The 72,089-nt window shown below is 36.3% G+C and overlaps 1 protein-coding gene across 1 annotated transcript; it reads left to right on the top strand.

Moving 5' to 3' along the window:
• Positions 1 to 28,569: 28,569 nt before the first annotated feature.
• Positions 28,570 to 55,719, top strand: LOC129223922 (neurogenic locus protein delta-like). Its single transcript, XM_054858302.1, has 9 exons — positions 28,570 to 28,639; positions 34,346 to 34,645; positions 35,243 to 35,300; positions 45,811 to 46,077; positions 48,517 to 48,577; positions 50,059 to 50,189; positions 52,185 to 52,354; positions 52,745 to 52,967; positions 53,908 to 55,719. The coding sequence occupies exons 1-9, from the start codon at positions 28,586 to 28,588 to the stop codon at positions 54,885 to 54,887; spliced, it is 2,244 nt and encodes a 747-aa protein (XP_054714277.1). The 5' UTR covers positions 28,570 to 28,585; the 3' UTR covers positions 54,888 to 55,719.
• The last annotated feature ends 16,370 nt before the right edge of the window (positions 55,720 to 72,089 follow it).

Raw genomic sequence — 72,089 nt, 5'->3', positions numbered from 1 at the left:
AGTTATGCGACATACATACGCACATACGTACAATACGGACGTCACGAGAAAAGTCGTTGAAATTAACTCGGGGAATGTCAAAATGGATATTTCGGGTGTTTATACGTTCTTAGGCACTTATCCGCGCTTAGTCGGGTTGAAAAAAAAAACTCAACATTAATTCGAGTGTGAGCAAAATGGAAATTTAGGCCGAATTTTGAGTGAAATTTTTTTCGCGAATACAATACTTCCTTTTTTACTTTCTTCTATATCTAATATATAGAAGAAAGTATTGGATTCATGCAAATTTTCGAATTTCGAATTTTGACGGATTCGAACGTTTTGAGGTGTGCTGAGTCCATTTCATCTATTTTTGGAAAATGTCTGTCTATCTGTCTGTGTGTGTCACGTCTGTGTGTGACCAGTTTTTTGTGGCCGCTCTACAGCAAAAACTACCGCATGAAATTGAACGAAACTTGGTACACATATGTGCCCCTATGTAAACTTCTGCCCATTGGTTTTTGGCGCGAATTCCTCCAAGGGGGGGTGGAGCAACGGGACGTTTTTTGAGTTACGCGTGCTTGCTATTCCTCAGGAAGTAACTGGCGGAATTAAACAAAATTTGGTCCACATGTTGCCCCTAACAGGAGCAGGTACTGATTCAATTTTGGTGTCAATAGCTCAAACGGGGGTTAAGTAATAGAACATTTTTTGTCGTCAATTGTGACTGCTGTATCTCAAGAAATAACGAACGAAATCAAACAAAAAATTTTTGACAAGTAGCCCTTAGTGGGTATAAGAGCTGATTTTATTTTGGTGACAACATCTAAAAAGGGGGTAGCAAATCGCCCGTTCTTTTTTTCCATTGTGAGTGCCCTATCTCAAGAAGTAATGCTACGTTCTGGTTGAAATTTGGAATATATGTGAATCCATACGTAAACAGGCTTTGGTTCAATTTTGGCTCCAATTGCTCTAAGAAATGTTGATTTTTTTTTTTTCGAATAAAAATATACTTTATTAATGCAACAATAAGAAAGATAAATCGTAATCGATTGTCGTCTGCGTATTTCTCGTGATTTTAATTGTATGGAAATGATCGGAAATATTATCTCAATGATTTAAAATTTTTAACTGTTGCCATCTTATGTTTGTTAACAAATAAAATATTTGTAATTAATTCAAGCAAGGCTTTTAAAATAACTTTCGATTTTCGCTCTTTGCTTTGCTTTTACAATAATTCAGACATTGGGATGGTCGCCAAGTTTTTGCATGTGTAATTTTGTTTTTGTTAGGAATATTGCTTCCTCGTCAAGCATAGGGAGGGATCAGAAAAAGGAAAAATACCTATAGAAGAAAGTTTCGTGATGGCCACAACATACTAGTTTGTAAAAGGAAGTAAAAATGATATTAATTTCTGGCTAATTCAACATTCAGTCAAACCCGTTCACGGCGAATTTATGGCTATACCGTATAATAGCTTCAATTCCCCTTCACGTCATTTTACCTTTTTACTTCCTTTTACAAAAAATTTGCACGAATCCAATACTTTCTTCTATATATTAGAGATAGGAGAAAGTAAAGAGGAAGTATTGTATTCGCAAAAAAAAAAAAAATTTCACTCAAAAATTGACCTTAATTTCTAATTTACTCACCCCCGCATGAATGATGAGTTTATTTTTCGACTCGACCACACGTAGATAAGTGCCTAAGAACGTATATACACGCGAGATATCTATTTTGACGATTCCCGAGTTAATTACAACGAGTTTTCTCGTGACGTCTGTATGTGCGTATGTGCGTCGCATAACTCAAGAACGGTATGCCCTAGAAAGTTGAAATTTGGTAAGTAGACTCCTAGTGGGGTCTAGCTGTGCACCTTAACTTTTGGTTGCATTCGGGGTGTTTCTAAAGGGGTCTTTTGCCCCTTTTTGGGGGGAAATCATTGTTAATTTCAATGTCTACTCAAGTGGTGCTATAATTTGGGGACACTTGGCGATAAATCGCTAGTCTTTTGGTCACCAAGTTTTGTTGCCAACTTGGCGACCAATTTGGCGATTTTTTTTTTTTTTTGAAATCTGATTTCAATTTGGCCACTGTTGATGATATTTAGAAAGTAACTATTGAAACACATTAAAATTGCCAGTAATGGGGAAATGACATTAAATTGGGATAAAAGGAAGTCATGTGATCCACACATCAGCTTGTTGTGTATCATTTAACTTTTTATAACGAAATTACTGGTATAACGTAATAGCTTCAGTTTCCCTTCCCATCTTATTGCGTATCATTTAAATTTTCATAAGGAAATTACGGCAAAACGTAATAGCTTCAATTATCTCTTTACACGTTATTGCGTATCTTTTAACTTTTTTTAACGAAATTATGCCTATAACATAATAGCTTCAATTCCAGTTCACTGCTTATTGCGTATCTTTTAACTTTTTATATTAAAATTACAGGTATAACGTATAGCTTCAGTTCCCCTTCACGTCTTACGTGTATCATTTAACTTTTGGCTATAACGTAATAGCTTCAATCCCTCTTCACGTCTTATTGTGTATCATCTACCTTTTTATAACAAAATTACGGTTATAACGAAATTTTTATTTAGTGCCTTTGACTTCGCTATAAAAGGACGCGAATATAGTTCAATTTTAATGTCAAATTCAAAGTCTTTGGTCTTCATGAGTGCTCAATTTTAAACCCCTACAAAGGAAGAGGGTTGTAAGTTTGACGTGTCTGTGTATCTATCTGTCTGTGGCACTCTAGCGCCTAAACGGGTGGACCGATTTTGAAAAAAAAAAAAAAATCGAATGATATAGAGTATTCTTAGCTAGGTTGCGTCTTCGGATGACATTAATTAACGAAGATATTAATTAAAAACTCTAAAAGGTTTCTCGCAATTTTTGCAGTGAAAGTATATTTAATTTTTTTTAAATTTAGAATCAAAATAAAGAGTTTTTTCTGCGTCTGATAGAATATGTTTGGAACTTCTATGTTATATAGAATTCGAATTATAACGCTTTTTAAAGCAGATTTTAATTACGCTAAGCCTTTATTCAGCGATTATTAACCGAATTTATTGTGCCGACAAGGAAATTAAAAGCAATTGCTTAAAACTTTCGATCTGTTGCCAGTTTCTATTAACAAATAAAATACTTGGAATTGATTTTTAATAGTATAAGGCTTTTGAAAAGATTTTCAATTTTCCCTCTTGATTCTATATTTGCGAATCAGTCAGGGTTTTTAATTTTTGATTTTAGTTATTAAAGGACTTTCAAAAAGGAATCACCTCTCTGAAACACCAATATCCGACAACAATCCCTTCAAGAGCGTTTGCCGCTGTTAACACAAACACAATGTATCGAATCCGCAGCAAGCCGAGCATCATTCACCGAATCTGGTGCTCCGTAATCCATTAGAGAGGACTTCCTCCAGTGTTTCCGGAAACGAGGGGGCGGAAGAGCTCGCACGGATCATTTCGATCGTCCATCGAGACCACTCATCAGCGAGTTCCCTGGGAAGATTCGAGAGTGGAACCACAAATGAAGAGCCACACCTCCTCTCGGCTTCTGTCTCGCGTTTTTTCCCCCCCTCTCTACATCGAAACTTTTTTTTTCACCCCTCCACTTGCTCTCAGCCAAATGACATTTTTATTCGAAAAAGAGATTATTATTGTGATTATAGAACACTCAAATGGTAATTTGCAATTCTTACGTACTGTTTAGCCACTGTGGCGGGTTTGACATTAATTTGTATGTACTTGCAGCAGGGATTCTAAACTTTGGCTTTTCATTTTTGGATATTTGAATAAATATACGATTTATTCAATGCGATTATACAGGATGTTCAAAAAGTCCTAGACACATTTTAAACAATTTTAGAAAAGCAACAAATTGTCGCATGATTATATGGTTTGCTCCATAATACTTCACATGTTCAGGATTTTTTTATACCATTGTAAAAAAAAAGAAAAAGGAAAAAAAGAAAAGTTTTAAAAAATGAATAAAGAATAGTTGTAGGTAATGGAGTCGTTTCCTTAAATTTTGAAAGCATGATTTTATGAAAGAGCATGCTTAAAAACATAGAATTTGACCATTTTTTAAATAATTTGACAAAGTTTACTATTTTTAAAAAAATATTTAAATCAGTGCACAGATTCAGTTTCACTTTCTACGCTTCTGCGCATGAATCACAAATGATGAACTGCCATTCGCTGTTGCCATCAGCGCAGAGGGTAATTATATATAGAAGCTTCTTTACTCACATGTACGGCAACGAGCGTAGAGCGCAATATTAAATTTGCTTCTTGATTATCATAACGTGAAATCGCAGTTAGAGAGCAAGCGTAAGCGTTCAGTGCGCCGATGGAATACGCCCCTAAGTTCATTTGTGACGCAATAAAGACCACGCCTTGTTTGAAAAATCGGAGAATTAAAAAAAATAAAAAATAACTGTTGTGAAAATGAAAGTATTTTCTGGGTCCATGTTTTTTTTTTTTGCTCATTCTATCAACTTCAGTGACTAAAAGTATTCCTTTTGACTGAAGGAAACCACCCCATTGCTGTGTCGACACAGTAAGAAAAAACAAACACCAAGTGAGGTTGTTTAGTCATTTTATTAAACAGAAAACAATACCTTTCATTACCAGAGTTTAATATGTATGAGTATACCTTACCGCAGGAATTAAAATGGAGAGAGCAAATCCAATCATTAGCTTAGCAAAAGCTGACCCAAATACGTTCCACCAACGTCACATATGTACCACCAACGTCACATGACCCAACAAAAACAAATGGCTGGTAAGTTTTGCATGAAAAAAGCGAGTGAAACCCTATTTCTTCCAATGTTTTGCTTTAAAATCTATCACGTGACTTGGGGGTCTTCGTTTCATGAATGAAAGTCTTCACTCCCTCCATTTTACTCCTTGGTGTGTACCGTTTGCGGACTTGGGAGGAACTTAAGTACCGTTTTTAGATGTGGTTCGAGCAACATACTGTGCTCATATTGAACTCTGGTAATGAAAGGTATTGCTTTATATTTAATAAAATGATTGAACACCTCACTTGACGTTTGTTTTTCCCACTATGACGACACAGCACAATTACCTATAACTACTTTTTTTTCCTTTTTCATTTTTTTTTACAATGTCATAAAAAAATCCTGAACCTGTGAAGTTTGTTTTTCTCACTGTGACGATGCAGCATGCAGCATGCATTACCTATAATTACACTTTTTTCTTTTCTTTTTTTACTATGTCATAAACAATTATTAAACCTGTGATGATAATATGGCACAAACAGCATATTATGCAATTTATTGCTTTCCTATGAATTTTTGAAATGAGTCAAGCACTTTTCGGACACCCGTATTGTGAATCTTACTAAACATGAAATTTCTATATTAAATAAAATGCATTTAAAAAAATACAGACGTTGCGCATGTGACATTCTACTCACACCCGCAACACGTATGAATTTTAATTTTTTGACTATGAAGAAATATTTTTGGCAGTCGACACTTTATATTACAAATTGGTCCCTCATACTGAAGTCTATGAAAATTGAATGTCAAACTTAAAAATGTCTGGATTAAAAAGCAAAAGATAACTGCACAAATATTTCCCCCGCAACACAAGATTGAGCAATGCAAAGTTTTTAAACATAGCACTAGAATTTCATTAACCCTGTAGTTAGCACGAATATTTTTGAAATAACTAAAAAAATCAAACACTGAAGTGCGGCTTAAGGCAGATAAACAATAAGGCTTTCCTTTTAATATTAAAATTTAATTTTATTAAGCACTTTTATTATACTTGACCTGTTTGTCACGGAGTAATCTGAGACCTGGTTTTGCTTATATTTCAGCAACTTAGAAACTTCGGGATTTTACTAAATGATTTGCTTAATCTTAAGGTACAACTTAACGCTGAAAAATTAAAATTCTGAAAAAAAAAAAATCATTTCGGTTAGGATAGAAAATAGCAAATTTCATGTAATTTTCCCATTAAATGTTTAAATATAAAACTCATTGTTGCAAATTTTGTTGCCTTTCAAATGTAATGTTAAAAGCAATCATAATGAAAATTTTGAATCAAGGCTCCTCTGAAGCAAAAATGAAATTAGCAAGCATAAATCCTAGAGAGGAACGAGGAGTAAATTTTAGTGCCAACTGCTTAAAATTTTAGACACGTATATATATTTTTTCCCTTTAATTACCGAGCAATTCTATGAAAAAATAAGGTGAAGTTTCGTGATGGTAAAATTATTCTATTTCTGAAGAACATTTTCACTAAAAAGAATAAAATAACAGAATTTTTTTAAAAAATACAAAGCACTTTTCACAACGCACTCAAAAGAATAAAATAACCTTTTTCTTTCAAATTTTTAATTCTAATTAAAGCTTTTCATTGCACCTAGAAGAGAGAGCAGTTTTCTTTCAGGTTGTCTATTTTTGGCTAATTTCACGAAGCGGTTTGGTTACTTTCTTAAATTTTCAACTGGCAACCCTGGTACGAGATCCGAACTGTCCGGGAGAAATCCGGACGCCTGGTTAGTAAGGCTGGAAGAATGCATCTTCGGGGATAAATATCAGAGTGGGGGGGAGGGGGTCTGACATTTCAGAGGGATGCAGTTTTCGTGCAGATAAGTGAGTAGTTCAGCTAATAAAGAGAAAAATCAGAAAGATAAAAAATAACGAGACCGCCATGTGGCATTCATTAAAAGTAAACAGTAACTTTCTGCTGCTTATTCATCAGTTCCGTTCCACTCATTGAGCATCGAACAAAAAAAAAGGAAAAGCTTCACCAGCATCGATTTCGAAGAATGAATCCGGTATCGTTATTTTCATTTACTGTAAGTGAATGCAAGCTACTTTCGATACAGGTATTCGATTAGAGGAATTTAAATCGGTCGCATAGAAAATTTGATATATAAAGCAGGATTTAAGTAACCATCTTTGGTATATTATGTTGGAATAGTTTCTTTCTCTACTATAAAACCTTCTGTCTCAAGCTGAGACGCTGCATCTATTGCACGTGCTGTAAAATAAATGTAAACTATTGCTTGGAGCTTTTTCAGCAATATTAAAAATTCAAAAAATTTTAGTATAGGGTCTGGTGGGGCAAAGTGGTCATACATCAAATAAAAGGCCATATCGTTGAAATAGAGTAATGGGGGGGGGGGGTTATTTTGGTTTTAATAAACAGAAAATTGGTTTTTAATACAAAGCTTCAATACTGGCAATACTTTATTCATTGAAAAAAGTCGTTTTGTTTTCAAATAAAACATTTTAAAATCTGAGCACCTCTTTTAACTTCGCTGTAAAATTTTTTTGATAAAAATTTCCATCTGATTGGCTGTTCAAGGAGCTCCCCACACTTTTCAAGAATACGTCTGCATTCGCAGCTAAGCTGGATTACTTTTATATAATATTTTAGAACAACTAAAATAAGATGGGATAAAGTAGGACTTTGGCTTCTTCCGCTTACACCTCTTGCCCCATTCAGCATAGGTGTTAGCGCTCTGGACTACAAACGATGAGAAGATCGGTTTGAATCTCGTTGCTTGCATCTCGTCTTGCTCAATCAACGCTGTCAGACACAGCATTCTTGTTATTTTCCACAGTAAAATTTTACAGTCAAATTGTTTATTATGGGACACATTTCTAGAATTATAGATGCCATTACCTTTTATAGTAAATTTTTAGCATTTCTTTAAAAACAGTACAGGACCATATCGTTACCTTAAAGTACAATTTTTCAATGAAGAATATGGGAACCTTCTAAATTTAGGTGAATTATTCAAACCCTGACATCTTAATGGACTAGTTGCAAACTAAGGCTTTTATTCAGGATTTATAAAAAAAATTCTTAAGTGTTTTCCCTTATTAAATACGATGAATCATTTAGTTGGGAAAGCTGTCAAGGTTAATTCTCCCCTCCCTTTCCCTCTACTTCCCATATAATTGAAGAGCACGAGCAATTATTAGAAAGTAGATTCATTCCGGTACTTCAAAAAAGTTCATGTACGGAAGTTCGCTATAGGGCAACTTTGCTGTACTTGATTCGCTCCACGGGCTAATGAATCTCCCCCATCCTTACTTTTAACGAATTGTTTTTCTTTTTCCCCCTAAGGAGTCTCGCTAATGGATTCGGACTCTGTATCGGGCCGGCGCACGCGAACACCATCTGGGACCTCTCTCGGAAACAACAGGATGACAGACGACGAAGAGCAACCATGCCCCCCCCCCCCCCCACACACACACAAACTCGGGACACCTGCGCCGACACGCGTCGGACATGGGCCCTCTCGGAAGCATTTTTGCGTGAAGTTATGCGGCATCGGATGGAATTCCATTGGATAACGATGCTTCTCTCATTCGATCTAGATAGCATATTGAAAAATGAATATTGCAATGGCCACATAAGTACAGCAATGTGCAGACGATCCGTTATAGTCAAGACCGAGGCAGAGACGGCTTATGATAAATCCAGGAACTTTAAAAAAAGTCCATGGCAATTTTTAAAAGTAATTCCCTTTCCCCTTTTACACACATCACACTAAAAAAAAGCCATTTACTCTAAAATCTCTAGAAAAAAATACCGTAACAAGAAACCTTTCTGGAAGTCTAGCTACCAAGATATCTTCCATTAAATGGGCAGGGTTTTTTTTTTTTTTTTTTTGCAGTGCAGATTGGTAATTGCATTAATGAACATGGCTACAATGTCGGAGGGAAAACGACAAACTCCAACTTCAAGAATTTTAAAGCCTCCCCCCGAAACCGACTTCTTTACCCCAAAACCAGTTCGATCCCCAGTCCACAGCTCCAACTCCCCAACCCTACTAATACATACGTTAACATACAATAAATGGCATGCTTAGAAGTTAATTTTTGAGCATTCAATGCTGCTTATTATCATCACTTTGCCCAAAGCCAGACGTTTGTTACAAAATATTTTGACTTTGCGATTGGTAGATAGCGAGAAACGAGATCCATAGCTAGACAAACTTGAATTACTTTGCTGAGCGTTATAATTTAATTTTTTAAATGAATTTATTGGATAAGGAATCTTTGTAATTTCATTTAAACGAAAAATGGTACTTTTTTGGTTCAAAATATGATTCTAAAACTTCAAAAAGGTACACATTGTACAAGACATAGCTGCTCTGCCTGTTAACGGACTTCCATGCTAATGAAACTTCAAAAATTTATTGTGTGGTTTTAAGATATTTTTTGTTGATAAGTGAGTATTTGGTTCAAACAAAAAATAATAATAAATCAAGCTTCTCTTAAGTGTAAAAAGTCCAAGAAGACCTGCCAAATTATTCGAGTATTTAAGGACAAAAAATCTCCCTTTTTTTTTTGCGAATCACGCATCATGTATTATGTATTCACATATTTCACAGCGACATCACTTTCAATCTCCGATGTTTGATATATATATATATATATATATATATATATATTCTAAAACTTTTTTTTATTCAATGTATAAACAAAAATTCATTGGATCAGAGAAATTCTTTGAATTTTAATGGAATTATGTGTTTTAAGATGTGCTGAAGAGTTTTACTATACTTGGAAAATACCTGTATTGCGTTAGGGGTTTTCTCAGACGCTCGAACTCAAGGGCCCGAAATTGATCAAAAACATTTATAAAACCTCATAACAATTGGTGCTGATTAAGGTTTAGCGCCAACCACTATAGGTGGAGGTGAATCAACATTTTTTCATTTTCGTTTTTATCAATGTGTATGTATAACTTACATTTTTGAATGTACTACACTAATTTAAGCAATACAAAAGATTACGTCCCCGACGAATATATTGAAAATACTGAACTTCAATTCATGAATATAATTTAATAAGAATAATTTCGCAACATCTTGGTATTATAGTAGGACAAAAATTGATAATAAGACAAGCACCGATTGATACAAACTAGTAATAGTAATAATGAAATATTTTCAAACTGAATGAAACTAAAAGTAAATTTATATAAAAAAAAGAACGTAAGAAAAAATGTATCATAGTACTTACCGTCAGTTGAATGATGAGAAAAAATTGTGCTAATTGTTTTAAAAATACAAAATTAATTCTAACAATTATGAATAAGGGCAAGAAATATGTGTTGTACAGTTCGTTAATAATTAAACACAAATTGTAAGTAATAGAGGGACGACTTTTTGGGGGAAATCGATAAGTAACCACGAATATTGGTGTTGACAGTTTGGAAAAAAAGAAATTCGTTTATTTTGTCTCCCAGAAGAGCATTTCTCTTTTCGCAGGTTATCCTACCAGTCAGAGAAATATCTCTTTCCTATGGAACAAAAGTTGCCATCAGTCTCAAAAACTTTAAAGCAACTTTTACCAGCTCTGAATTTTTTAAGTTATAATTTTCACCGTAGTAACGTATATGATTCTCCTATAGTTAAATAACTGGAACCTTGAAATAGACTGCAAGTTCTGGAACCAGATTACCAGTGTCAGGTTCTTACAATAGCTTTGACCTCTTCCTCACTCTCTAGTTTATCTTCTACTATCTTGTAGTGATCATCTCAAAAGTCATCCTCTACACAGAAAAATTGATCTTATAAAATGGGTGCCAAAAAAAAAAGATTTTTTTTTGGCAACTCCATAAGTAAACTTAGTTACCTAGCGAGAAAATTAGAGCAAATTTTATGATAATTTTCGATTAAAATGCAAAAACATCAACATCGAAAAAACATCGAAACCAAAACATCGATGGTCCAAAAAAATCGAAAGTAAAACATCGATGTTAAAAAGATTGATGCTTTAACAAAAACATCGATGTTTCCAAAACATCGACATCGATGTCGCACCCCTAGAAAAAAGGGAAGAATCAACCGGGATTCGACAGGGCTACGGCATAGGTAAGCCCCCCCCCTCCCAAGTTCTTGGGGGATTTAACGGAGACCTCGGGTTTTGGGGATTTTGTCTGAAATTCTTGGATTTTTTCAGTTTAATTCTTGAAAAACACGCATTTATTTACAAAATATAATTACAAAACATAATATTTGCGGTATTTTTTTTTTTTTTTTGCTAAGCAATCTGAACTGGAGGCTTCTTTCAAGTGCATGTTCTGACTCTATGGAAGGGGCGGGGGGGGGGGGGCAGTATTCCTCGCTCTAAACCTGCAAGTGATTTTTCTCTTTAACGTTTATTTATGTCATTTTATTTTATTTATTGTTTTATTTTCAGCAGAAAATGTTTACGCCATTTTGTAGGCAATTTCTCTAGAATTATTGGGGGGTCAATTAAGTACTTATCATCACATTTTTAACTTTATCAGTTTTATGATTTGCAATCGAACTGCTTCAAAGGTGTCAGTTACAGAAAAGTGAATAAATAAATTTAAAAAAAAAATAGTTAAATGACCTTGCGCTCTCTCGCTTAGTGCTTGGTGAATTTCATAAGCCCCATCTTGGATTTTGCAAAAAAAAAAAAAAAAAACAATTTGCAGTCAGGGGCGCCACGATGGGAGGTCACTGTGACCTTCCAAAATTGTCCTAATGCTGCAAATTTTGTCTGACGATTCGGCAAAATTATCATCATTCGGCGAAATTATCATTTGGCAGAATTTGGTTGGTTCGTTAGATTGGGTTTTTTGGCGCAAGAGCCTTAGTAAGCTATACTGCGCCAAACAATTGTTTTTTACAGAATTTGGAGCTCAATGCGGCAAATTGAAAATTTCCGACCTCCCGCAAAAGTTTAGGTTCGGAGCGCCCCTGTTCGCAGCTAGCTTTCCACAGATTCGGTAGAAAAATATTGTGAGCCCAAGATATAAAATCAACTCGGATGAAGGGAAAACAGACCTCAGGGAAATGCGCTGTGTTCAGTGAGAATTCAGATCGCAACCACTCCTGTGCGCGTGCATAGTAAAAAGCAAAACAAACAAACGATTGTGACCTCTAGCAGTGTGATAAGGAAAGCGCGCGATGCTTGATTATGGGATCGAGACACCTGGCGACGCGTGCTTTGGAATTCAACAGCGATGCTGCCTGAATTTCGAAGCTGGAGAACGTTTAAACCTATAGTTAGTGAATAGTGCTTAAAAATAAAAAATATTTACTTTAATTGCGGAAGTAAATGTTGTATTCTGACTAAACAGTGAGAAACGCATCAAAAAATTAATCAATGTGTTCGCAATCAGGGTCGCCTTGAACTTAAAATTTTTGGGAGGGCATAAATTCTCAATTTGCCGAATGGAACTCAAAATTTCGCCGAATGATGATAATTTTGCCGAATAGACAGACAAATTTTGTCGAATAAGGAAATTTTTGGAAGGTCACAGTGACCTCCCGTGACCTTCCATCGAAGCTCCCAGGTTTGAAATATAATAAGAAATTTGTTAATAATTAGGAAAAAAGTAATAAATGCAAAAATGTGAAACAAATTACAGACATGTCTTTCAGGGGTTCAAAGAACTTATTTTTAATGTAGAAAATTGTTTAAGTTTTTTGGCAGGGTGTAATTTCTAACGAAAGAGTCCTATTTATAGTTCTCAGGCGCAAATAGTCTGCATTCCGTCCAATATGTGAAAATTCACGCAAAAAATTTAAAAAAAAAGCATGGTGGGCTCCCATGCAAATTAAGCCCTAGTTTCTGGATAGGATGCCCGACAAAAGCTTTGTCAGATGACTTGAATTATTCAAGCTTTTTTACTTACTTTTATAAAAAAGGAAGTATTGTATTCGCGAAAAAATTTTCACTCAAAAATTGACCTTAATTTCCATTTTGCTCACCCCCGAATGAATCTTGAGTTTTTTTTTTTTTTTTCGACTCGACCACACGTGGATAAGTGCCTAAGAACGTATAGACACGCGAAATATCCATTTTGACGATTCCCAAGTTAGTTACAACGAGTTTTCGCGTGACGTCTGTATGTACGTATGTATGTATGTGCGTATGTATGTCGCATAACTCAAGAACGGAATGTCCTAGAAAGTTGAAATGTGGTACGTAGACTCCTAGTGGAGTTTAGTTGAGCACCTCCCCTCTTGGTTGCATTCGGGTGTTTCTAAGGGGTTCTTTTGCCCTTTTTTGGGGGAAACCATTGTTAATTTCGATGTAAACTCAAGTAGTGTTACAATTTGGCGGACACTTGGCGATATATCGCCAGTCTTTTGGTCGCCAAGTTTTGTCGCCAACTTGTTGGTGATATTTAGAGAGTTAACTATTGAGTCAGATTAAAATTACCAATAATGGGAAAATGACATTAAATTGGAGTAAAAGGAAGTCATGTGAGGCACACATCCGCTCGTTTTTTTTCTTTTTTCCTTTATTGAACCAGCTTGAATGAGTTTTTATCAGATAAAAACTGAGCGGGAAAGAGAGATAAATAGGAAATATTGAAAAACCAGGAGGAGGAGGAGAGTTGTGACTGTAAACATTGTAGTAACAGGTGTGAAGGATTCTAACTCTAAGATCAGCACTTAAGTCATAATGCCTTCATAAAAAAATATTTGCTTCTTCCACAAGATGGTTGACGAAAATGTGTGGAAAATGCTTATATACCCTAATTTGAAACAACCAACAGTTTAAATTAAAACGAAGTCATTAACATGCATTAAAACGATTATAAGTAAACCAAGAAACCATAAATTGGGAAATAACTAAGTGTAAATGAGTTTAGTAAAAACGGTTAATGGGAGAAATTTTTATCTGGAGAGAAAATATTTTTCTACGTCACTCCCCACATTGGTCCTTTTTTTTTCTTCTGGAAAGTAGTGCGTTTTGGAAAGTACTAGTTTGTGTGTATGTGTGTATGTGTAATTTAGGCTTTTTTTCTTCAGTTTTATGTTATATTTGTATTTTCAAGTTACTTCATAGTGTTTACAATTTGTTAAACCTCATTATTCTTTGCTTCTTTTTTTTTTTAATCTTTTGCATGGGAAGTCCATATGCTCTATATTTTCCATGGATTTCTTTTTCTCTATATACTAAATTTTGAGCCAAAAATAAGATGTCAAATCCAGTTTTAGTTTTTTTCGATGTTTGGGTAAAATTCCTCTATGATGCATCATTGTCGAGATTTTTATGCAGAACTTTTGAAAAATTGTCTTTTTTCATCATCAGTTCCCACCACCGAGGTCGGAATTGTTGTAAATATAAATAAAGCTAATATCAAAAGTTCATTTAAAAAATAGGCATTTTGAAACTTAATTTCAAATGCAGCACATGAATTCGCCCCCCCCCCTCAAATAAATGTCAGGCAGATGATGCCACTTTCCATTTTTTCCCAGTGTGACTTTACATCCTCTTTGCTCTCACCTGACTGTGTGCCATGCTTTTTTGACTACAACTATTACATTACTTCTCAATGTTTTAAAGGTCGTGTCATTTTCAAATTTGTTTGTTTTAATTGAGCTAAATTTTATACTTCTATTTTTTGAAGTGAAAACTTCTTCAGATGCGTTGGGCATTTTTTGAGATGGGGGGAAAAAACTCATTTTTAAAAATTACTGATTTTCTGCAGAGAGAGGTTTGAGTTCGGATTTTTAATGCTTCTGATTTTTGACGTTCAGATTTTTGAACTTCTACCGTAATGAATATTTAACGAATCACCTGTCGTCAGTTTCAATCTACGTGCTACTTAATATCGCACGTTCCTGTTTATTGGGGAGGATGTCCGCCGGTCAGGGGTCCGGGCTCCTTCATCATCTGCGCTGTCCGGTCACTGATGACGCCACGCGAGCCGCCAGCTGCTACGAAGTCGGCCGCCAGGGGGGGGGGGGACAGAGAAGGAGAGCGTCTCGGAAGGAACAGCTGCCCCTTCTCTTAGATAGGAGAACACAACCGACATTTATCGAGCTTACATCAATGTCTGCATACGAGAGCGAAAACGCATCGAAATCTAGAGTATAGCTTCTTTTTTTCATCAAAGATTAATTTTTCACGAAAAAAAAGAAAAAAAAAAAACGAGGCAGTGAGAAGTAAAGAGATGTAAGTGGACTTGTTAAAGTTTTGAGTAAAACGCGTTTAAAATTCAGATCCTTAGTAGTCTTTCACTCAAAAATAATTCTAAATCGTGCTGTACCACGCAGGGTGTCACGAACTAAAATTTTTGGGATTGAGAAAATTCTTAATTTGTGGAATGAAATAACAATTTTACCGAATGATAAAATTAGAGCGTAGACACATAACATCCAATGAGAAAGACCATTATTCATCATTAAAAACAATTTTAAAAATAAAAAAAAAGAAGAAAGGATATCAATATTGCAATATTGTCTTCAACCAAAAGTTGCGAGAGAAGTTGAGTTCTCTCGCAACTTTAGGTTGTGTTGGTGAGCTTTCTGCACTAATGAAGAGGCTCCATTGTAGCCTTGAAATAGCTATATGATGTACCTTCTCCAATATTTGTGCTTTATTTACGTTGTTTTTTCCCTTTAATCATATTGTAGCACAAAGCTAACATGATAATTTTTCATATAGGATCAGCGTAGCCTTCCCAATGCTGCCAAGTTAGGTTTGCTTTATAGTATTTCGATGGTTCAGTTAGATAAAATTTAAGGTTTCATGTCTCCCAATATCTTCAACTTCCAATACAATTTGTGGGTTCTCAGGATTTTGTGTGAAATTCTTAGATTTTGAATTTTATCGACGAGAAAGACATATTTATGTAATATTTTAACGACGAAGCATAATATTTTTACTAAAATATAACTACACGGCTAAAAAATCTAGACTGGAGTTTTTTCTCCCCATGCACATGCTGTAACAATATAAAAGATTGCGTTATGTAAAAGAGGGGAAAAAAGAAGGGAAAAAAAGAAAAAGAATCTTCTCTGCTCTAGTTATGGATGTCAACTCTCTCTATGTGTCAGAAATGCCTATCTGTAAGATTTCATCAAAAAAAAAAAAAAAAAAAAAAAACCATCATTTAAAGTTTTTTAAAAAGCCCATTTTATTCCTCCCCCATCCCCCCCCCCTTTTTTTCTCCTTTCGCACTATCATGAAAATTTTATCAAGAAAAACAGCATTTAAAATTTTTTTAAAGCACATTTTATTAACCGCCCCCCCCCTTTTTTTTCTTTTTCCTTTCTTGCTTTATTTTTTCTTCTTTTTATGTTTATTTATTTATTTATTTTAAATTTATTTTTGCATCAGCAGGCGATTCTTACCCCCATTTGTTAAGAAATCATTCTAAATAAACAATTTTTAAAAAATTAAATTTTGTATTTGCTACCGCATTTTCCCCCATTCATTTTATTATTACTAACTAGCTACAATTCGTAGTTCAAAGAAAAAGAAAAAAAAAGGAAAAAAGAAGAAGAATTTTCTTGACAATGGGGTCGTTTCCAAAATTTTAAAAGTATTTTTTTCTGAAAGAACATGCTTAAAAACATACGCTCTAATTATTTTTTAAATAATTTGCTTAAGTTTAATATTTTTTAAAAATTACTTAAATCGATGAACTTTCATTGTTTACATTTCTTGCCGATGACATCACAAATGATGAAATGCCATTCTGTGTTGCCATTCACAGCAAAATATTTAATTCGCATCTTTACTCACGTGTATTGACAATGATATGGTTGATAGCAAGCATAGAGCGCAATTTTAATTCGCTTCTTGATTATCATAAGCGCCAAAGAGCATCATTTGTGACGTCATCAAGACCACGCCTTGTTTGAAAAATCGGACAGTTTAAAAAATAAATTAAAAAAGAACTTTTGGGAAAATGAAAGAATTTTCTAGGTCCATGTTATTATTATTATTACTTTTTTTTTTTTTTTGCTTATTCTATCAATTTCAGTGATAAAAAGTACTACTTTTGATTAAAGGAAACAACCCCATTGCTAGTTAAACAATCTTGGGGGTTTTCTTGCCTGCACCTTGGGAATTTTATGAGCCCAACCTTGGGTTCTGAGAAGAATCCCAAAGGCCGCTCAGTGCTTAGCCACATTATTTTTAGAAGAAAACCGAACGAATCAAGCAGTTCAATTAATTTGTCGGTTCGTTATTCCAGTCACAAGATATGCGAGATAGATGACTTTTGATCTAGAACACGATCACTTATTTTCTTCTATCTCTTTATTCGGTAACGAGTGAGCGTCGTCGACCTGTGGCGCGCGCCTGGCCTTCGTCAAGAGTTGGAACATCTGGCGCGTGTGTTGCACGCGTCTCTCGCACTCTCTCCACCTCCCTCCTCGCCCCGCAGACGATGCGGAGAGCATCCCTTCTCCCTCCGGACAACGATTTTCTCCTGGACTTCGGACTGTGTGCTGCAGTGAAGCGTTTTTTAGAATATTAAGGCAACGGCTGGTGAAAAGCTTTTAACTAACACTTCACACACGCTATGCACTCTCGAAATAAAGATCAAGACTGGGATTTTTTCCTGGTCGCCATCAGTGGCGAGTAGAAGCCAATTCAGTGGTCGCCACTCATTTTCTCTGGTCGACACTTTTCTCTTTTCTTTCTTTTTTTTCTTTTGGAAAACCAGGAAATATATCTTAACAGCAAACTAGCATTTAATTTGCTACTAAATATGAAAATTATCAGTAAAAATAAAGGTTAATTTTATTAACTAATGGCATTAGCATCAATTTATAAATTTATAACACGGGGGGGGAGAGGGGTTGGAAAAGCGGAAGTCGGGTGACGAATGGTACTAGAATTTTAAGTCACCCACTTTTTTTTTTTAGTAGCCACGTGGCTATTGGCAACCGTTAATCTTGATCACCAACTCAAAATCGCCATTTTCACAACTTATAAAGGAACTTTCCTTCTCTCTCTTTTTTTTTTTTTTTTTTTTTTTTCAGCCTACTTTTCAGTGAAAATTAAGGAAAGAAGACAAAAGCATGCAAGAAGGCTTAATGCATCTTTAAAATATTGCAAAAAACAAAAATTAAAATCAGAAATAAATAAAATTAAATAAATATCGAAAAATCAAAAATTGGAAAGTAGGGTTTGACATCGGGAAGAGTTATGTCTGTCGGTCTATCTGTCTCTCTTCCCATATTTCGCTTTTTGATTTGAACAATTTTTGGTTCAATTTTGAATAGTTCAAAAAAAAAAAAACTTATCATAAGTGCTTACGAGAAAATTAAGGCAAATACAGATAACGCCATTAAAGACAGATTTGCTTCAAAAAAACTATGTTGGAAAAGCTCTTGATGAAGAGCATGTTTAGAACAGATTTTTTATCATTATTATTTATCTATTTAAAGGTCATCTTTTTGAACAATTCTAAGTTTTGCAACACAGACAACAACTCAAAAAATTATCCTTCGTGACCAAATAATAGAAAATATTGTTCAGATTTTGAATAATATTCTAAAGTTTTGGTTTCAAGAAATAGGGGAAAAGCTTTCATTAAAAATTACAATTCAACATTCCGTAGACTTAACAGTAACGTGAGTCAGGGGTAAATATGACATGACTGAATGAAACTAAAATGAATTCAAAGCGCAAATGTTTTTACCGGGGTTGTGAAGTCGATGGGAAAATAATGACCAACTCCCGCAATGACCCGACACCTAGAATTTTAAAGACTTTGATTTCGACTCCCACTCCTGTAACCCAAAATCCATCCGACTCTGACTCTGCAGCGTTGGTAAACAATAAAGACTCGGAGGGAAAATACCGATTTCGACTCTTGGAAATTTAAAAACCTTCTACTCCCGATTCCGACTCCTTCATCCTAAAATCAGGTCGACTCCTACTCCGGCCTTGACTTCCTATTCCAAAAATTCTACGGCCTCCGACACCTCTGACCCAAAACCAGTACGTTTCCGTACTCCGACTTCGCAAGCATTGACAGATGTGCAGACTTTGAGCAAAAATAACCGACTCCGACTCCGTAGGTTATTACTATGAAATAATGATTGTTGATAAAATCTGTTTTTTTTTTTTTTTTATTCGAAAGTTACAATTCATTTTTTCTATTCTTGGCAACCGGAAATGAAGAGAAATTAGAAGTCCTTTACGTTTTAATAGAAAAAGCTGTGCAAATGATTTTTTTTTTTTTTAATGATGAAAATCATTTCTTAAAAGTGGACATTTTCTTCATTTATTTTCTAACTAGTGGCACCCGCACGGCTTCGCCCGTAATAGAAAAATTAAAGGTCTTTTGGTTTGCCTGTATATTTACAAATAATGTATGGTGAATTTTCTCGCCAATTGGCTTGTACCGACGTTACAGTTCCACGTTATGATAATTTCGTATCTCGCCAATTGGCTTGTGCCCATGTTACGATTCCACGTTATGATAATTTCGTAACTTATGATAGTTTTTTTTCTTAAAATTTGAATAAAAAAAGAACCACATCGAATTTTCGAAAAATCGCTTCGAGGTGCACACCCCCATGCTACATACTAACTTTGTGCCAAATTTCATGAAAATCGGCCGAACGGTTTAGGCGCTATGCGCGTCACAGACATCCTACAGACATCCTACAGACATCCTCCGGACAGAGAGACTTTCTGCTTTATTATTAGTAAAGAAGTCTATCTCTTATTTTTTGATTTTTTGTTGCCAACGAGAGAAAAATAAAATCGAAGGTGTTTGAATTTTATTCGGAAGAGCGGGCGTGACCGAATTTTCACTTTCGCTACGCATACGAATCAGTAGTTTTTAAATATAAACTTTTTTTGTCAGAAAGTTGGTACTTCATACTGTGATACATAATTATTTCTGATATTCGAGTATGTCACAACTAAATGCCAAATTCTGGAATTCCGGTAATAAAGTGTAATTATATGCGCAAAAATGTCGAATTTTAACAATCGGACTGAGCACGATACGAATGTTTGTTAATTAAATTAAGTAAAACCAATAACGTGAACTGAAAGTCTAGTTTTTTGTCGCTGTCGCAATTTGCGAGAAACAAACCTATTGTTTCGGTCGTGAAAAAAACGTCTCTCGAATCGCGAAAAGGATTTGATATGCTTCTGTTGAAAAATGTATCTGGGGAGTGCGGTGGAATGATATTTCCATCCCTCGCCACTGGCTGTCGGACACCTTGTGTGTCGCACGCCGCTGACATCTGGCGCGTGCACAGGTTAGTGCCATCTGGCCCCAGGGATGAGGAGGAAGTCCCCCTCCGGCAAGTGGAGCACAAAAGGGAGGAGGAAGAGGTGCGGTTCAAGGATGTTCCTCCAGCTGTAGCCCTCTTCATCTTCGAATTAAGAAAATTCAGCCATCTTGGAAGAAAAAAGGGAACAAAGGAGGAAACAAATGACCAAACCATTTAGTTAAAACTCAATCGACACACATTCGGGTAATTCCATTTTAATAAAAGCGTCAATTGGTCCGCAAGATGTCCTACAAAGACTCCAAATACGTTAGATCCTTGCTTCGTTGCATGAATTATATGTACGGACTCTTAGAACATGCACTCTGCTACTCTGCTTCTATCCAATGCAGTTAAATTTTGAAAATTTCCAAAAACAATATTTATGTGATGTTCCTTAACTCAGTAAAGGACGTTTCTACGGAAGATACGGGGGAGCAAATATATATATGTGTGTGTGTGTGTGTGTGTTGTGTATTTTTTTTTTTTCAAATTCAAAGTGTCAAACTGTCTAAAGGTTAACAACCAAAAATTGTACACACCTTTTCTTTCGCTACCACCTCCCATCACATTCTTAAAAGGCTTAAAGGCTTTTTTATGGAATTGATTACTATTATGCTCTTTACTATTTTCGCTTCCACTACTTTAAAATCCGTCAGGGAAGCATTTTTATGCCGAGAAAAAAGCTCTTACATTACCTCTGCATGTGTATAAAATATGTGTTGTGTGTTTGAACAGAGAGCACTTAAGACAATAATTCAACACATTGAATATGATGTAAAGTCATTAAAGGTAACTTTGACTCGGAATTTCTCTATTTTTAAATGACCCGCTTACATTTTAATTGGCCTATTGCATCTATTGGCATGAAACAAAAGGAAAATTTCAGCTATCCAAGAAATAATAGTAGTATTCACAAAACTATTTTGAATGAGTTATGTGTTAAAATGGTTCAATGTTGTCTTGCTACTTCGAGAACTTTGAAACATGTGAGAAATGTCGTACAATATAAATTATTTTAATAAAAGTAGTGCAACTTGAACTAAAAAAAAGGTTAATTTTATTAAAAATTGAAAGTTCTTAATTTTTATTTAATAACATTTCAAGATTTTTATATGGATACAATATCACAATGCTGAACGATAGATTTCAACAACTTCAGACCAGCATTCAAGAGCAGTTTCCAAACCGTAAGTTTCGAGTTATTGGTCATACATTGAGCTGTGTACAATTCAACTTATTTTACGAAAGATAGAAGAAAATTGATATTGCGAGCATAGCCAATCTCCAAAGCCGCTCCAGCAGAGAGCGGCTTTGGAGATGCACATTGAAAATATGAATTATTTAGTCATCATGCATGATTTTTCAATTTTATTATTATTATTTTCTATTATTATTTTTCCATGATTTGATGAATCTTGGTTGATACTATTCAGCCTCATGGTGTCTTGGAGGGAAGTTCTTCAAACTTAATCCGGTCGAAAACCGGCGCCAAAAACACGATTCACATCAAAACCAACTCAATCCATGCTTTCATTGAAGACCATTGTAAGGACTATTCTTTTGTACTAATGTTTTCGTTTAACAAAATTTCAAACGAAAAATGAGAAAGAGAAGGTCGACTTCAAAATCTGCTCAATCCAAGTTTTTTTTTGTTTTTTTTTTTTCGTGAATAATGAAATAATACTGCTAATTTAAAAATGAAAACAAGAATAAACTCACACGTCGAATATTTTTCAAGGGAAAAAATCTTTTGGAAAAATTAAGTGGGCATAACGTGAAACGGATTCTTGTCTCTCTTATAAAATGTACAAAAATAAATTGAGCTGGTTTTGATTAGGGCTGTGGAGTCGGAGAGGGAGGGGGTGACCGACACCGACTCCTGAAATTTTGGAGCCTTACACTGTTAAAACTACAGGATGCATTCGGCACCTTTCAGGGGAGAAACGCTTGTTCACCAGCGGCACCCAATACGGAGCCGAAATCGCACCTCTAAATAGGGTGAAAAACAGGCACCTTTTAAAAACTAGACAGCCGGAGTGAAAAAAAGGATCCTTCGGAGAGAGAAATGGCACCCTTACTATAGATCCTCCTCCCCCCTTCCCCGTATTGTGTGCGTTTTTAAATACAGTTGTGTACCTTTTTTTTTTTTTAGTTTTGTTTTGATTTATGATATTCTACGTTTTGGACATTTTTCACATTGAACTCGGTATTGGAAATGATTAAAACATGTAATTACAGCATTTGATCATATTTCAGAGTTTTCAACATAGTTAAGAAGTGCTCATAGCGTTAATTCATCTGATCGTGCTCTAACTCAGTGTTTCTCAACCTCTTTTGACCCACGGGCGCGGTAAAAGCAAATGAAAAACTTTGCGGACCGGTGAAATCTTTATCGTTTTCTTAAAGAATCATAAAAAAAATAATATGAATAATAACTCTGGGGTCGTTAAAAAACATGTGAAAAAATTCAGGGTTCTGATGGTTTTTTTTTTCTTTTTTACAAAAAGTAATGTTAAAAATTAATAAAACAATAAATATTTACCCCTTCACTTGTATCAAAGATCTGTCACAAATACGTTATAATTTAAAAACGAGTAATTATTTAAAACATGTGAGAAATTATACATTTACTAAAACTTGACGTATTCCGAAAATGAAGCATAGCTGTACTTATGGATTATTTAAATGATGAGCCAAAAATATTCAGGGATATTACAATTACGGAAAAACAAAATCGTTTCATAAACGTTAATCAAGAGTAACAAAAGAAACTGCACATAAAGTTTTTCAACAGTTAAATAAAAAAACCAAAAGAAAGTTCTAACGCTTTCGAGGACTGCTAACAGGAAATGATTCTAACACTTGAATGAAAAAGCAAAAAAAAAAAGAAAAAAAGAGCTAGACTGAGAGAGATTTTTTTTTTCGCTATCTTTATGTTATAATCTACGAAGCACAAGAAACATTTTTATTAAGGTTCTTTTGGTGACTAATAAAAGCTGCTTATCGAGTATTCAAGAAAATAATGACAGATATTTTTAGTAGCGTTTTGAATGATGGAAATTTCACGATAGTAACAGTAAACGAGAACTAGAAGACTAACGGTTACTGTGAAAAGCAATAAATGCACGTTTAAACACTTAACTATGTTTGAAAGCCCTAAAAGCTACAAAGTGATCAAAAGCTGTACTTACTTGTAATTTCGGATAATTAATCCTAGAAAAGTTGGGTTTTAATCCAATAGTGTACTTCATTCAATGTGAAAGACACACAAACGCAATCATCATTTGTCCGCCATATTGAAGTGGTTGAATGTATGTCTAAGGCAAAAAGCGCATGCGCAATGAGTCTTTCTGCGATTGCATGATGTTCTGGCTCCTCTGTTCTATTTTCTAGCCTGTGATGCACCTTCAGGCACTATGCTTTCACCTTAGAGGGAATATTTTCACTCGTCTGGAACCCCTGCTTTTAACAGTGTAGACTCCTTTAACCCAAAATCAGTTCAACCCTGACTCCGGAGATCTGGCAGAGTTGTGAACTCGGAGAGAAAATTAACTCTGCCGACTTAAAATTTTAAAGTCTTCAATTCCCGACGCTTCAACCCCAAAATCAGTCCTGTCAGAGTTGTGAACTTGGAAAGAAAATGAGCTCTTCCGACTCTTAAAATTTTTAAAGTCTTCAACTCCCAACCCCAGCTCTTTTACCCCAAAATAAGTAATACTCCGGCTCTGACTCCGGAGCCCGGGCAGAGTTGTGAACTAGGAAGGGAAAGGAATAATTCCGACCCTTGGAATTTTAAAACCTTCAACTCCCAACTCCTACTTCTTTACCTTAAAATCAGTCCGACTTCGACTCTGATTCTGGAGCCATGGCAGAGTTGCAGACTCGGAAAGAAAATAAATGATTCCTACTCTTGGAATTTTAAAGCCTTCAATTCCCGACTCTGACTCCTTTACCCCAAAATCTGTCCTACTCCGATTCCATCACCCCAAAACCTGATCTACTCCGACTCAAACTCCTCGCCGCAGGTTTTCAGACTGAACGCTTCAAATGTGAGTGCGACAGTAAAAAAATTGAGATATTATAGGTCAAAGTTATCCTGAATGCGTGCACCATGAGGATCATTAGTTCCTGAAATGGGGCTAAGACGGAAGATGGTTCCTGAAGGGGGTGGAAGAGTCGCCATCGTAAGATTTCATTCACCAAGCGAACTCGAATCGAAACTCATTCACAGGGATGTTGTTTCGGAGTGGGTGCTTTGTAGATCGGGGGCCGAGGGGTGGTTTAAAGGGTCTCCCAGCTGCCTCTACCTGCCCCCTCAAACCAGATGGGCCAGCTGGCACACGTAAGGTGGAACAGATGGAAACTCCCTGTTAAAGGGAACTCCTTCGAGAAAGGATGTACGGAGCACAAAGGTATTGGAACACCTCTTCGACACGAAACACACGACCGATTAGGCAAACACTTGCAGCGGAGTCGAGATTTATTCCCCGTGGCGCATATTTTCAATTATAGAATGACTTTTCATATTCCAACACACTTCGACATTTTTTTTTTCTTTTTCATATAATATTTTTTTAACTCCCTCCCTCGTGGAAAGTTCGAGAAACATCACTCGAGTAAAGGTCTGAAGTGAAAAAAGAAGAAGTTCAAGATGTCTATACATCGTTTAAATACATCATAAAAATTTCCGAACTCCATGACGTACTTTTACGAAAAATTGGAGAAAAATGGAATGGAGATATTCAAAATAGATTCAGTATTTCTCAGAACTCCATAAAATAAATGGAAAACATGTTGCTAAGTTACGGAGAGAGAGAGAGGTTTCTTTCAAAACATTCAAGAGCTGCTCTCTTACCTATAACAGAATAGAAAACTTCCTGAAATATAATCAATCCCTTTCGTCTTTACTACTGTGGGCAGGTAAAATTCAATAACTGCACTTTTTTTTTTTTTTTTTTTTTGCATTTTTATAAGGCTGCGGAGTCTTAGGAAAAGTGATCGACTCCGGCTCTGACTCTCCCCAAAATAAGTCCGACTCCAACTCTGCAAGTACTCTCAGAGTTGCAGACTTTGACCGATTCAGACACCGACTCTTTTTCCTCGAAATCAGTTTGCCTCCAGCTTTTCAATTCTGACTCAACTGCCCTGCATTTTTTTTTTTTTTTTTTTTTTTGGGTTTCCGCTGGAAAAAAAAAAAGTGCGAAAAAAAACATCTAATTCCAGCATTCCCCTATTGTTAGTATTGAATCCAAAACGCGTTTCTTCAAATATCTCGAAAACTCATTTTTACAGATATTGCGTTTTACTTGCCCACGGCAGTTTACTACTCCACTATAAACACTTCAGAAAAGTAAACTTTCCTGTTTTGAACTTGTAAATGCGCTAAAAATGAGAACAAGCTAAAACCACTTTAAAATAATGATCCATATGAAATAGTATAGTTTTTGCCATAGTATCGAAATGGCGAGGTTTGTTGACTCCTAATTTAATAACTTACAACTGACGTAAAAATCAGAGAGTGTCAATGACAAAAGTGATTCATAAGAAATAGTGTGGTTTCTGCAACATTTTCTGCTGCAGTATTGCACTGGCTCAAATTACCTGTAATAAAATTCATCTGATGCTTATTCTGTGGCATAAAAATGGCTTCAAGAAGGTAAGGAGGAACTTTCTTTCTGAAATTTCTAAGTACCAAGTAAATTAATGTTCCGAAGACACACTCTTCGGACGATTTTTTTTATTAAGGATCTACATCAAAGTTTACATGGTACACCTTTGAGACATGGCGAAATAGAGGGATATTTTGAAAACATTGGCCGTGTTTGGGGTTATTTTACGCACAGTAACAAGTGCTTGAAAATTTTCTAATTTATTCCGAGTTTCGTATGTATCCTCTTTCTGCAATTCACGCATAATCGCATTTGTTATTTGAACATAAAATGTCTTTGAATGAAATGTTAACCCACTACAGGGGTTTAGAAACCATATTATACGATGGAGGCACAAAGCGTCCTTCTTAAACATCATCCACTATTAAAAAAATATTGGCAATTTTGTGCTCCCCAAAACCACAACCTCAACAGAGAATCAATCTCCGGATCATCGGGCTGTTCTTTGTTTCATGAATCGTTCTCGAACTCAAGACTCAACCTCGCCAAGTTGTGAGTAGTTGTGAGAGGCCCCATTCCGTAAAAATGGGGATTTCATTCATAAAGCCGGCAACTCCTTGTTTGGAGGAACGCAAAGGAAAAACTAACTTTCAGGCAACTAGCGGCAGGGAAAAAACGACATTTGATGATCGTGGAAAACTTAACTTCAAGCTGCTCGACACCTTTTCTTGGGAAGCTATTTGTGGCAGCTAAATAAATATAAAAAAAAATCTGTAAATGAAAATTCAAAAATGCTGACACAAATTGGAATATAATTAAAATATTTACTATGAATAAATGTGCTATTTTTGGAAAAATTCCCAAAAATATTTGTGCCATTTTATTCCACATTAGGAACAAATTAACGCTTTTATTCTTCCGTGTCATCCATTAAAGTTTAATTGAGAACATCACAGACGATTTAATAATATTTTTGAAAATGAGATCATGCAATGGTTATTTTAATCTTGTTCGCAATTTCGGCGTAAAAATAGGATTTTTGAACAGATGTACAATGGCAGCGCTTACACTAAAAAAATGTTGATAATCCAGCTTGAGTAAGAAATAAAACCGTAATGTTTTAAACTAGATATTGTGGTATCTATATCAACGCACGATTCTCAGCTTTGATTTTTTGTACTTTAATTTATTATTACTTTAATTGCACACTGCAAACGTACTTCATGTTTCCACGATGATTATAGTACTAGGAAAACTTTGATTCAAAATTTGAGCATAAATGTCTTAAAAAATTAATTTTATTCCGTAAACTACGAAGGAAACGAACCAAAATTTGGTTGTTTTTAACTTAAAGAAATAATTTTCGGTGGGAGGGGCAGGCAGAGGTGTTTCTTTCCAATAAATTACTCATCATCTCTCTTTTCAGACACTTTATGTACAGATATGCAGCTCGTTTGTCATTTGAAATTTATAAGTTAAAACACTACATACAATAAATTTGACATTGCTTTTGAAATGATGGCTTCTGTAATATACTTTGTTAAGGATGACATGCAACTAACTCCGTTCATCTTAACATGCTGATTCAGCAGCAATGCAATTCGTAAACACAAATACAATATTTAATTTTCAAATGCATTATTTACTGGGTTGAGTGATAAGGTAATCTTAAATTAAAACCAAAAACCCTCCGCACACGTTCCAAAAGATTGCAGTTTGATTAATAAGAGCAACTTGCCAGTGATTGCAAAATAAACTTAACCAAGTGAATCAACTAGCCTGTTTTCGCTGCTTCATCACGCCACTATCAAATGAACTTGACCACTGAATCAACCAGTTTGTTTTCACTACTTCTTTACGCCACTGTCTAATAAGCTTGATCTTAACCACTGAATAAACTTGACTGTTTTCGCTTCTTCATTACGCCACTGTCAAATGAGCTTAAGCACTGATACTGAATCAACTAGTCTGTTTTCCCTATTTCTTTATGCCACTGTCAAATGAGCATAATTAACCTTAACCACTGAATCAGCTAGCCTGTTTTCCCTTCTTCATTGCGTCACTGTCAAATGAGCTTTCTCACTGAATCAACTTCTCGCTACTTCTTTATGCCATTGTGAAATGAGCTTAACCTTAACCACTGAATTAACTAGCCTGTTTTCACTTCTTCATTACGACACTGCCAAATGAGCTTAACCACTGAATCAACCAGCCTGTTTTCGCTACTTCATTACGCCACTATCATTTACATTCTTAATTCGCGGAATCGAATGCGCCGGTCACTGAATGAATGAGTCTTCACTTCTCCCGGAGAAGGGACGATTCTCTCCCTCCTCTCTCCTCATCTAAACCCTCCGCAGGATTTCCGTCCAAAAGTTTCTTAAGACGTTCTCCTCCCCACACCCCCCTCTCTCCCGAGAAAAGTCGCTCCCATGCCCGATACTGAAAAGCAAGGCCCGGAAAAATCGGTCTGCAAAAAGTCCTCGCACTCCCAAATCGAAAAATCAGAACAAGAAAAAAAAACTTATCCATTGTGCGCAAGCACTGTGAACGGAAGCACGGGAGCCCCCTCCGTCAGCCAATGAGAGTCCGTCGCAGTCTCCGCCAATGAGCGAACGTCTGATTATGAGTCCGAGTCCGCTAGCAGGTCGGAACATTCAGTGATCGTCTGTGAACCCCGACGGACGTGCGGGTGAAGAGTACCTAGTCGAAGTAAAAGTTCTTTTTTTCTCAAGCGTAACATGGCCGACCGGCAATAATCTTGTTTGTGTTTGTGTGTGTGTTTTCTGTGCTCGTGTGGAATTATCTCGTTCTGTGCTTGGATATTTCTTATGTGGATTTTTAGTGTCGGTGATATGACACTCGGCTACTAATATCTGTGTCTGGATTTCTCAAATACTGACCTTCAGTGGCGGATTGGATTTTTTTACCCGGATCCCTCTCTTTGACACCATGCGGTGGACCTTCCCGGTTCTAGCCTTTCTGTGCATCCTCGCATCGGCCCAGGTAAGGAACTTATCGCATTTTAACTCTCTCTAGCGCTGTAGGGACTAATTGTCACCGAATTTTAAATGTCCTCAGTAAGCCATTGCTCTTCAGGTTGCGTCCATCATCAGTTCAAAATAAGTGGGCATACTCTCTCCATCTTCTCTTTAAAGTAAAGTATTTATCTCCGAGTCTCCTCATATTAGATTTATTGTAATTAATGCATATTGGAGTAACAAATTTGACAGACGCAACGAAGAGATTTTATGTTCCAAGTGAAAAGGACCAATATTTTTCTGTTGAGCATTGATTTTTTCTGATGTCATGTTTCAAATCATTTTTGCTAGCTTGTCTCTTTGCCGTAACATTTAGGCACAACTACAACTTGTTTTCATTAAATAAACATAGTAAAAAATTTTATTTTGACATCCATTAGGGGCAGGGGGAAGCATGTACGGGTGTTACCTCATTGGCCTAGTACTGCCAAAAATTTCTTATTTGGCTCTGGTTGATCTCTAGAAAAGTATTGTATAGAACTCCTTCTTTAACCAATGCAAGATTTTCAGATAAATTGTTTTTATTCCGTGTTTTAGTTGTAAACGATGAGGGCATGAAAAGCCCCTCGGCGGACATGAAGTAAATGCTCAGTCAAATTACATGGTTAGGTCTCTGAACTATTAAGATAGTCATTAAAATTTAATGCGACCTGTCACTTCAATTAGCAAAGCAAGGAAAAAATCTATACACGTAATGAAACTGAAGTATTTATTCATTAAATGCATGTTGCATATTTCTTCCTATTCCCTGTAAGATCCAGGAGCAGGATAAAGGTTTGGGTTTGTAATTACGATCTGACTTAAGTTCTGGACTAGCCGAATATTAGAATTTGAACCAAGGGTTGGCAAATGATTTAAACCTTTATGTATTCATAATAGCTTGTAGTGATTCGCTTCCCTTTTATGTACGTTGTCAAAACTGACGACCATTCTGCTTTTAAATTCCATTTGAAATTCTAAACCTTGAAAGTTTTATTCATTATTTTTTGAGACCTGAATCTCAATACAATAATGTGTTGAGATTACATTTTATGAAGAAAAATCTAATTAATTCTCGAGCCCTTTATTTTTTTTAATTAAATGCATAATAATTGCCCGATAAAAATAATAGTTTTAAAAAAATCAGTTCTATCAGCGTACGAGGTGGTTACCTTTGATTGTTAACCGTTGCATTTAACAAAAAAAAACAAACTATTTTTGAATTTACTAAGACTCCCAAATGCATTGTTTATTTTCCTTACCAGTAAGAATATTCGGAAAATTAAAGAATTCAAAACTACCAAAAAAAGAAGAAAAAAAACTAGTTATCTTTTCCGCATTGAAAATTAATTTCAGTGTTTAATTTGTTAACAAATATGAGATCATTTTGATATGGAGCGGATAAATATTTTTTGTACAGATCAAGAAAGTTTTACTTCAAAAAGAGAATGAAAAATAAACGAATTCTATTTGTCGGCCTCAATACATTCTCTTTTGCAAATTTTAAAACATTCCCCACTTGCCACAGTTTTGAGTACACTCCAGAATTCAGTGAGCTAAAGCAATGATCCCATCAACTTGTTAATACGGTTTATTTAATTATTGCTCCCCTCCGGTGCGATTCCTGGAAAAAGAAGAACATGCTATCCCCCGGAATGCGTTCGTTCGAGGGCCCTCGTCTAGTGATGCGAGGGCATTTCCGTGCGTTCATCTCGCGGGCGGGGGAATTCGAATACGAAAAACGATCCACAAACTAGTTCAAGGTTCGAAGAGCGTCGGTGTGAGGGTCAGACGCGAAAGGGTCGTGCGAATCTTCTATTTCTTAGTTTTTGTTTCTGACATTCAGCTGGTTTGCGTTCTAGTTTTACATTCCGGAATAGTTACCTTCGATTTGTTGGATTTTTTAGTGTGTTATTAGAATGGAATCGCTTGTTGCGAGATTTCCAATACAGTGGGATGAAGAGCTGATAACTCATGATTAAGTCCTCTAGTTTAATTTGCAGATGGTTAAATTCGGAGTTTGTTACGAAATTGGGTTTGACTCATAACAAGGAAAAGTTAAACACATTGGGTTACACTTTTCACTGGGTGCAATGCGTGGTTGTTTGGTTTAAAATTTAATTTTGAGCTTCATAATTAAATTATTAAATCTATATTCGGTACAAAAATGTAATGTATGGCATCTGTCATTGTTTTTTCTCTTCTTACTTTTTGTTCACCTTAAATTAAACTGGAGCAATATTAGAACATGGTTCTTAGTTTTTTAATTCAGTGTAGATTCAACTTGAGATAAAAATATTCTTTTTTATCTGCTGAAGTCACCACTATTTACTTTTCATTTGCAAAATATCCATGTAGCCCAACTAAAAATTTTCTTTTGGTGATTCGGCGATTGGTTGATCCGTTTCGGGCATTGAAATGAAAAACAAGGTGGCTCACTAGCGCCATCTAGGGGTTTCTCGACACATTGTCAAACGTCGTTTCTTTGTTTACATGTCGCGTTAATGTTTTCATCGGTTTAGTTTTCAGAATTATCTACTGAGATTTAAACCGATATTTTCAATACCCCCTTCTTTAAAAATGGTTTCCTCGACCCATATTTCAGGATTATAGTAACTTTTTAAAAAAATATGTTTTATGCCAAATTCTATTATTTTAAATTTCGGAGTCATGCCAAACTTAAGAAATGCTATGCGTTATTTCAACTTTTACATTCAATATTATGTCTGAGTATTTAAAGATATAATTTTTCTTAAACTGATAACAGCATTTTCACCGCAAGTTCAGTAAACAATATTATAAGCAAAACAGCATCTTTTTTAACAAGTCGCTCATTTTAATTATTTTACACTATAAGTATTAAGGACATGTTAATGATTAAATTATTTTGATCTGTTATTTGTCAATATATATAAGATTGTAAAAAAAAATCCATGATTTCAAGGAAGATTCAAGTCAGGAACCTTTAATTTTAACTAGCCTTTAACTTTCATGATGTTGCAAAAACTACTTTCCGCCAGGGAGCAGTGTGTAAGGACCTTAAAGCACATCATTAAATTCTCAGTTTTAACTAAAATAAGAAATAACTACTTTAGAGATCTTCCTCACTTGGCTGACGAAAGAGTTTCTTCAAAATATTTCTTAAATTTTAAAAGGGAAAAATTGTACGATTACACATTTTGTCACCATGCAGAAAGTTAAAGAAGTAGCCATCTTCATTTTACCCAAAATTATGTTTTTACTATTGGCCGCAAGGGAATTTAACAATTGCCTTTAAATCCTTCCTTTCTTCCCCACATGGTGATTGAAACGATTATGACCTTTTCGATAAAGAAATTTATCAGCTGAGCCTTCATGAGATCTCATCCGGAGTGGACACACGGAGGTTTACGATTGAGGAATAGAAGTAAAGGGATGTAAGTAGGTTTCTAAAAGTCTTGAGTTCAAACCGCATATAGAATTTCATTGAAAAGTCGTTCTAATTATGTGGTACAGCAGAACTAACTGCCTGGGCTAATATTACCAACTTTTCGCTTAAAACGGATACCTTATACCTTCACAGTACCTTCTACCATTTGCTAGTTATTTACTTTTATTTTTCTCAATTTTCCGACCTAACCCCTTTGTCTCTAGATGCTTCGGTTGTTTGTCCACTCTTCAGCTTCTCAAAATAAATATCAGAACTTTTCGCTAAATTAAATATGTTCATTCTATGAAGCTCTTTAAAAGCAATAATTATAATAATAAAAACACACGAAGCAATAAAAGAACCGGCGGGCACAGCAGTAAACTCCCTTCTTTCTGTAATTCATATTGCTGAGTTAATAGCACCGAGATGTTAAATTTATCGTTAAGTTACTAATGCAATTCGACAAAAGAAGCTATTTTGTTATCTTAAAAAGGGGAGTTGTTCTAAATTGTCTTTTATTTTTTTATTCCACTGATGAATACTTAACCTTGTGAATTATCATTTTCCCTAAAAACTGCAAATCTTACCCTCTGTTTTCCTTTGGACTTTCCCACGGACGGGGTCTATTATTTGACTTTATGCTTTATCTTATACCATACTACTGTCAATAATCTTCGTAAATATCAAATATTTGATAAACATTGCCAATAATTTCTACACTATCATTAAATCAGTGATAAAATCAAAGGTGTTCTTTGCGTCAGTTCTATTCAAGTATATTATTTCGTTCTTCGGCTGTTGCGATTCGATTGATACTGATTACGAAACACGTGCCTGAATTTGAGATTTTTTTTTTTTTTCAATGTCATTCGAATACACTCTACGTGATACATTCCCGTTTAGTATTTTATGCAGACCATTCACAAACTTTCGTAATGGGATTTCGGCGATATGCTGCATCGTCTGTACGAAACACTTAATTGTTTCTTATCTGCACTATTTCAAAAAACTCAAGTATCGTCCAAATTCAAATTTTTTGCAATGTCATAGAGTTGTGTATGGCAATAAAGTGGAGACAAATTAACGAGGACATTTCTCAGTACAATAATTCTGTGCGTATTTTACCAAATTCTAAAAGTTTGGCATTAATGCACCGCACATTTGAGGTCACAATCGTCATTCGATTTTGTTTCAATAAAAGATGACAATTTACTCAAGTTGTTCGCCTCAAACTATAGTAAAAATATTGCGCAATAGTTATTGAATGGTCAACCATGTTTTTTTGTTTTTTTTAACGTGGTTAACGTTGACAGTTAATGAATTATTATTTATTAACCACGACAAAAAGAGAAATTTGGCAACCATGCATCCGTGTGCATTTAAGGTCGAAAGGATTTGTTTCAGCTGATCGGTACTTCACTCAATATGACTCGCTTCTCTTAACATAAAACATATGTAAATCATCGTTTTTTTCCACGGCGTTATGCAACTGTCATGAAAAAAGAAACGTACAGGAGAAAAATACCTCGCTCATACTCGTTTACTTTAAATAACTACTTTTCATTAATTCTCATGTGAGATTTATTAAAAAATTGCCGTTATACCTTCGTTCATTCACCCGTTTCTATTTCTTCGATTTTAACTGCATTCGTGTGTATCCTCTCATAACTTATTTACAGTGATGATAGACGAACGATATGCATCATTGCTGGTATAATTTAGTAAAATAGAAATTGCTTTTCAACATACCTAAAAAATCGTTTGTTAGTTGCCACAAAAAATGAGTAAATATATGATATTTGGCTTGCTGACGTTCCTGAAAATAACAACTAACGTTTCAAGAACAAAATATGTTTTAATTTTGTAGTACGTTTAAAACATTTGTTGATTATGTGATTCATTTTAGGTTTTTATAATGTATTTGAATTGCTAGTAATTTTTATTGCTTTTTTATTGCTAGTAATTATTATTTAAAATGTACTTTTTGTCAGGTTACTGAAAGCGCATTTTTCGGCAGACGACCTTTTTTCGCTATGTTTAGTACGATTAAGTTTTTTTACCTACGTTCTAAGAAATACTTTTAAAGATGAATAAATAAAATCTGAGTTCAAAAACTGATGAAAATTACCGATCCCACCAATTTTATTGAAGGTTCTACTGTTACGTTTATATTATAGTTAAGGCAAGCTCTGTTTTTTTTTTTTTTTTTTTTTTTTTTATTTATTTATTTATTTTTTATGCCGTTTTCTTTCGAATGCTCACTGTTTTCTATCTTCCTCACAGGTCCACTGTTCCGGCGTTTTCGAACTGCGGCTGGATTCCTTCTTCAACGACCTGGGGCGCGATGCCGATGGCACGTGCTGCCAGGGCGTCCGTCCGTCCGGCTCGTCCGCCTGTTCCGGCCAGTGCCGGACCAGGTTTAGGATCTGCCTCAAACATTACCAGGCCACTATCGACCCGGGGCCACCCTGTACGTACGGGGAGACCCTGACGCCTGTAGTTGGCAACAACTCCGTCAGTCTGGGACAGCCTGAAACGACTTTTGCCAACCCCATTAGCTTTGCATTCGACTTTTCATGGGTGGTGAGTACGCCTTTTCTGCTACTTTGTATCACTTAATCTTGAATCAGGTGCAATAGATTTAGCAATTATTTCTCGAAACGTTAAAATCATTCGCACCCTTGTACAGGGACAAAATCATTTGATGATGCTTAATCGTTACATCTCAATGTTGACGTCATTTAAGCTCAACAACAGTTCCATTATAATGAAACTGACCATAGCAATGTTTTGTTGCAACTCTGACGTGATTTCTTAAACCAGTGACTCTCAACCTGTGGTCCACGAACATTAACAAAGTGAAAATTAATCGATTTAATTTTTATAGTTGCCATTAAATAAAATTGCTGTGAAAATATTATTTTAGTCATATGTGGTTCGTTTAGAATTCGGAAAGGTACCGAGTGGTCCTGAGTAGTGAAAGGTTGAGAACCACTGTCTTAAACGGACACTGATTTCTTTAAAATGTATGCCTTTCAAAAACAGTTGCAATTTCAATTAAAAACAAGCACATATAATAGATATTTATATTTTTTATGTGTAGACGTACAAACTCAAAGGCATTCTGAAAATATGTTAACGAGACAAAGGCTAATCGCTTTTCTTTCTTTTCCCCTATAGGGCACCTTCTCCTTGATTGTGGAAGCTTGGCACGAGGGCGAACCCAGCACTTCGCCAGGTGAGCTTCTATTTTTTCCCTCTCCCTCATAGTCCCCCCAACAGCGGGGGGGATCGTTTGGCGTTTATTTATCGGAGGCGCATGCCAGCATGGAACCAGGCGCATGCGCACGGGGAGTACGAGCGTCGAAACACGGCCGGGCGTGGGAAACGACAATACGCGATGGAAGGAGGGGGGACGAAGACTTGCTCGGGGTCGAAATCGTGTTTTGTGGTCCGTGAAAGCGCCGGCCAGGGGACGAAACACCAAGTTAGCTTCCTTTGCTCCAGTGACGGATTTCTCCCATCTTCGACTCAATCATGTCACTTGATTTTGATGAAAAGGGTAGAAATTCCACTACATGTGACTGGGAAGTACTCGGTATAGTTCTCGACTTGCGTCGATATTTCTCAAGAAATGAAAATTTGTAGTTACTTTAATGTGTTTTCAAATGTTTCTCGTCACATTCAATTCTAAATGACAAAATTTACAGCAAACATTATTAAATAGCGACTTTAAGCGCATGATAAAGTCAAACGGAAAATAAATTTTACTAAATGAGATGCTCCCGAAGGTTTTTAGTTTAGTTCAGAATGTACCTGAGGTTACGGTTAAAGGTTGTTAGTATTCTTAATCATCTGCCAATTTTATCAAAAAATTAAAATCGATAAATTTTGAAATATTAATTGAATTACACTAAAAAACACATCCTTATAAATTCACAAAATTATCCGCTTATCAAGTACAGTTTAATCTTCTTCCATTAAGCTGTCATGTTAATCTAAATATAAACCATTAATTTAACGTATTCATGTACATTTGTATATTAAAAGAACTGCTCAAACAATACAAAGTAGGAAATAATTGACTTCTTTATTACAAATATCACATTAGATGCTCCCAATAACTCCCACAGATGCCCTTCTGTAATAAGTAATTTTAAGTTCTTTGAAATCTTGAAGTTATTACACAATCATAACCGGTATATATGTATATAAACTACCATATTACGTATTATGACTAGAAATGTGTTAAAAACAAGGGTTCTGGGGTAGTTACTCTAAAACATTCCAAGCTGCTCGAAATAATCCAATGTGAGCAATGTATACTATTTGTATATAGTAATTAATTTGATTAATGGAATATCTTTTCATTAATTGACTTTATGTAGGCAATATATATTTCTATGACGCAAGATCAGAAAAAACAAAAATTGCAAAAAAAAAAAAAAAAAACTGTAAAATCTTACGGACGAATGTTAACTAATTTGTATGCACCCTAGTTTGTGACTAATAAAAATGCCTTATTTTTCACATTTATTTCCAAAATAACAAATTCTAGTTTCTAATTTTCACGTTTCAAGAAAAATATTACTTCTATCATTCATTCAAGTAAAAATATGATCAATTCAAAACTGACATTTCAAGCACTTAATTTTTTCAAATTCTACCTATATATTTATTATTTAAGAAGAAAAACTGTCTTCTGTGGGAAGTCTTTTCATTCCTTAGTTCACTTTTGCATTGAAAAAGGCACTCCATGTAACTCCAAAACACGTGCATGCAGTTCACGGCAAATGTGTAGGATTAAACTTAGTAATATTTTCTCTTAAATTTATTGTTAGTTTTATTTTGCTTATTAAATGTGCGTTAAAGTTCTTAAATTTATTTCGCGAAATGAGCTGTGTCCTTGTTTTAGAACATCAAATTAATTAGAACTGCGTGAGGTAAACAATGGGTTAGAGACCGGCTTCGCGGCGAAGCGAAGACATCTGTGGGAACATCGCATACCTCAGACAAAGGGCCCCGGCTGAAATTTATCTCTCTGCTCGCAGCCGAAAGGATTAATTTTCGGGCGCATACCCTTGTTTTGTTCTTTCGGAGTGGGAAAAAAGTTCTAACTTTCTCTCTGGCAGATCTCGTTAACATTTTCTTACACTCGCTCGTTATCCGAAAGAATAAACATTCTTCTTTTCGAACACTATAATTCTAATTACATTAGTGTTTTTGTCTCTTTTTTTTTTTTCGTGTCAAACCAGTCTGCAATCGGATTTTCTTTTTCCCCCCCCCCCCCCCCCAAAGATGGAATCAAGGAAATTGTTATTTAATAAACTGAAAAGTTAATGTGAAGTCTAATAATCATCAAAATAACAATTTGTTGAGAATAGTGTCTACGTTCAGTCACTTAAAACTTCTTCTCCGCGCCCTTCAGCTAATTTTCTTGAGAAGTTTTATAAAAGAACAGCTAATTTTTACTTCGTTAAATTATAGTTACTGAAACTAATAAATGTTTCCACTTTTAAGTGCAAAAACTCGCCACGATTGTTAACAGCAGCCATTTTATTTGTTCCATGTTGCTGTAACATTTTGAAATAAAATCTATAAACTCTGTAGGCAATTTGTTTTCACACCTTGGAGTATCTACTGACGTAATGTATTGCAGCATATAAAATTTCATTTTTAAGTAGACCATAATAAATGTACATTTTACAAATCATGATCTGTGGTGTTAGTTTCAGTTCTCTGAAAAGAGAAATAAATGGTGGAAAAGATAAAACAAAATTCCTTATTGTAAATGCTTAGGTTTCATACTATTTGTCGATCGGAATTTAAAAGGGCAAATTTTTAAATAATACATTTGAAGGGGGGGGGGGAAACATGAATTTTATTGATTATTTATTAATATATCATTATTATTCAAAACGATAGAAATTCAATGATTTTCCTACACTTTTAGAAGGTATCTATGGAACACAAACAGGAACAATGGGGACTTTTTTCTCTCCTTTTAGTCGAAGAACAGGCGCTTGAATCGCAAACCCAATCTACAGTGGGATCCAGAGAAGTAGTGAAAATATGGTAAAGGGTAATTCTCTCCCCCCCCCCCCTCCGGTCCCTTTCCACAAACCTTTGTTTGAAGCCAAATTGGCTATCTTGGTATTTGAAATATTTTGTTTTAGGACTGTGTCCCCAAACGCTCCAGAAAAAAAAATCTAGCGCGTTGTTATCTCACCTACTCCTACCAGGATCAAACTTGCCATGGCTGAGCTAGTGAGCGGGACAAATCCCTGGAAAACGATTGAATTCCAACGTTCAGAGTGCCTGAAATTTACTGAATTTTTAGTTGAAAACAAACGAGAAAATCATTCTTCGCACCTTTCCCACCCCCAAGAAATCTAAAAAAAAATCGCCACCCTCTAAAAGCGAGTCCGGTTATGCATGCATTCTGCACTGAGTGGACGACCCCCGATGCTCACCAGCTGGTGGAGGAACGGAGAAGACGGTAGCCCGTCTTCTCTCTCTCAGGTAGCTGGCTGATAGAGAGGAGAGGGGGAGAGGAGATAATCCTCTGAGGAGAGAAGAGGCCCGAGTGTGGGAAAGGGCGCCGCGGGGCATCCCGCGCCTCGTTTCCGATCGCCCGCGTCACCCCTCCCCCCTTGCTCATGAAACTCTTGTGTGCTGTGTGTGCGTATGTCTCGTGGCTTCCGCAGTCGCGAATCAACGCACATTCAAGACGATTCGCGATCGGACTTGCCTTCGACGGTAATCCACAAGAGAATCACTTGTTCTATTTTTTTTCACTTGTGTTCTCTCCCCCCCCCCTTTTTTTTTAAAGTTCGAATAGAATGCGTATGAAAGTCACAACGAATTTAATCTAGCTGCTCCCGTTATTCTTTAACCAACCGCGGATTTAGGGGGCGGGTCATGGCCTCCCTCAAAGCGACCGAAGATGGTCTAAAACTGCGTTTCAGGGACTTCTGTTTCGAAACATTTCACCTCAGACCACCTACTGTGCTCCCTTCCCCACTCTTTTCCCAAAACCATTTCCATGGACCGAAAACAGAAGAAATCCGAGAAATTTTTTTAACTTAGGACTAGTAACTAAAAAAAATTTAATGTACTTCCAAGCTAACTACTAAATTGAAACACTCGGTCAAAATCATCCAAATTTTCACCTCCATGCCTTCTCTTTTCCCTTTATTGAACACTATTGCGGAGTGACTTATGTCAATGCTTTCTTTCTTTTTTCGTTTAATAGAACGTGAGGAATAGATCTAGATCCTATATTGACAAAAGCCATTTCAAGATAAGAATGTAGTTCCGAGCATAACTGAATCTTAAGTAAAGAAAGTATAAATATAAACTTATACTACTGCTCCGTTTAAAGAGTTCAGTTCAATAGTTTATACTGTTTACTTCGAAAATGTGTTCAAATCATTGAAACACAAATATTGGTTTTCAGGAAGAAATTTTATTTCATAAATAACTCATTGACTTCTTTTTTCAATACTCTACTTTACCGGTGAGCATGGCTTAATTTCTATCAAAAGAAGTGCACAGGCCCTATTGTCCCCACACTTTGTTTTCACGCGTAAAAAGCCAGAATTCCGGCTAGAGTGTTGAAATTTGCATAAAATTGAAAAGAATACAGAAAGTCAGCCCCCGAGAGTTCCTATTCAAACTGAGCCCTGCTTGTGAGTCTCGAGTCCCACAGAATCACCTTCACCGAAATACGTTATCCAAGAATAGTCAACAATATTTGCGCGAGAATCTAGATGAAATTTCTTCCATAGTTTTCGGCGTTCATAATACTGTCTTCAGCTCAACTATATCGGAGATTCAGATTGTTTTAATTTAATCAACCGCCAGGTCTCGTTGACAATATCACATAGCGTGTTGGCCATTGGGTGCCTCGGAAGCGGCAGAGGGTGGTCCACGCCGTAAAAATCATCTGGCTACCGTGTCGAGAATCGCAACCGGTTTCGCAGAAAAAAGAACCCCTGCGGCCAAAACAGGGGGTCCCGTAATGAGCGAGCTACCGATAGCCAACGCACCATTCATCAAAAGCTCGCATTCCTCAGTTCCTTTCACCCCCCAGCGCGAGGGGGGGGGGGAGAATTCTTCAGGTCGGTTCTTTCTCTCTGCGTCTATTGTCAGAGTTATTTATTTGGGCCATTAAATGCTCTTGCCTTTTTCTTAATGAAGTCGTTTGTTGCATTGCGCTTCTAGGGCCCAAGTGATCACCTTGATGAAGAGTCAAGCATTTACTTAGGGCAACAATGCTATTTCAATGCCTAAACATACAGGTTTTTCTTTAAACTGGAAGTTGAAATTAATGCTAAATTATACAAACTCGTTTTCAACAATCAATTACTTCCCTGGGCAAGTGGTCTGGAGGGAAATTACGGTCTCTCATTTTCAAATTAAATTCTTGAACCTCTGGTGAAGAACCTCTGGCTGGAAGACCGATAAAAGTTCTATTGTTATAGTGGTACCGAATAAATAAGACCAATTTAAAATTAAAAATATTTCGCTGAAAAGGTAAATTACGCTTTTGAAGAGCTTCTCTAAGTACTGAAATAACTTGATTTGTACTATACGAATTTAGAAAACGATTATGATTTTTTTTAAATGTAATTCCAGAGCAATTTATGGACAAATTCTCGAATTAATAATTTTTCATTAAATAAAAGAATCAATGTTAAAAGTACTATCTCAACTCTTGTCCATGTTTGGAATCATTTGAGACCTATTCATTCCTCTCTGGGGACAACTTTCTAAAGACTTTTAAAATAGAAGCAAGTTCTGTCGATATAAGCGTTCGATTATAGAACGCTTTAAATGAGCAAACTTGGGGTGTTAAGAGTTTTGGAAGTTTATGGATTAATGAATTTAAATATCCTCCAGATACTTTGTGCTGAGACGATTTTTCTTGGTCTTCTGAAGTTGGACATGAATGCATAAAGTCCCCAATTTCCTCTCCACTTTTTTTTTTCTCCAACTGGTCAGTTTTAAGGAATATGAGATGGCAGTACTTTTTCCCGAGAGAAAGGAATCCACCTGCTGCAGTGTGGGAAAGGACCACTGACCATCTGTCATGCGCCGAAGGGTCGTTTATCTTATTCCTCACCGTTGTGGTCTATTATGTTCGTAGGGGCCGTCTTTTGAAGCCTTTGTTCTCTTACATGTTCGTCCTCTCCCCTTACTAGGCACTGGATAGAAATTCGTGACTGCCTGTTCTGGGATATACAGAACCTTTGCGAAATTACTCATTGGATATTTAAAAAAAATGAAAACGTAAAAAGAAAGAGGCTAAAATTCAAATTTTTGATTGAAGACGCGAGTTTCCTCCAAGATTTGGGTTTGGAGAGGATCACAAACGATTAGGGAAGAAGAAACTGGTAAATTTCAACCTTTTGTGCATTTCCAGTTTCTTCCATTTTGTTTTGCGTAGCATTGTACTAATTCTGTACAATTGCTTATTTCCCTTCCACTAAAATTGCTTTGGCATTATGAAATTCATTTAACGTCTTTGCTTCCCATTGGACTAATGAATGGATTTTGATGAATATTCCCTAATTGGAAATTCTTCCAATTGGATACTTTTCAATAAATTTGCATAATTGCACCATTCAAAAACAAGAAAAACTAACGAGGAGTTTAATATTCTGATCTTCGAAAGCTAAAGTTCTTGCAAAATAATATACTTGCTTGCTTAGTTGCAATTGTTTGAAAAAAAAATACTCGAGTTGGGAAAGTTTTGTTGATTTTTTTTTTAATTCGAAAAGTTTTATTTGAAAGTATCTTTTGTGTTAGAAAATTTTTTTAATTTCGAACAACAATTTGTTGCCTACTTGTAGAAGTTTTTGATGTAATAGATTGTATAATACGATGCGGAAGCTATAAAGGATCAAAATTAAGACATTTTTGCTGTTTAAAACGCAGATTCATTTTTAGTAAACAGTACTCATCACATCAGAGATCTGGTAAAGATAACGTCCGTGCATGACAGATAAGCTCTCTGTTCAGCTGGGCTGTGGAAAAAGTTTAATCAGTGTTCTGGGGCATAAAGAATGCAATAGAACAGAAAAGTGTCCCTTATCTTCAGAAAGGAACTCTTGAATGGAGTGCGGAGTAAACCTCTTCCTGTGGGCTCAATGGGGTGGAAGAAATCGGGTTCTTTCGAATCGTGGGAATGGTCTGCTGGAAAAGTCAGAAATTGGACCCACATGGAGCAACGGGCACCTCCCTCCTAGTTGAACGAAGGGGGACAATCAGCCGTTGATGACCGGTGGTCATTCGTCTTCTTCATCATATCTAATGGAACAATGTGGGGAGGTTTTCTCTTTTGTTCCAGCTACTGGATAGGTTTAAGCTTGAGCCCCAAAAAGGTATGCCGTTGGAAAATGTTTATCGAAATAATGGAGGAACCGCTGGAAATGCTTGGCGGAATTTTCTTTTCATGGAAAAAATAGGAAAAAGAATTGAGGCGAAATTAGAGTTAGGTTCCGGGTGGAATTTTCTCAACCCCTTAGTCTTAAAATCAGTAATGGTCAGTCACTAAAAGGTGTACTACATTTTTTCAGATGATCACTAGAAACGAAATTACTCAATAATTATGTGACTCGTGCGATTACGAAGTACCTAACAGCTGATAATTTCAAAAACATTTTTTATTATCGAAGCTGCCGATTTGAGTTTCGTAACGATTTTTCCGTTATTAATCGTGGTAAAGTAGTCACCGCTTCTGTTGATTACAGTTGATCATTTAATGTGGGATGTCACTCATCCTAGCTTGATGATAATTGATCAAAATTTATTTTTTTCTTTGACTATTATTTCATCAAATCAATAGAACTTAAAGTTTTCTACATTTCGTTGTGTTCGATTTCAAAATAAATAAACCGATAGAAGACGTTTCTCATAGAGCGGGGGAGGAGTCAGTGTCATCCCGGAGACCTACTTTCTCCGGCACATCTGTCGCGTCACGCAAGCGGACTTGGATTAATGGAGGGAGAATCCTTCGTAACTCATGCGATTCACCCTCCTGTCTTTCGCTTTCCTTGAGGATGAACGAAAATGAACTGGTCCACTTCGAAAATTGGCAAACCTCCTTCCGAACACCGTTCACAGGATGGCAATGTCAGGCTTATATTCCGCTTTTTTATTTCGATCGAATCACGATATAAAAGAACGATTTAGTTCGCTTTAAACGAAATAGACTTTGGCTATTTTATGCACCGTGATACTTTTTTGTCAGATCCACCTAAAACGCATTTCGATGGTCAAAAGGACCAATTGCAATTTTATTAATTTGCTTATTGGAAAGTAATTATGGACAAGCTACTTGCATATTTTGCCATTGTGTGAGGATGTAAGACTAACGTTAGCTAGCGGCGAACGAACTTTACGAAATGTTTCTAAAACGGATTACGTGGAATAAATTTCTTTAAAATGGTAATGGCACGCAATGCCTCATCGTTCGAAATTTGAGGGGGAGAAGGCTTAAAGAGAATAAATTGCGAGAAGAAAATCGTGTTTTTATATTTAGACTCCACATCGTTAGTAGGGATAAAAATTTAATATTGTATTTACTTTTTTATACTTTTGTTCTTAGTTTTAAGCAAAAAGGGACTTTCAATAATGTCTATGTCTAAAAAACGGCAGTAATATTGATTCGATATATCTTATTAAGTTCAAGTCGTTTTTTTCTCTGACTTTTTCAAAAACTTTTTATTACATAAAAGAATAATTTTTATTACTTCTATAGTTGTGCCATGGTATTACTTAATGAACATTTTAGTTGCTGCCAATTTTATTCCTTATAATCCCAGTACACACAAAAGCGACTAGAATTCTGTCCAGACCACCTTTAGGACACTCTTTTGTTACTGATGGCGAATTCTAATCACGGATGTCTATTAAAAGAAGGAAAGTGCTCCATTTCGAAAATGTGTACCATTCTTCTTCCAATGACGGATCGATATTATCTTCTAGTTTACGACTTTCGTGAACAATCTTCCCTTTTTTTCTGGGAGGCGTTCATAAAGTTAACTGAATAGAGCGTGGACACTTCATCTGCTGAGACCCCACAGGAAAGTTTGTTTGCACCGGTTTGCACCTCTGGGGGACATCTTTTCTTCCCGGGGATCACTAGGATCAGCCGGTGAGCAAAACTGCCCCAGTTAGCAACATTGTGTTCCGAAGTCATTTGTTTGCGCTATTGGATATCTTCTTTGTCCTCTGGTGGAAACGACGCGGAGCGTGACTTCCAAGATTGGTCTCGGTGCCTTTTTGCCTTTCCCAACACAACACCTGTTGCTTTCGAGTGCTTCGCAAATGTACACTGCTGAAACTTTCTCAAATGAGCTCCCGAAGGAAATTATCTGTAGTTGATCGAATGATCTCGGGATGCTTTGGGTACTCTTTCACAATGCAGCAAGAAATTTGGCGAAACAACGCCATCGTTAAGGTTATGTCAATCCAAAGGAACTAAAGTGCAGGCAGGAAATAAACATTGATCTCAATCTCGCAAAAAATATTAAATGGCTGAATATAAAATACAGTTGGAACTTGATAACTTGAAGCTTATAACCCGAAAATTCCTTTACCTCAAAGTTTTCACTGGGTCCCAAACTCTTGGAAACTTTTCATAACTCGAACTACCAATAACTTGTACGTTTTAGTCGGTACCTTGGGACTTCGATTTATCGAGAGTTGACTATATATAGCTATTTACTCTAAATTTTGTATAAGATATGAATAAATTAGAATTTCAATGCTAAACTATATTACCTTCTACACAGTTGCACTGAGAGAGCCTCTGTTACACGAAAATAACATACTTTCCGATGCAAAAGTTAAAGATGGGGTCAAAAATAAAGATGAAGAGAATGGTTTAGTTAAGAGATAACATTTAATGAAACTACTCAAAATATAAAAACTGTTAGTGTAGTCATTGTTTGAACGAAGCTATCTGTTGGTTTGCTTGGTAACATCAAAGATTTGAATCACTGGATCTAATTTCTAGCCTTCCACGACGAACATCACAAATCTGTTTAAATTACAAAGAAGATCCGAACTTTCCCAAGTCATATTTCACGCGTTTCATTACGCCAAATAACTGAAACTGTTGTGGAATGACCCACATTCCAAGGCCAAGTTCAATGTGGCCATCGGGAGTCCCACTTTGCGGGAAGGGGTCATGATCATGAAGGGGAGGGGGAAAGTTGTTTTACCTCTTGTTCCCATGCTGTCTTGCACAAAAAGAACACATATTTGATCAATGGAAGCTTCAGGGTAAACACCCTCGCATTTTATGAACTCTTTAACAATGGTACATTTTCCCCTTTGATTTATATCGTGTTTATGCGCAAGATATTGCATTCAGAAACCTATTTGCAACTAATTAAATAATTAAATGTAAAAGATGTACCAGATATGATCAGGATTTCACATTATCACAACAGAAACTTGACGTTTAATTGATTTTAGTGTAAAATTAGCAATTGGTTGGCAATGCAAGGTAAAGTGACATTTTTGAGAGAGCTACCGAAGCGTTTTTTGTTCTGCTTCAAATGAAGAGCATTCATAGATAAATGCATCCATATAAGCGCGATATTATAAATGCGTAATACTACTACGTCACTCTATTCCTAATATTAATTAACTTATTTTTCGTTTTTTATGTTGCACTTAAATCTGTGTTCAGAAATTGTCGCATGGTGTTCATATGCATCCTTTTCTTCCAGGTGGTGGTGGGGGAGAGCGTCGCTTGATTGCCCGCCTGGCTACCCAGCGGTGGCTGGACGTGGGCGAGGGATGGACTCAGGAATTGCACCGCACCAACCACACCCGCTTTGCGTACGCTGTGCGTGTGCGCTGTTCGCCCCACTACTATGGTGAAGGATGCGCCCGACTCTGTCGTCCTAGGGACGATAAGTTTGGACACTATGTCTGCTCCTCCGCGGGAGAGAAGGTCTGCCTGCAAGGTTGGACTGGAGAATACTGCACAGTTGGTAAGTTTTATTTATTTATGTCTACATTTTTTTTAACGAAATGTTTGCAAGAAATAAATGAGAATAAATTCAGGGCCCGATTAATATGTCAGGGGGCCTCAAGACAAACGCTTTTTTTTGGGCCCAAATGTAGTTAAACCTTACAACTTTAGCCATTGCATAAAAACAATTTAAGTCATTTGTGGGCCCTAGGCCATGGCCTAGTTGGCTTATTCAGTAATCAAGCCCTGAATATATTGGCAAAAAAGAGGAAGAAAAACTTAAGAAGATCGTTTCATCACTTCAAAATAAAGCGCTTGCTCATATTTGGTAGTATAGGACTGTCATTTTAATTTCAAATGTGGGCCTCAATGCATTGTTAATCATAGGCTATGATCCTGAATTAAATTTTATATCTTTACTTCGAGTACATTACTGTGAGATTACGCTATAACTTATGTGCCATGATTAATGATTTTGCTTTTAACCGGTATTACTCGGGAATAAAAAGTTTAACTTCAAGGGAGTGTTTTCGGATTTTTCACGCTTTGGGTGCATTGCACCATATTCTTTGTTTCATCGTGTGAATTATAAAAGTTAGTGTATGCTATGGCAAGCAAGTGTCCCTTATAGAGAGGTGAAGAGGCGAGTGTTCCGAAATTCGAAGCGTCGGCATGTGCGCGCGCAGCTGGCCGGTGTGCGCCAGCTGGCCCCGAACAAGGACCTGGCCCCATCTGGCTCTCTTGCTCTTATACAATAAGAGCGGGGAGGGAGCAGCGGAAGCGCTCCTCAGCCCGACGGAAGTCGAAGACACACTTTTCTCCGGAGGACCCCTCTTGGGGGGGGGGGGGGGGGCTGTTTCTCGTGAGACTCGGGATATATTTTTTTCTCGCTCTCTCTTTCCTTCTTGGTGTTTAGCCCAGAATCAACAGGATCGAAATAAAGATCTTAGACCACTTCCACCAAGAATAGGGGGAAAAAATATGAAAAATAATCGAAGTGATGGGAAAGTTATTAGAGTCCAATACGTGCTATATGCATGAAAAAAAAAAAAAAAAAAAAAATTGAACTACACAAATTTCAAGTTCTAGAAATTATTCATTTTACTCTTTTTCTCTGTGAAACGCTTTCTAGATATGAATCTTGAATCGAAAGGTTTAATCATCAGTTTTCTATCTAAATAAATAATTACTGCAAGATAAAAATACGAAGTAAAAAGACAACTTAAAAATTAACTGTAAAATAAAATACATATTGTGTTTAGTAATTTAAATAAACAAGATATTGAAAACAGTGCTTTCCACCCGTCAATTTGTTAAAAACAATAACATACGCACCACGTTAACAAATGTATTTTTTTTAATCTTAAAGTTTGACCTAAATCCTCATATTGAAATACTGTTACTCGAAGGGGAAAAAAACTAGACGTATTTAGAAGAAAAAAAGTAATTTTTGGTCATAGAAAATTTGTTAAATAGAAGTGTGACATAATAAAGCTTAAATATTTTCAAGAAAGCATAAGCACAGAAGCATTGTATTTTACTGAAATTAAAATTGCTCAATATGCACTCGATGGCATTAAAGGTCGTCATTGTATCAGGATAAACCTTCAAATTCTAAAGATCGAACTTCCAATTATTAATCGTACTTTAATTTTTAAGTTCCCCGATTGATTTATGTTGTTAATTAAATTCCCTGCAGAAAACGGTATGGAGCTTATAAACTCAACAGCACTTGAATCTTTTCTCATGTGTGGCAACATATTTGTTTTGTTTTCTATAGCATTCGGAGAGGGGGACACGAGCGAATCTGAATCAACACGAGGGGTGGGGAATAGGAAATGTAAAGTGGCGGAAATGCTTGAATGTCGGCTTCCTTCCACGTCTGGAAAGGAGCTCTCTTCTTCTCGTGGGAGACTTTTCGAAAGGAGGAGAAAAAAAAAAAAAAACTCCACCATATGGGTTTCCTCAACTCTGCCCCATTGATAGTAATCCTATGCCCGTTTATTGGGTTCAGATCATCAAGCCTTAGGTAATGGTTGTTGTTAATTGTGGCACATAAAAATAAATGATAAATATAAATAAGTTCTCTTCTACTACAAATGTAATACAGTAGTAGCTTATTGGAACTATGATAATAATAATACTGATCTTTTAACATATTAGTCACCAAATAGCACAAAATGGTGAGCAGATTAAAATATGTTTGTCGCACTTGATTTAAACTGAAGTGATAACTAAAAAATTTCGAAGTTTTATCAAGTCAATGTTTATATTTCTGAGCACAGCTACAAAATTTTAAATACTTGGTAATTATTACTTATTCCGTGGTGGTCAAGTCGAATGTTTTCTGGTAATCAACAAAATTGTTTAAAGTAGTATTTACTAACGAGATCATTAATTTGTTCTGTTCATTGTTGAATTGTGCTCTGTTTTTACTAACAAGATATTTCTTCCACAGCTGTCTGCTTACCAGGTTGTCACAACGAACACGGATACTGCGACCAACCTAACGAATGCAAGTGAGTACGAAATCCTATCTGTTCATGTACAGTATAGCTTCGATTTAACGATACCCGAGATTTAAGGATTTCCTCAATTTACATTTCACTGATCCGGATATGACTGCATTGAATGTCTATGCTTCTAGATTTGACGATATCGTTGATTTGACGATAGCTTTTACCAGCCATTTGACAATCGTTAAGACGGGGTTGTACTGTATTTTTTACTAATTCATTTCCATAAACAATATGGACAATTAGGACTTAATTTGTATAGCAGTTCTGCTTCTGTACCTCTTTAAATTCTATACTTTTTTTACATATTATTCGGAACTCAGTCTATATTTCCCTATAAAAAAATAAGGTCTGAAGACTGTTGAACTCTCACACTTCTTTTGTTTAGAAGTGTAAGCAACGAAATTATTTCATCATACGAAATCAAAGTTCTCAAAACAAAATGCGGCCTTTTTCTGTATCAACTGCATCAGAAAATTGAAATTAAGTTCCGCGCATCCAACATCAAATAGATTCCGAGCGTGTTTTCGAATGTTTTGCGGGCTGGAGAAAGCACTCGCAGAAGCGCGCGATTCATTTGGAAAATGACGGTCATCAGGTCTGAGGAAAACACCATCCTCAAGACTGCGCTTGTTTACACCACACCCATTTGGGGCCTGACAGGCTATTACCTACCTATCTTCTGTTTCCGAAAAATATCCGCCGGGGCTCTCTCGTTATCGGAAAGTGCACAGAAGCCGTCTAGGGGGAGGAGGGCTCCCCTCCCCTCCCCCCATTATCTGACTCGTCTTCTCTTGTTATTTTATTGCCCTTCTTTTAAGGGACTGGGGGAGGGGGGGGGACAAGCAAACGGCGAGATAGTCCATAAACATGAAGAGGTTCACAACCAGCAGAGGAGAAAGATTCGTTGGTTATTTAGCAACCTCAGAATGAGTGCCACTTCTTGAGATAATCTTAGTTTCTTATAGATGCTCTCTATGGAGTAAGATAGTTCTAGCTCACCATTACCAAAAAAAAAAAAAGTTTTGTAACAATATACAGTGGGGGAAGAAATTCAATTTAACGTGAAGAAAAATAATAATTCGAACGATTATTGTTCTTTTTAATTGACTTTCGAAAGAACTTATGAACTCAAATATACTTATATTTTGACTGACTATATACAAAACAATTCCCTGTAATAATTTCAGTAACTGTTATATTTTACTTGACCTGACTTATTTAGTCATCTAGTTCTTTTAATGACTATAATTTATCTGATTCCTACGCAACCATTCGAAATTTGAACTGCCTAAAAATCGAATGTCAAATTTCACTTTTATTTGTTTTTCTTCTGTAATTATTCATGACTATTCTTTGAATGATCACGTATGTTCAATCAGTAAAGATGTTACATTACGTCATTATAATATATTTTGTGTAGCTTTAGATAACGTCGATGTCTTTTGCCACAAGACTCATGTGTGTATTTCTTGTGTACGTAGGTGCCGCTTGGGATGGCAAGGAACCCATTGCGATAGCTGTATCAGATATCCGGGCTGTCTTCATGGCACGTGCAGTCAACCCTGGCAATGCAATTGTGATGAAGGTTGGGGAGGTCTCTTCTGCAATCAAGGTGAGTTCAATTTCATAGAACAAAAGTTAATTTTCTTTATCACTTGAGTCATAAAAGCAGATATGTGTGAAAAGGTGTTTAAACTTTTTTTTTTCTTTTTGCCTGTCATGGTCGCGAACAAAATGGTACCCTATGGAAAATATTAATTTGTTTTTCAAGTTGCATAGTTCTTCAGAAACAACGAAACGTCCATTTTGGGATTAACTCTCATAAACGAGTCAGAAATAGTTTCACAATGTTTTACGCAGCTAAAGAGGTTTCTTCATAATTTCTTGAATCCCCCCCCCCCTTCTTGTACTTCTGCTTTCTGTACTTCTACCATCATATTAGTTATTAGTTTACTTTATTATTACTTTAACTGTTGCGTATTTTATTAACCATGGTCCCTATCAAGCCAAAGTGATGCCCAGGTCCTGGTAAAATTTGATTCCCTTCTTACATGAAGGTCCAAATTTTCAAAGTAGTTTCCGGAACAAAAAAAAAGGATGAAAGGAAGAAATGTCTTAATTTAGTGCCCTGGTCCACGGACATGCAGGATCATGCTTTAATCAGCACCTGAATTAACGTTTTGCTAATAATAATAATTATAACAATTAAATGTTGTGGAAATCCAAGACTTAATAAAAGTAGCTGGTCGAAAGCGTTCCCACGTCGTTCCTCCCGAATTCTCCAAATAAGCATTGTAATGAGGGAAGGAGAGTCACGAAGGGCCACCCCCGATCACCCTCAGATGAATGGCGTCCTTTGTCCGATCAGAAAGGGAGAAAGCATTCCCGCAATTAGCATTTAATGACTGGCCACTTTGACCTTGGCGAGAGTGAGTCGGACTCCATCTTTGTCTTAGCGCACCCCGACACAACCGGAAGCGCGGTCGCACGCAAACGATCCGAAGGTGAACGAAAGACGGAGTTGCCATAGATCACGTGATAAAGGGGGGAGGGGGGGAGAGAATGCGATCGGACATGGGAAAGGAACAGCGAGAACGTCGCTATGTTTCTTTTGTTTTGTTTTCATCGCGGACACGGTTTATTTACCTCGCTCTCGAAGCGACGGCTCTAACTGCGACCGCAAGGTGAATGATCATGTGGGAATCGCTACTCGCTCGGAAAACACCGTGCCATTTGTCCTCCAGTTCGAGAGGATGAGTCGAAGTGTCCGTTCTTCGAAATCTTCGCGTGGCAACACCAATTATAATTTGAAATAAAGATTTTTACTCCGGGAAGTCGCAAATGTTCAAAATTGCGATAAAGATACCAAATCGGGTCTAGAAAATGGGGTGTCGATTACGCCACTAAAAATTACACAAATAATTAATGGTCTAAAATCCAAGCATAAACAAATCCGACTACTTCATGGTGCATTTACGGAAACCTAGTAAACACTGAACCGAGCTATACTTTTGTCACACGATGCACCGTCATTTCAACTAAATCCCGTTTTATTTATAATCCTCTTAATTCGATGATTTTGAAGAGTAGTTTAAAACTTGCTGTGAATACTTCATATACAGATAGTTAGTCTTCATATTTATTAGCGAATATTTATCAATCCCCATCGAGTAAAATCCCAATAGAATATAAAACAGGAGGTGTTCTAGCCTCTAACCGAAGTAGTATACAAATTTACCGTATTCTTTTGCTACTGTCCTCTACAAACCCTTTTTCATCAGTGCTTTCACTATCTTATCTCTTGCATCATCATTCAAAGGATTCTTAAATACTGTAACCAAAAACAGAGACAAGCCTATAAAAGTAATAAATATGTGCTCTTATGAAAGTGATACCAACTTGACACTTACTGTTTTATTAAGTCAACTAGGGTAGGGACGAACTAATGATGTTCAGTAACTGAATTCAGGTGTGTATTAGGGCAGCAAAAAAGTTACAGAACTAAACACCATATCCCCTTTGTTATCTTGAACTATCCTTTGCTAATGTTTATTAAGTTGCTCATAAATAGAACCTCTCCTTATGTGTGACTTTCATTTCCCCTCAGATCTCAACTACTGCACAAACCACAAACCCTGCAAACACGGAGGGACATGCACTAACACCGGCCAAGGGTCATACACGTGCACATGCACGGAAGGATTCAGCGGCACCAATTGCGAGGAAGCCCTCGATCACTGTGCCGCGCACCATTGTCTCAACGGAGGAACGTGCAAGGTATGTCTAAGTCATTTTTTCTTCCTGCTCTTTGGAGATTCCTTTAGGTCGATAATATTGTGTTCTAACAAAACAGTGAATCACGTTAATTGGCCTTCGGTCTAACACTTTCGAAAACAATCATTTCATGTTCATCCTTTAAAATTTTTGAGCGAACTGGTTGAAATTTGGTAATAATTTTTGGTGCATCCTTTAATTGTTGTTCTACTAATTTTCAAATTGATAATGCATCAGTTCTGGTGCATTCTTTAATTGATGTACCAGTTCTAGAAACTAGTGATATGTCTTTTTGGTGCACCCATCAATTTTTCTGCAATCAGTAAAATTTCAGTTTTAGTACATCCTTTATTTCATGTACCGATTGCTAACCTTGGTTTCCTTTGTTTATAGAATGGATCCCGAAACTACACATGCGAGTGCTTTCCGGGCTTCAGTGGTGCCCGTTGCGAGAGGGCTGCAGCAGTTAACCCCTGCTCGAGCGCCCCATGCCAGAATGGAGGAACCTGTGTAGAAGGAGCTAACGGAGGCCACTTGTGCGTATGCACCCCAGCTTTCGACGGAGCTCTTTGTGAGACGCAGAGGAACCCTTGCGAACCGAATCCCTGTCTAAATGGTAAGTGTAAGATTCCTTCTTTAGATTAATGAATAATCTTGACGATTCCTATCAGGTATAGAAAAAGATTCTTTTATACCACTGTCATGATATGAACTGTAGCGCAGCTCTGGTTAGTTGGGCTGTGACCTTGACTATGTTTACCTGTTTTAGGGAAGTTAAGTGAAAAATAAAAGTGTTATTGGCTCGGATTTTAGTTGGAATATTTTTGAAATACTACTAAGAAAGTTTCTCAATTCAACTTAGCGCCAATTACCCCTCCCTATTTACCGAAACAGAGGTAAACATTGTCAGAGTCGGAGCTCAACTTCTCAGAGCCTCACAATATGTTCTTGAATATCTAAGTATCGAAAAAATTCAAATCTGTCAGTTTGTATTTTTTAATTTAAATTTGAAAATGAGTGCCAAGTGCATTCTGATTCATAGGAAAAAAAAAACTTTAAAAGCAACGATTTTTATTGAATCGATAGTTTCTTAAAGATCTTTCTTAAGTATCAAATGCTGCCTTTAGTCTTTTTATGTACCGTCTGAAGCTTCTAAGAAAACGGTTAAAAAGGTTTTCAGTGATGTGGCTGCTGATGTTTGAAAAAGGGACACATAGCTGAATAGTTGTCATGAAAAGCTGGAAATGTAAGGAATCAATCATCACTTCAAGCCCTCTATCAATTAACTGAAATCGTCCTTTTTTTTTTTTTTTTTTAGGCAATTAGATTATGTGACATGCTAATCAGGGTATCAATCTGCATAAGATATTCACTCTCACATGACAAAGAATTGATTTTGAAATTATGTCCCAGAAATCAAACAGAAAGTAAATTCATTTTAGAACAGCCATTGTAATAGGAACAAGATAATGAAGAAAGTTTCGTATGTGCTAAAAATCAATTACTCTCTATGTGGTGGATTATCTCGATATTTATTCATTCATTTTTTTCTGCAGATGGTAGTTGTCACAACTCTGGTAGGGGCGTGTCCTTCTCCTGCATGTGTCCGGCCGGCTTCTCTGGACCCCGTTGTGAACGTGACGATGACGACTGCGCCGGCCGCAACCCGTGTGCAAACGGTGGTACTTGTGTGGATGGCGCCAATACTTTCCGTTGCGCCTGCGTACCTGGATGGGTTGGACCGACCTGTGACACGCAAGTGGATGACTGCCTAGCCAAGCCTTGCGCCAACGGGGGAACTTGCCATGATTTGGTCAATGACTACCGATGCGACTGCGCCCCGGGATTCTCTGGCAAAGACTGTTCCATCAATGTGGATGAATGCAGATCTCAGCCCTGCTTGCACGGAGCCACTTGTGAAGACAGAGTCAATGAGTTTGTCTGCCACTGCCCAGAGGGATTCGCCGGCGCCCTTTGCCAGCACAGGATGTCCAATGGATGGCCTCTAGATGCCCACGAGGAAGTGTTCCTTCTGGATGATAACAATCTGCTACCAGCTGATCCTCGACCCACTTCTGTGTCGGAAATTGCCCATCAAATATCCGAAGAAGAGATCTCTCCAGAAGCAGTCCCGCCTTCGGCTTCTGAGCAAGCAGTGGTGATCGTCTGCGCATCTCTCGCCATGTGCCTCTTGCTGCTCCTCATCCCTGCTGCCTGGTGTATTCGCCGCTCGCGTCAGCGCAAGTTGGCACGACAAGCATCAGATGCCGAAGCTTGTCGCCAAAACGAACAAAATAGTGTCATGAACAATAAGTGTCTAGATAGACAGATAGTCAATACCTTGAGCCATAAGGCTCCTAAGGTTAGCAATGGAGGCGCGCCTCAAGAGGAGGCCTCCCTCCACAGGACTAAGTCCAACAAACTCCTAAACACGGATTGCACGTGCAGCATCCGTCACAGCAAGGTGCTGGACTCTGAGCATGACTGTGCTCCAGATAGGACGATAGAACCTCCTTCTATTTCGACCAAAAGGTGAATTCGACCCCCAAGTGTCGTGTATATAAAATTCCTTGTGCTTTCATCGATATGTCTCGAGTATATAAGTTTGTTGCCACCGATCCTCAACAGGGTATCGTAATCTCGAGTGGAGTAACGTGGTTTAGATAACGTGTCTTGAGACGTCACATTGATTCCCTTCATTTATGAAAAATGAGAGATTCGTGAGATCGTCGCCAGTCTATTCCAAAGAATCTGTTCCAACTACCGTTGCTCGATGTCTGCTGCCAACCTATTGCCTCGAGTCGGCCGCCTAGGCACTGCTGCAGGGTGCTTCAGCAGTTACAGCCAACAGCTGAAAACAAACGACTCAAAGCATTTTCCTCCAAACGGTTGTTGTTCATTTCTCAACCAAACAGCCAGTGGAAACGAAAGATCGGTCACTTTGCTAAACGACACGTTGTAGTTCTTGTTCCTCTACTACTTTCTGTCACAAGACCAAACATATCAATTATCTGAATCTTCAACGTTGTTAGCATGTCTCAACTTTCACTGACGGCCTGTTAAAAAAATGTTAGTCAGACACGTTGAGCCAATGAAGAGTGAGAACAAGTGTATGTGGTACTTACTACATTTCCACAAAAGTCGTTCTAAGTTTGTGTATCTCATTTACGTTTGGCGCAATCCTGGAGTGTAGCTGAAATGTCAGTCTTAGCCAGAATTCAACCTGCAATAATAATCTTCGACGATAGTTTCTGGCGTTCTTGCTCCACGGTGCGGAGCGAATTGACCTGACCACGCTGGACGAATGTTTGATAGCGCCACCAGCACTCGGTCTGTCACCGACCACACAGTCAAAATCTGTGATCTAGTTCCTCAGTATGAATGTAAATTTAATTTATTTGTAATTTATTATTTCACTACTGTACATAATAAATAGAATTTTTTATCATATATTCTCTGCTGTGCTGTGCTTTGTAGAACTGTTTTAAAACGTGCACACATAATGTGCTTTTCCGTTCCTTCAACAAAATGATGATACATAATGGTTTCTAATGTTTGAATAGATCAAAATTAAAAGCCAAAGTTAAAATTCTGGGAATAACGTGTATATGCGTAAAGATGTCTCATTATTGAAAAACGAACTGGGCATTTGGTTTGGTTTGTTGTCATAGTTCATGGCTGCACTTGATTCGCTTACGGGCATTGACAATTTATGACTTTTCTGTGTAAGATGATCTGCTCTTGAAATTCTCCAAAAATGCAAAACTTCATACCGTCGTCTCAGAGTAACAGTAAGATATCTAATCCCAGAAATAACAAAGATATCTTACTGTTGCTCTGAGGCGGCGATATGTCGTCCATTTTGACCGCAAGAGGCGCTGAACCTAATCCTGTGTATCCACCAATCAAAGGCAAAGTTTCAAAATATTTTTGATTGGGCTGGGATTGGACATTTTGTTTATAAGAATGGAAAACAGGGATTGCCTGTAGCGCCCTTCTCTTTGTGGTCGTAAGTTTCAGTGATCGTTACGGCCTATGAGAATCAAGTGCGACCTTGCTTCAACTTTCAATTATTGCAGGGGAAATTCATAGGTCGCGTGAACAGTTTGCGAACGAGGTGGAAATTCTTAATATTTATAAATGTTATCGAAACAATTACGAAAAAATATAACGAAGACTTAAATATGTTTTTTGTGTAAATACCACAATTACTGTCTGACCACGGATAGTATGGAAAGGCAAACATCCGTTTTACAGGCGGAAATGGGCGCATATATTAGTTCATAGGGATTACAGCGCTTGCAGGTATGTGTTCCTCTGAATTAAGCCTTGTCTCATTTAAATTAGGGGAACAGGCGCATCAAATTTTTACTTTTCCCCCTCATTTAGGTAGACTCGTCTTAACTGGACGTTTGTCAATTCCATACAATCCGTGGTTGAACAGTAACGTAAACACTATTAAACATCGAGACTCAGTGTCCAGTATCTAGGAAACATTAAGAATGTTAGTAACAGTAAACTACGTTTCATAAAAAATCAATGTAAATATAATTTCAATAACAAGAGGTTTACACTTAGGTAAAGGTTATGATAGGCATCACTCTCTCACTCATATATAAAAAAAATAAATATGATTGATCATGACCAATAATTTTCCTAATATAAATGAGCTCAGATTAATCCATAAAAAATAAATCAGTTGTTTTTAACAAATTTAATAGAAGAACTTTCCTTAATTCGGCCACTTTAGGGAGACTAACCTATATGGGGGGAGGGGGGGCACATGTGAATATGGATGGTATATGTGTTACTGAGATAACTTCAAACAAAAAATCACGAAAACTTCTCAAGCAATGGCAGTACCAGTCCACCAGTCCTACCACTTGGCCAAACTTTTAGGGCAATGAGCCATTTTGTGCTTCTGTGGCAGCAACCTTCAGCAGCGTTACTAGGGGTTGGCAGGAGTGGCTCTCGCCAGGGGGGTGGCATTTGAAAATTGCTTTAAAAATATGAAAAAAAAAAAGAAAAACTCGCACGAAAAAGAGACACATACATAACATTTACTGAGAAGGAACGTTGGGCATCATTGAAAACAATGGGGTTGTTTCCTTCAGTCAAAAGTAGTACTTTTTGTCACTGAAATTGATAAAATGAGCAAAAAAAAAAAAAAAAACATGGATTCAGAAAATACTTTCATTTTCCCAACAGTTATTTTTTAATTAATTTTTTAAAATGACTGATTCTTCAAACAAGGCGTGGTCTTTATGACGTCACAAATGATGCACTATGGCGCATCTTTCTACCGCATTTCCATGTTATGATAACAGGCATCGCAGCGTTCCTATATTCCTATATTTTCCTATATTTCTGAAAAAGGTTCCTATTTTCCTATAATTCCTATATTTTCCTATATTTTCAGTTTCCGCTTCCTTTTTTTTTTTTTTACTTTTCCCCCCGACTTTTTGCTACTGCATTTCCGCGAGCGACGCGCAGACGCCATTTTATCTAAGCAGGGCTCCCAAATGGTCCGCTTTTCCCGCCAAAATTCGTTTTTTATGGTAAAGTCCGCTTTAGACCGCTTTTTAACATTTCAGTCTAATTAGTCCGCTTTTACATAGTTTTTACTTAAATATCACATTTTAAAAGTTTTTTCATTTCGTTAAAAGTTACTGTACACCCAAACACGCCGCCGCAGCGCGTGTTAAACCAAGTTTGTACGCCCATTAAAAAAACCTTGAAAGGTTATTGGAAAAAAAAAGGTCTTTTTTTTTTCAAGTGCTTGAAAACCTTGAAAATGTATGAAAAGTTTCTTTATTACTTGAATTCTTTTAAAAATCATTGGATTGTGTTTCAATAGTGCAATTTTCTGAACATATATATATATTCGGTTTGATTTATCGCGAAAAATTGCTTTCTTGTTTAAGGTTTCAATCCCTTTGCATCTTGTTAATATTGATGTTTTTACAATCCAAAGTGATTTTGACATGACCTTAGCTTAGCTTATTTTTCGTTTAATTTCAATAATTAACGAAGGAATGATTTTTGAAACCATGGCAACATTTTCGAATTTCGCGGAAAAATGCTTCTCGCGTTTGAAATTTCAATCCTTTTGCATCTTGTAAATATTTTGATGTGTTTCACAATTGGAAGTTATTTTAACATTGCTGCCTTAGTTTAGTTTATTTTTCGTTTAATTTTGGTAATTAAAGAAGGGAAAAATTTGGAAACCATGACAACATTAAACTTATTTGTACTTCGCGGAAAATTGCATCTCGCGTTTGAAATTTCAATCCTTTTGCATCTTGTGAACATTTTGATGTTTTGACAATTGGAAGTTATTTTGACATATGCTGATATAGATTAGCTTATTTTTCATTTAATTTCAATAATTAACGGGGGAATTATTTTGGAAGCCATGGCAACATTGTACTTACTCGGATTTCGCGGAAAAATGCTTCTCGCGTTTGAAATTTCAATCCTTTTGCATCTTGTAAATATTTTAATGTGTTCCACAATTGGAAGTTATTTTGACATATGCTACGTTAGTTTAGCGTATTTTTCGTTTAATTTCAATAATTAACGAGGGAATTATTTTGGAAGCCATGGCAACATTGTACTTACTCGGATTTCGCGGAAAAATGCTTCTCGCGTTTGAAATTTCAATCCTTTTGCATCTTGTAAATATTTTAATGTGTTCCACAATTTGAAGTTATTTTGACATATGCTACGTTAGTTTAGCGTATTTTTCGTTTAATTTCAATAATTAACGAGGGAATTATTTTAGAAACCACGGTAACATTGAGCTTATTCGGACTTCGCGGAAAATTGCTTCTCGCGTTTGAAATTTCAATCCTTTTGCATCTTGTAAACATTTTGATGTATTTGACAATTGGAAGTTATTTTGACATATGCTGCTATAGATTAGCTTATTTTCCATTTAATTTCAATAATTAACGAAGGAAATATTTTTAACCCGTGGCAACATTGAACTTACTCGGATTTCGCGGAAAAATGCTTCTCGCGTTTGAAATTTCAATCCTTTTGCATCTTGTAAATATTTTGATGTGTTTCACAATTGGAAGTTATTTTAACATATGCTACCTTAGTTTAGTTTATTTTTCGTTTAATTTTGGTAATTAAAGAAGGGAAAAATTTGGAAACCATGACAACATTAAACTTATTTGTACTTCGCGGAAAATTGCATCTCGCGTTTGAAATTTCAATCCTTTTGCATCTTGTGAACATTTTGATGTTTTGACAATTGGAAGTTATTTTGACATATGCTGATATAGATTAGCTTATTTTTCATTTAATTTCAATAATTAACGGGGAATTATTTTGGAAGCCATGGCAACATTGTACTTACTCGGATTTCGCAGAAAAATGCTTCTCGCGTTTGAAATTTCAATCCTTTTGCATCTTGTAAATATTTTAATGTGTTCCACAATTGGAAGTTATTTTGACATATGCTACGTTAGTTTAGCGTATTTTTCGTTTAATTTCAATAATTAACGAGGGAATTATTTTGGAAGCCATGGCAACATTGTACTTACTCGGATTTCGCGGAAAAATGCTTCTCGCGTTTGAAATTTCAATCCTTTTGCATCTTGTAAATATTTTAATGTGTTCCACAATTGGAAGTTATTTTGACATATGCTACGTTAGTTTAGCGTATTTTTCGTTTAATTTCAATAATTAACGAGGGAATTATTTTAGAAACCACGGTAACATTGAGCTTATTCGGACTTCGCGGAAAATTGCTTCTCGCGTTTGAAAATTCAATCCTTTTGCATCTTGTAAACATTTTGATGTATTTGACAATTGGAAGTTATTTTGACATATGCTGCTATAGATTAGCTTATTTTCCATTTAATTTCAATAATTAACGAAGGAAATATTTTTAACCCATGGCAACATTGAACTTACTCGGATTTCGCGGAAAAATGCTTCTCGCGTTTGAAATTTCAATCCTTTTGCATCTTGTAAATATTTTGATGTGTTTCACAATTGGAAGTTATTTTGACATATGCTACGTTAGTTTAGCGAATTTTTCGTTTAATTTCAATAATTGACGAAGGAATTACTTCGGAAACCATGGTAACATTGAGCTTATTCGGACTTCGCAGAAAATTGCTTTTCGCGTTTGAAATTTCAATCCTTTTGCATCTTGTTAATATTTTGATGCTTTTTACAATCCAAAGTGATTTTGACATGACCTTAGCTTAGCTTATTTTTCGTTTAATTTCAATAATTAATGAAGGAATTATTTTTGAAACCATGGCAACATTGAACTTACTCGGATTTCGCGGAAAAATGCTTCTCGCGTTTGAAATTTCAATCCTTTTGCATCTTGTAAATATTTTGATGTGTTCCACAATTGGAAGTTATTTTAACATATGCTACCTTAGTTTAGTTTTTTCGTTTAATTTTGGTAATTAAAGAAGGAAAAAATTTGGAAACCATGACAACATTGAGGTTATTCGGACTTCACGGAAAATTGCATCTCGCGTTTGAAATTTCAATCCTTTTGCATCTTATAAATATTTTGATGTGTTCCACAATTGGAAGTTATTTTGACATATGCTACTTTAGATTAGCTTATTTTTCATTTAATTTCAATAATTAGCGAAGGAATTATTTTGGAAACCACGGTAACATTGAACTTACTCGGACTTCGTGGAAAATTGCTTTTTGTGTTTGAAATTTCAATGTTTTTGAATCATGTAAATGTTGAAATATTTTTCCCAATCGAATGTTATTTTCCCATATGCCACCTTAGATTAGCATGTTTTATGTTTAATTTAGTAGAAAATAAATGTTTTATGGGAAATGTTTGCTCTTGTAATGATTGTAGTCAAGAAAACTAGGATTTACTTAAAAGTATTATATTTAACTTAGCGTATGTACAGTAAATTAAAATAAAATAACATTATAAATAAAATTGAAACCGTTCTTGGTTTTATGAAAGTACTGCAACATGCAGTGTAATGGACGAGTGTCCAATGTGGTTAAGATACATCAGATAGGAATTTTTTCTTCTCATGGAGCTTAGCCATTTTATGTCTACAGTCACCTGTGCTGCCCTCTGCGGACAGCGCATTTGCATATTGGCGCAGACATACTCCCACCCTATCAGGAATTGAGTCCTGATAGGGACTTGAGTCCTGATACATAGGAATAGGAGATAGTTTGCAGATCGGTCTCTGGAAGATCCCTTTAGCTGTCTTTACTGTTGCAACGCGGACCAGGTCGTCCGCTCCCGGGTAAACTTCAAGAACCCTAGCCAAGGGCCACAAACCAGGTGATGAGGCTTCTTTCACTAACACAATATCGTTGACTTGAATGTTGGCATGAGGGGTGGTCCACTTTTGACGACTCTGCAGAGATGAGAGGTACTCCTTTGACTACTGCTTCCAGAAGCCTTTGCGGAGATTCTGGATAAGTTCCCACTTTCCTTTGAAGCTATGCTCGTTCAGGTTTGCTGGATCCGGAATTGAACTTATCACATCACCTGTAAGGAAATGCGAAGGAGTCAAATCATTTATAGAGTCGGTATCATTGACGTCAACACATGTGATTGGACGTGAATTCAGAAGTGCTTCAATTTGAGTAGTTAATGTAGTTAGCTCTTCGAAGGTTAGAGCTGTTTCTCCTATAACTCGTTTGAGGTGAAACTTTACAGATCGAATTCCTGCTTCCCAAATTCCCCCAAAATGAGGGGCAGAAGGAGGAATGAAATGCCATTCAATTGAGAACTGTGTCAAGTAATCAACGACAGGATCCGAGCTAAGAGCGTTGAGCCAGGATTGTTCTATCTCATTCAATTTTCGATGAGCTCCATGAAAATTAGTGGCGTTGTCGCTGTATACGTGGCGAGGGGTGCCACGGCGAGCACTAAAGCGTCGCAAAGCAGCGATGAAAGCTTCTGTTGTCAGATCGCTTACTACTTCGATGTGTAATGCCTTAGTGGATAGGCAAATAAAAAGTGCAATGTAACCTTTCGTAACTTTAGCACCTCGACCTTTACTAAATTTTATAGAAACAGGTCCGGCGTAATCTATTCCAGATTGAAAGAAAGCTCTTTCTAAAGTCACTCGTGGTTTAGGCAAATTGCCCATGAGTTGTGAACTGTTACCAGTTTTGAATCTATGACATTTTATGCATTGATTAACACATTTGTTGATCAATCTTTTTCCTCCTATTATCCAATATGATTGCCTTAATATATGAGATAATAAGGTAGGACCAGCATGCAAATAAGCTACGTGTTTTTCGCGAATTAACAGTTCACTAAATCTGTGTTGTGATGGGATGATGATAGGATGTTTCCTGTTCATGGGTAAGTCTGCGTTCTGTAACCGACCTCCCACCCGTAAGAGACCGTTTCCGTCTATGAATGGGAAAAATGAACGCAAAGGACTGCGTCTTTTCAGTGGCTTTTGAAGCCGAATGCATTTTTTCTCTTCAGAAAAATGTGTGTCTTGAACCCAGTGAATGAGTTTTTCTTCTGCAGCCCTTGTTTCTGCAGAAGTGAGTGAACCGAGGGTATTGCAAGAAGCAATATTGAATCCGATTCTTTTTTTACAAAGATTAATAAATCTGTAGCAATATGCCAAGATGCGAATAATTTTTGATAATGATGAATATTTTTTGAATAGAGGAACGAATAGGTCATTTGTTGAACTAGCACGAAAGTTAAACATTGGATTTGATTTTTCCTCAGCTTTAACTGCGCTAACAACGTCTGTAGAATGTAATTCAGCCGTAGGCCAATGCATTTGATTTGAATGTAGCCAGTGCGGGCCATGCCACCACAGATCGCAATTTGGTAGACATTTAGGGTCGATACCACGTGAAGCGATGTCTGAAGGGTTCTCTCTGGAGGATACGAAATTCCAGTGAGCTGGGGGTAGAACTTCTATTGTTTCAGAAATTCTATTTGCGACAAAAGTCTTCCACTTACGTGGATGAGAAGATAGCCATGAAAGAACTACCTTTGAATCTGTCCATGCGAAAACGCGAAGATTGAAATTCTTCAACGAGTTGAGAACAGTGAGAAATAATTTTGATAACAAGTGCGCGGCACATAATTCCAGTCTAGGAATGGAGATTGGCTTGAGTGGAGCAACCTTAGTTTTAGCAGCCAAAAGTGAAACTGTTGTGGACCCGTCGACAGTTTGACGACAGTAAATCACAGCCGCGTATGCTAGTGATGACGCGTCTGCAAAACCATGTAATTCAATTTCGCATTCTGAATCAATGGTGACACTTCTAGGAATAGTGATATCATTTATTTCGTTGAATGATGCCTGAAACTTTAACCATTCGGTTTCCATTAACTTCGGAATGGGTGAATCCCAATCCCTCTTGATAAGCCACAACTTTTGATAGAATATTTTGATTGTAACTACACAAGGTGCAAGTAATCCCAAAGGATCGAAAATACGTGCAGACTCCGATAGAATCCGTCTTTTAGTGTAGGGTGGTAAAAGAGATAAATTAACCTTGAATGCAAATGTATCATTTGTTGAATTCCAAAATAAACCTAACACTTTAGAACTAACGTGTGCATCACGATTGATTTCAAACCTTGTTTCCGAGGAACATTGCTCGGGAAATTCTTCAAAGAATTTGGAAGAATTTGAATTCCATTTCCTTAAGTTAAATCCGTAGGATTGTAAAATTGACGCAATATTTTTGCAAATTGAAGTTGCGTCTGAAAAATTACTCGAACCTGACAAAAGATCATCCATATATACGTCTTCTTGTAAAATGCGTGATATTTTAGGATTAGGTGTATCAAGAGCAATTTGTTTGATACATCTGGTAGCTAGGAATGAGGCGGAAGCTAAACCGTACGTTACAGTTTTTAACCTGTACGTTTGTATTTTATCTTTGGCATTGTATCGCCAAACAATTTGTTGATGAGGTTGATCTTCGTCCGATACTAAAATTTGACGGTACATTTTCTCAATGTCCGCAGTGAAAACTATTTTTGGAAATCTGAAGTTTAGCAATATTTCAAAAATATCTCGTTGTAATTTGGGACCCACTCCTAAAATTGAATTTAGCGAAGTTCCGTTTGAAGTTTTACAAGATGCGTCAAAAACTACGCGTAATTTTGTAGTGGTACTAGATGGCTTGAAAACAGTATGATGAGGCAAAAAACACTGTTCATTTAGAAGAATATCTGAATTCTTTGTTAAAGGCGACATGTGACCTGAATCTTCGTAGTTGCGCATAAATTCTTTATAATGTTTTTCGAATTCCGGTTTGAATTTGAATTTTCGTTCCATGGCAAAAAGTCGTGAAATAGCCGCGGGTTTTGAATCACCTAACTCGGCTTTCGACTTCAAAAACGGTAACTTCACAACAAAACGTCCATCGAAATTTGTTGAATAATTTTCTTTAAAGTGTGTTTCTACGAATTCTTCTTCCGGTGAAAGAATTTTACTTTTCACTACTGATACGTCTTCCATTTCCCAAAATTTTCTAAGCTCACTGTCAACATTTAATTCGTAAATGTGTAAGCTAGTTGATGAATTTGAATTCGACTGATTTTCTGGCAGTCTTCCCGAAACTAAAAAACCAAAAATTGAGTTTTGAGCGATTAAATTACTTTCCGAACAATTTATCTGACCCGGAAGAAAAATAGAGAATAGGTAATCAGCACCAAGCATCATATCCACTTTACTTGGAAGGTAAAAGTTTTCATCGGCTAAATTAATGTTACTTAAATGTGCGAAATGCTCCTTTTGAATTGCTTCAGTTGGAAGTGGGGCCGTCAATTTATCTAGAATTAAAGCATTTACGGGCAGTGTAATATCAGGGTTGAATCTGGAACTTAAATTGACTTCAACACAGCCTTTAGTCAAACCAATTTTAGAACCTGCAAGACCAGTGATAGGGAAACGTGCATTTTTTCTTTTTAATCCCAAAGAATTTAAACAGGAGTTGGATAGGAGCGTAGTCATGCTTCCTGAGTCACACAAAATTCTTAAGGTTCTCGATTCCCCGCTAGCATCTTTGACAAAAACACAAGCTGTAGGTAATAACGCAAATGCAGCTCTAACGGCATTCACAGATACGCTTTTTTCGTTTCGTGTTGAGATATCAGTTTGTTGTATACTAGAGTTTATTTGCGGAAAGTTTTGACTTGAACCTTTCGAATGAAATGCATTCGAGAAAACATTCTTTTGCTCATAACTTTCATGCAGAAGTGAATGATGTTTGCGTTTGCAAAAATGACATGAATGAGAAGAATTGCATGATTGAATATCCGAATGCTTGTTAGATAAACAATTAAAGCACAATTTGAATTTATTCACGAATTGCTTGCGTTCTTTTACATTCATTTCTTTAAATTTCGGACATTTTGACAAATAATGAGAAGTGTCCTTACATTTTATACATCTATTAGATGCACTATTTTTATTACTTCTGGATGAATTTCTAATTTCATTGCATTCGTTTGAATTGCATAATTCCAAAGATACACATTTATTATTTAGAAACTCCAGAAACATTTCAAATGTAGGAAATTCTTCCTTAGTTGTATGTTTCGCCCATTCTTCCCGTGTCTTGCTATCCAATTTTTGTAATAAAATATAAATTAGCCAAATATCTCTAGAATCTGCTTTAGAATCTATAGATTTTAGACCTCTGATAACTTCGACAGAAGTATCAGTGAGATTGCGCAAATTAGCACAGTTAGCGTTAACAATATCTGGTTGATCCATGAAGGTTTTAATTAAAGAAGAAATTATTTGTTTCTTATTATCATAGCGAACTAACAGTTTATCCCAAGCTTCAGTATAACCAGTTTCCGATATAGGAATATGCTTGATTATACTTGCTGGTTCAAAACACAAAAGCCCTTTAAGATATTGAAATTTTTGAATGTTTGAAAGCCTATTATTTTTATGCACTAATGAAAGATACAAATCTTTGAATGAAGGCCAGTCTTGATATTGACCAGTAAAAAATTCAATGTTTAACTTGGGTAGCTTAAAATTATTACTTATTGAATTACCTATAGGCATACAATCATTATTTTGAATTTGCACTTGATTTAAATTCGCAGATACATTTTCAAGAGCTTTTTGTAGCTTGACTTTGTTTGCATAATACGTTTCTTCGAACTGTTCGATTTCCGAAAGTTCTTCCGGCAATTCTGAATCAGCTTTGTTAAATTCAATGAATATAGAATCTAATCTTTCAAGTTTGTTTCTTAAATCAAATTTATCAAATATTTGTCCTTCGTCATTAATGAAGTTAGTTATTCTAGTTAGAGCCGCTTTGGCCCGTCCACGAAGCATTTTAACGGCTTTTTCATCAGTGCCGTGTTGAACTTGTGAAGTTTTATCTTCAGCACTATTGCCGGTCATTTTGAATGACGAATGGTAACCAAAGTCAAACTATTTGATTGAAAAGATATACTTATCTCTGAATTCTTTAAATGTTGAATCCTCGAGTAGAATCCATATGATCTCGCCTGGTGCCTCCAAATGTTTGCTCTTGTAATGATTGTAGTCAAGAAAACTAGGATTTACTTAAAAGTATTATATTTAACTTAGCATATGTACAGTAAATTAAAATAAAATAACATTATAAATAAAATTGAAACCGTTCTTGGTTTTATGAAAGTACTGCAACATGCAGTGTAATGGACGAGTGTCCAATGTGGTTAAGATACATCAGGTAGGAATTTTTTCTTATCATGGAGCTTAGCCGTTTTATGTCTACAGTCACCTGTGCTGCCCTCTGCGGACAGCGCATTTGCATATTGGCGCAGACAGGAAACATGCCAACATTGAACTTGGTTCGTGAAAATATGCTTCTGTGAGCTTTCAATAGTTTTGCATCTTATAAATATTTTTATATTTATGACAATTAGAAGTTATTTTGACATGATACGTTTTAATTTTTATTTAAATAACTAAAAATTAATAATTTTTGTGTTTAATTCGAGTTTATTTAGTTTTTCAAACTTAATTTTGATTATTCTTTGCTTATTTTCGTTTATTACTGTTTTTTTGTGTGTGGGGGGGGGGGATATTAAATTTAAATAATTTAGTACATAGCATTTTAAAGTAGTATTTGTATATGAAACAAAGTTGAAGTATGTAATTTCATCAAGTTGAATTTGTGTACATCATTTCATTGTCATGATGCCTGCTGTTGTTCTCATGTGCCAGCTAGGCTGGCAATTTGGGGTGCGCTGCTTCATTTTTCCAACCGCACTGTCATTTGGTGTGAAGTCCGACTTCCACAGTACACACATGTCATAAGGACCAGTTTATAGGGTAGGCAATTATTCACAGCATAACATTAGATTCACACAAAGAAAGGACAAAAGAAAGTACGTCCATGCCCGAGCCGGGATTCGAACCCGGACCTTCCTGTCGCAGTCAGACTTCTCTGACCACTAGACAAGGCAGGCGGCATTATGCCTGCTAAGGGGGGATTTGTTCCCCCCCATAAAAGTTCAAAGCACTCATGGCCCTGCAATCATGGAGTAATTTTTTAATGTAAGCTTTATGATTCTTGAAAATATACTTTGAATATGAAAATTGCAAAACTAAGCCTCATGTGATCTGCTTCCCTTTGTGATTGAGCATTTCAGACATTTTTAGGAAAACTTTGAATACAGTAGATCTGTTTAGTGTGTGATAGATTCATATCGGTTTTGAAGGGTATAATGCTATTAAGAAGCATTACAAGACAGAAAAACACAAAAATAATTTTAAACTAAGGAAAGATGAAGCACAGCTTCATCTATCCTTCTGTGAGACTACCAGCAACCCCCCCACCTCCCATCCAAATGTTTGTGTAAATAATATTATTATTCAATGGATAAAAAGAACAGTTATGCAGAAGATAAAGGAATTGTATCATTAAAAATCTCAGTATTATGGTTAATTAACAAATTATCTTCATGGATTTAGCAGCAGGCAGCTAATTTGCCTTTTGGTGATTCCTTGAAATTAAATGAATGGTCCTCCCGAGGTCATCTTTTTAATCCTAACTGGTCCTCTTTAGTCCTCTTTTTAATTGAAAATGGTCTCCTTCCTTTTCTAAAGCTAAAATGTGTTGAGTGCCCTGTACCATGTTTCTTCCTGAGTGGAGCAGCATTTGACTTTAGCTCGTCTCTGCAGCTCAATTCTGAGCCCTTGAAGCTCCTGCGCAAGTCCTCAAAACTTCACTTTCGAACTCGGCGTCGATGAACTTGGGCGATCATGATGGGCGCATGGGCTGTGTAGGTTTTGATGATGTCATTCTAGGAAGGGCTCTCCAGCCACTTACCGTTTCAGGTCTCCACACGCACGATTTTTTTCTTTTTTCGGAACTTTGCCTTTGGCTACGGTTGCAATTATTGCTACTTGCGGGATAGCTCATCTCAACTTCGATTGTTTTGGTTTTAATTGTGTGGAATGTAGGTGCTGCAGTTCGCGTATCAACTAAACGTTCATTTTAATAATAATGCCTCCGAAGAGGCCGCACAGCCAAGTTTTCAAAAAAGAATACGCAAAGCTGTTCTCGATTTTAAAAGAATTGAGGAAGTCGGAAAGACATGCACACTTTGGGGTCGTTCCAGACACAAATTGGGTCCGCTTTGCGGCCCCTTCACAAATTTACGCATCGTAAAAGCGGCCCCATTCACAAAATTCCACATTCAACAGCAGCTCATTCACAAAATAAATATACAAATAACATAATAGGGTAAATCTGGAGCTATCATTTTTTTTCCAACCGGAAAGCTACCGGACCAGCAGCTACTTGTAAAACATAGTCGCCATATTTGGTCATTCACGGGATGGAATCAGACAAGATGCTTAAGTGCTTAAAATTCTAAGTACAAAGCAGAATTGTATTTTTAGACTAATTTATGCGTATGTATTGCACTTATGTCAGGTAGTGTTATTACATGTTTGTAATCAAATAGTAGTGCAGTCGAACCTGTTTATCTCGAACCTGCCTATCTCGAAAACCTCTCTGGGTCGAAGTTTTTCATTTTCCCTGCACATAAAGTATTAATTCAATGTTTTTCCCCATGTTTGTCTTGAATGAAATTTTCTGAAAACCTGCATAACTCGAATTTCGACTTAAGTGTCTTTCTTGAATTCCATCCACAACAATCTTTATTGACTGGAATTTGGAGACAGAAAGCACTTTTCTTAATATTATCTGTCACATAATCCTCCAGAATTAAAACTTTATGTACAAAAAGCAAGTTTTCCAGCAATTAAATCCATTCTGAAACTGAAAGGAAGGGGACATTGTTGATTAGTAAAATTGCTCCCAAAGTTTTACTTTCGAGTCATTGCTCCAATTACTTATTTTTAGAACTTTTTTCAAAACTTCTGTATCTCGAAGCCTCCATATCTCGAATTTTTCTTATGTGCCGAAAAATTCGAGATAGACAGGTTCGACTGTATTGCATTTTGAAAAAAAAATGTCCTACTGGCCTGCCTTGTTATAAGAATTCCTGTATGTCCTCTTTTTATTTTCAAAATGTTCCTATATTATTTCGAAAAAATCCTATATTGTTTGCAAAAAAATCCTATATTTTCCATCAAATTCCTATATTTTTTTCAGAAAATTCCTGTATTTTCTATCCAATTCCTATATTTTTTTCAGAAAATTCCTATATTTTCCTATATTTTTGTTGGCAAATGTCACTTCTATCCCTGTGATAATCAAGAAGCGAATTACAATTGCGCTTTACGCTTGCTATCAACCATATCATTGCCAACACACGTGAGTAAAGATGCGAATTAAATATTTTGGACCGTGAACAGCAACACTAAATGGCATTTCATCATTTGTGATGTCATCGTCAGAAGCGTTAAATGACGAAAGAGCACCGATTTAAGTAATTTTTTTAAAAATAATAAACTTAAATTATTTAAAAAATGGTCAGATTCATGTTTTTAAGCATGCTCTTTCAGAAAAAAATACATTTAAAATTTTGGAAACGACCCCATTCTAAAAAAGAAAATAACACAAAAAATTACATTGCTGCCTCTTATTTGTCGAATCAACTAATCAAAAAGTCAAAAAAAAAAAAAAAAAAAAATCCTCCGGGGACTTTCCATGTGGATGACCCCGAGGGGGGGGGGGGGGGGGCGCAATTTCTTTAGTTCGCCAGGGGCGCTAGACCCCATAGTTACGCTACTGGCAACTTCTTTGTTTCAGCAGTTGTTGTATGCAATTTTATCACTGTCGTTTTCTCATGAGAACATACTTTTCACTAACTATGAAGCAAAACTTAATTATTGCAAACCATTCTTCGAACATTCAAGTAAATTTATGACAGCTTAATTTTTTTTATTAAACAAGGAAATCAGATTTTTTTTTTTTTTTTTTTCAAGTCAGTTTTAAGTTCGATTGTAGGGCACTTGTGAACTCATCATTTAGGAGCATATGTGAAAACTTTCCATTTTGCTGGTCCAAACTTGAGTAAAAATAACTTGGCGGTTCGTTTTAAGTTCAGGCCATTATGGCAATGATGAATTTAACTTTTTCCCAATCAATGTTAAACATTTCTCTCTCATATGTATCTATTTCAACAAGTCAAATTTACGGTAAATATCTCTAATAAAGAAGCAATTTGCACTAGTCATACCATGACGGGCGATTTTCGAGTTTTTCTAAAATCAGATGGTAAATTTATTGTTATGCAATACCTACAGGAAATAAAAAGACAAAATATTTTCATTTAGTTAAAAACAGAAGTTTAAAATAATTTATAACTAAATTATTATACTCTGTATGAAGCTTAAATGCAGTATATTTAGAATAATTTCTACGTAATAAATCTACATTAGGGTGTCCCAAAAAAATGAAAGTCGTTTTTTTTAAACGCATACCCTCTTATTTTTTTCCTTTTATATCAAAACCGTTGTAAAAAAAGTTTCATGCAATTTGAAGCACGGTAACCCGTGCCGACTTGCGCCTAAAGGACTAAACGTATAAATAGCACGTGTATTCATAAGCAAGCGAACGCTGGCGACGTGATACTTTGCGAAACTCAAAACAGCTGTAAATAGTGCACAGAAAACAAATGAAAACAGAAAAACATATGTTGGGGTGGGGAGGGGGGCTTATCCGTGGCAATTTTCAAACCGTCAAACATGTTAGTACGAATACATTCCGGTCAGCGAGCGCATTATAGTCCTTCCATAGGGAACGAAACATGGCAGTGGAATTGCAAAGTTTGAAAAAAGAGATATTTTTAAAAGGAGTCGTAAAACACCAAACTACGGGCTTGAAACTTTCCTCTTACGGACAAGTTCTGTCTGTTTTGTTTTATAACATTCGAAAAGTAAATTTAACCATCAGTAAAAGTGCAAATCTCGCTATTCGGGAATGCATCATCTTTTGGGAAAAGGCTCGCATTCCCACCAAATCGTTGCCAAATTGTGTGAATAAACTTAAAAACCTGAATCACATTTGGAGAGACTTACAAAAAAAAAAAAAAAAAGCAAAGAAACTGCAAGAAGTATTCAGGCAGAGCCAACAAGAATTTGAGAGTAATTTAAACAATTTATTCAATATTGCACATGCTGATGCACTTTGGTTAATCAAAATAGAGGAAGATGGGATTCTCTTGCAACTCCAAAGAGAGCCCGGCCGGTCACTTTAGGTGGAGTGGATAAAAACTGGCCGACAAAGAGGAAAGGGCTCGATTTTGAGCTGTCAAAGAAGAAAACAGGCGCATTAAATACGATTCCGC

The sequence above is a fragment of the Uloborus diversus genome, chromosome 6 (genome assembly GCF_026930045.1).
Source record: "Uloborus diversus isolate 005 chromosome 6, Udiv.v.3.1, whole genome shotgun sequence".
NCBI lineage: Eukaryota > Metazoa > Arthropoda > Arachnida > Araneae > Uloboridae > Uloborus > Uloborus diversus.
Note: the sequence above shows the minus strand (reverse complement) of the source record. Positions and strands in the feature narration are given on the sequence as shown.

What these genes read in the sequence shown, in the direction of transcription:
- LOC129223922 (XM_054858302.1), top strand. Translation starts at nt 28,586, where the DNA reads ATGCGGTGGACCTTCCCGGTTCTAGCCTTTCTGTGCATCCTCGCATCG. An exon ending in GACCAACCTAACGAATGCAA is followed by an intron (nt 48,578 to 50,058) that starts GTGAGTACGAAA and finishes TTGTGTACGTAG; the next exon opens with GTGCCGCTTGGGATGGCAAG. An exon ending in TCAACGGAGGAACGTGCAAG is followed by an intron (nt 52,355 to 52,744) that starts GTATGTCTAAGT and finishes CTTTGTTTATAG; the next exon opens with AATGGATCCCGAAACTACAC.